This window comes from Lactuca sativa, chromosome 2 (genome assembly GCF_002870075.4).
Source record: "Lactuca sativa cultivar Salinas chromosome 2, Lsat_Salinas_v11, whole genome shotgun sequence".
Classification (NCBI taxonomy): Eukaryota; Viridiplantae; Streptophyta; class Magnoliopsida; order Asterales; family Asteraceae; genus Lactuca; species Lactuca sativa.
This window is the reverse complement of record NC_056624.2, coordinates 218,652,010-218,717,402: the sequence shown is the minus strand read 5'-3', so window position 1 is coordinate 218,717,402 and position 65,393 is coordinate 218,652,010. Positions and strand designations below refer to the sequence as shown.

The following is a 65,393-nucleotide window of genomic DNA, read 5'->3' as shown; positions in this document are numbered from 1 at the left end:
TTTCTTTCTCTTGGTAGAAACCTAGGAGGCTTACTATTGTTTCTAGAACTATCCTCTTTTCTTGTTTTCTTGTTTTGAGACAATTTTTTTCTTGTTCTTTCCATGTGTCTCATGTTTGATGTTAAATTCTACATATGAATAAATGAAATTTTATATTATTCTTATGGGAGTTCTATTGCAAAATTCACATTCAAGAAAGAAGTGATTCATGTAGAAAGGGTATTGGAACTTGGGTTAAAAATATTGTCATTTGGTAACAAGTAATGAGCTTTAGGGTTAACTTATTACTATAAAGTTTAATGTCGTTTAAAAAAAATAGTTTATGTAATTTAATCCGTTACACCTTAAAGATTAAGGGCCTTTTGTTCCGGATCGTCCCGGGTATTTAAATCCTTAGGACCGGCCCTGTCTCAGGCGGGTTTGGGTGCCTTATGCTGGTGGGGCATGATGAGTATTGATTGAGGAGCCCCACAACTCGAGATTTTCCATTCATCCAAGGGCTACTGATATGTGTATTTATATATATTTTTTATGCATTATATCTTAATATTTTAGCCTTTATTATTCTCTTTTAGAACTAAAAAATACTCATAATGCTTTGAATTATGATTTGCAGCTATTCGTTGTCGATAGAGCACAAAAGAAAAGACTGGAGCGGAATTAGGGCTTAGATGCTAAAGGAAAGGAAAATGTTGGAGGAGCCGCTTACTCCCAGCGTAATTAACTAGAACGCCAAGCGTAATAGCCAAATACGAGTTACGCCTAGCGTAATATATGGTTACGCCCAGCATAACTGCTTGCATCTAGATTTCCTCATCGCGCATTAATCCTCAGTACGCCCAGTGTAATCCGACTTACGCCCAGCGTACGCAAGTCGGTTCCAAGGGCTATAAAAAGCGATTATCAGCTAACCAGAGGGGGGATTCGACTTCTAACCTAATTTAGTCGATAATTAACTTCTGTTAAGCCGTTTTGAGGGTCTAGAAGGCGGCCAGAAGGCCGTTAAGCTAACGGGAGCGGAGATCGGAAGAATTGGAGAGCGGATACATGTCGGTAATCATATGGGTTGTTAACGTGACCATGTTTAGCATTCCATTGTGATACTATTATGTGCTTAGTTTCCGATTTAGGTGTAAAAACCTCTTACTTTGCACTTATGATTGAATGAAACCTTGATTATTGGACCAATTGCTATATTGAATTGTTTGTTTATGTTTAATTTATCTTTTCAAGCTTGTTAAAAGATCCTTACGTGTTAATGATAACTATTTGCTGTTAATTATTAAGTAAATTGAGTTGTATGAACATCTGCTTGATTGCTTGTCTCTTATGATTTTGATGACCATCATGATTATAAGTCTAGGAATAACGAATGTGAAACTAGGATTAACTTGGGAATAAGTAAGTTAATGTGTGAGCCTTGTTTGATGACCATCAACAAGAGGTTAATTGAACGACCAATTTGATTAACTATATTAACAAGTCTTGCTTGATACGAACTGAACACTAGGAAGCATGTTAGTTTAATCAACTGATCACTATTTGAATTGACTTGTTTGCTAAAGGATTAGTTATAGTGAACGCGAATCTAATCATTTTAGGAATCGGTGAACATGAATAAATGAATTTGTGTATGCAATTGTCTATGTTTTTAAGGTGTAATTTATCTAAACCAAAGTACCTGAAGAGATTTGCTTTCCTGTTAGTTTATCGAGAGTTGTTTATTAATTGTTTGCTTGAGATTCAATAACCATTTCTTTATTCCTTTCGTGTGTCCTATAACCTATAATCAAATATTTTAAATTAATTCACCACCGTTCCCTGTGATCGACACCCGACTTACCTAAGCTATACTGTAATCTGACTAGGTACACTGCCTATAAGTGCATAGTTAGTCTAAGTTTGTTAGGTTATAAATATTAAAATTAGTGGGTACTTTCGTGCACATCAGCTACCAAGATGGATCTTGACCTGAAGCATATTTAATAGTGGTCGTGTATGAAAAGGGATGCGGGCTAGTTTGTAGAGCGATGTTTGATCTACCGGAAGGTCAAGGCCGAGCACCAGTTCCCTCACGCCAAGTTGCAGCCCTTATAGGTTCCACTATGGAAGTGGGAGCAGATCACCATGGATTTTATTACAAAATTATCGAATACTACAATGGGTTTTGATGCTATCTAGGTGATTGTGGATCGTTTGACGAAGAGTGCTCACTTACTACCCATAAGCGAGGGCTCTTCTACAGAGAAGCTTGCGGAGATTTATATCCGAGTGGTGGTGGCTTTGCATGGGTTGCCGACTTCGATTGTGTTAGACTGGGATGTCCGTTTAACTTCCAGATTTTGGAAGAGATTTCACGAGGAGTTGGGTACCCAATTACATTTCAGTATTGCATATCATCCGCAGACGGATGTGTAGAGCGAGCTCAGATGCTCGAGGATATGTTGCGTGCTTGCATCATTGATTTTGGCAGGAGTTGGGACTTATATCTTCCGTTGGCTGATTTTACTTATAACAATAACCATCATGCCAGCATTGGCATGCCTCCCTTTGAGCTTGTGTATGAGAGGAGGTGTCAGACTTCAATTTTTTAGGGCGAGTTCGGACAGAGAGTCATGGAGAGCACGAAGATAATGCTCTAGACGATCGAGCTTATCCAGCAAGTTAGACAGAGATTGTTGACGGACCAGAGCCGCTAGAAGAGTTATGCAGATTGACGACGCTCTAAGTTAGAGTTTTAGGTGAGAGATTTAGTGATCTTGAAGGTATTCCCCTAGAACTGTGTTATCAACTTCATGAAGCAGGAAAGATGGGCTCCAGGTTTACTGGCCCTTTCAGAGTGTTGGCTCGTGTGGGCAAGGTTGCTTACCGATTGGAGCTCCCGGAGGAGTTGAGGCCGATTCATGATACCTTCCATGTTTCCCAATTGAGGAAGTGTACAGTTGACGAGGCAGTGTGGTTCCTTTGGAGGAAATTCAGGTCAATGATCATCTGAATTACATCGAGATGCCTATAGCAATTCTATATCCGATAGTGAAGACTTTGAGGAACAAAGTAGTGCACTTAGTTAAAGTTTAGTGGCAACATCAGAAAGGATCAGAGTGGACTTGGGAGCCCGATTATGAGAAGCACGAGCATTACCCTGATCTGTTTCCGAGGCTGACTTTAAGGGAAAATATGATTTTAGTGGGGGAGAATTGTAACATACGATTTTTCAAGTATTTTCATTTTATCCCTTGGCCTATTTATAGCTTGCATATTTGGCCCTTTGTGGAAAGAGTCTTACATTTCAGTCCATACGTTGGACGTAAGTGAGGTACACACATGTACTTAGGCGAGCCATGGATCGTGGGACGCATGCTAGTATGCGGGGAGTACATCTAGTACACAGGGTGTACGAACTCAGTTCTCAAACCCTAAATTTAAGGGTTTGCTCCCTATTTAATCCACCTTATGCCACCCTTGGACATTCTTTATCAGCCTTCACTCCTTACAAACCTTAATCTCGAGCCTAAGCCTTGTGTGTGAAGATTTTGAAGCTTGTTAGTGATTTTGGTGCTCTTTTGTTGTAGAAGAAGACTATTGAAGAAAGTGGTGTTGCTTGCAAGCTTTTGGATCCAAAAGCTACCTCGCTTTTTGCATCTTTTGAAGGTATAAAGTTTATACCTTGATGTGTTTCTTTCTAGATCTGCATAAATGAATTTTTATGAGGTTTTTGTCCCAAAGCTTGCACCTTTGTGAGTATGGAGTACTCTAAAGCATATTAGTTATCCTTTCATGTGTTTTAGGTCTTTTAGATTCATAAAAATGCTTGCTTGATAATCCTTTTCCATCCATGCAAGAGTTTCGTGGTCTTGAGTATGGATTAAGTTAGGGTTTTAGGGTTTAAGCCCTTTTCATCCATGCAAAGTTTTAAAGTTATGGACTTGATGGATTAAGACGTTCTATAGATGTCATTTCTATGTTTAGATTGCATGTCTCAATGATTAAGACATTTTGGAGCGATTTTTGGAATCAGGCGACGTTCACCCCGCGTACTTCTAGCTACACCCACCATAGCCAGGCCTGACTTCGACTCACCGGATCCCTCGAGTATGCCACGCGTAGGAGGAGTGTATGTCCAACGTACGCACTGGGCAGTTGACTTTTGCTGAGTTTTTACTTTTTGTCAGGATTTAGGGTTTTGGACCATGGAATGGGCAAAATGGTATTTTTAACCTTAAAGTGCATAGTTGTGGGATTTGGACTTATGAGAAGTGCTATGGACCTTGATTATTAATTAGGGTTAAATTTTGTGTTATTAGGCGGAGTCTATTCCCAACAGTTCGGCTGTGAGATTTATTTGTCATCAGTATCAGGTGAGTGTCCTCACTTATTCTTACCTGTGTGGTAGAATAATTGTATTTGTGATAACCAGTTAGGTCTAACAGTTATTATTGTGTTATGTTTTTTATGTGTTACTGAGACTGTGGATAGTCTCCCGGGTTGCTTATAACCCACAGAGCGTGTTGTTTACCCACTAGGACTGCTGATAGTCCCCAGGGTTGCTGATAGCCCATAGTTGTCTATTTATGTTGTGCTATATGTGGTATCTTGGGGAACTCACTAAGCTTTGTGCTTACATCTGTTGATTATATGTGTTTCAGGTACTTTTTAGGATTGTCGAAAAGTGAAGGTCTGATTGTACACACACGCTGAGAGATTTGTTACTGGGCATTTTGTGGCACTCTGATATTTTATGATGATGATATGTATTTGACACTTATGTTTTTTCAATGATTTGGTTTATGAAAAATATTTTGGGTAATTTAAAAATGAAAATTTTGGTTTGAAATTTGATCCATTACACATGCTTAGTACGCCCATCGTACTCCATGCATGTCGAATGTACTAGACCAAAACCCAAAAACCTTCCTAACTTCTAACAGTCATAACTTTCGCGTCCAAGATTCGTTTTTAACGTTCTTTATATCCTCGGAAAGGTAACGAAAGGCCCTACAACCCCATCAAGTCTACTTTGACTCAAAACCTTCCGAACTAAAATCCTTAATTCGATAAGGGTCGACAACATCAACTCTATCATTATACCCTTAGGCCCCAAAGTACGAAACGAAAGCTTGGCTTGCAAAACATATATATATATATATATATATATATATATATATATATATATATATATATATATATATATATATATATATATATATATATAGTAACTCCATATTTCAAATCGTTTCATATGTGGGGTGGTGACCCGAAGACCGGGTATCATCAAGCTTAGGGCCTTTAAGGAAAAGAGATTCCGACCCATTTGGGTCTGGTTAATGTAATTTGGGTGATTCGGGAGTTCAATCTGTGTTTTAGTGCCAATGGGTATTTTGGTAAAGTGTCAGTTCGGGATTTTATGAATTTTGGATTTTTTTTTCCGGAAAGTTTTAAGGCAAGGATGAGATGATATAAGTGTATAGCTTCTCGTTACCTTTATGTGGATATAAAGAACGTCAAAATCAGTGTTAGAACGAAGAAGTTATGCTCGTTTGAAGTTTGGCCAGTTTTGGATTATGCTGAGTATGATGGGCATACAGAAGGGAGTATGTTGGGTGTACTGAGACACCCTGAGTATGTTGGGCATACAAGAAGTATGTTGGGCATACACAATCAGTGCCCAAACCCTATTTTCGTGGTTTGAGCCCTATTTAAGCTCCTTAACTCCCCTAAACCCACTCCATTCTCAGCCTCCATCCATCCAACATCCCTTCCATGAAACACAAACCCTAGTTGAGCATTTTGTGCTAAAAGAAGGTGTTTTTGAGTGCTTTGGAGTATGCATGGTGCACCTTGGAGAAGAAGGAACTTCTTGGAGAAGTGTTGGTGGCATTGGAGCTTCTAGATCTGGACTTTGTTCACGTTGATCTATCTTCTAGAGGTATAAAGTTTGAATCTTGATGATGCATTTGTTAGATCTATCTAGTTTTAGATTCTATGAGCTTTTGGTCATTTTAGTGCATAAAGTTTAGATCTTGAAAGTTTGTGACCTTGTTATAGATAAAGTTGGAAACTTTATCCATCTAAACATCATTTTGATTTAAATCTGAAAGTTGGAGACTTGTACTTAATGGATTACGTTGAAAAAGATGAACTTTCGGATCCCTTTAATACTTCAAGACTAGATCTTGTTTGTTGGGACCATTCTAATGGATAAAGTTGGAAACTTTATCCATTATAAAGCTATTATGAACTATAAAAAATGTGATCTTGACCCTTCTATTCCTTCTATGCAAGAGTTGTGACGCCTTATTGGGTTAAGAACATAGGGTTTAGGACATTAAGCACTTTATAGCCATGCAAAATCATAGAGTTTGAAACTTTATTACTTAAGACATCATTTTGGGCTTGGATTTGAGTTTTGGATGTAAGAACTTAATGGAAGAAGATCTTAGTAGTGTTTTAGGATTGGGATGAGTAGGTTGGGCATACCTGGTGGTACGTTGTGCATAACACACACCATTCATTTCCACATTTTGTGATTTACTCTGATGATGATGATGTATTGATGAAATTCGATTGCCTTGGTTTTGTGTCAATGATATGCTTTACTATTTTATTAAATTTAAAAATGAAAATTTTTGGGTTTTATTTTTGGGACGTTTCAAGTTGGTATTAGAGCCTTGGTTTAAGGGATTCGGGAATACTCTCAGGTGTGTCTGAACTCAAACTGAGGGTTTGGTATAGTTTTTCAAAAAGAAATGTTTTTAAAGAAAAGGGTTTTCTAATACAAGAAAGGGTGTGGTGCATGAAATCGATCGAGCTCAAGTAAGTTTTTCCCAAAATATCCATACATGTTATCTGATATGATTTTATTTATAAATTTGTGACATGTTAGAACATAATGCTAGTGATAGGCTAAGGATCTTCAGGAATCGCATGAAAGAATTTCCTGATTATATGATGCCTGATAGCCTAGGTTTCTTTCTTATATGAAATTGACATCATTACTGTAATTTCTTGGTGTATGCATCGTACTTGTACATAGCTAAGATGCTATAGCCTGGGAATGTTTGGTTTGGCCTTATTTTCTATTCTTGTTTAATGTAGGGCTTAGGGTAGAATCAAGTATTCGATTGTCTATATGATCCAGTGTTATGTATGATTTGCATACACGAGTGCTACAGGGTTGGTGGAAGTTTCATGAGGTGGTGAAGTTCATGGCCAAATAGCGCATAGAATGATTATCCACTCTTGAGAGAGTGAGGGCAGGGCGAAGCTGCATCCCAGATGCTTAGAGATAGAAATCGAGAATTTCGTATGAGGATCTGCATAATTTTATAATATCTTAGTACCAGTCATCTTCGTTGCTCGAATATTGCTTGCATTGTGCCTTGTGGGGCTCACGTTGATGTGAGCTAACTATCAAACGAATACATTAAGTTACATGAAATGGAGGTTAAGTAATCTTAGAGTAAAGGATTTGGCAGCTCTCGTTTGAGTCTAACCTTTGTTGTCACACCCCCGAACCATGACGGTGGAAACGTTCGGGGGCGGATGACATCATTATATAGTATCATAATAGTTGAATATAAATGAAACATAGCAACACAAGCGGCATACATTGAGAATACAAACTTACATAGTTTACACATTGTACTTGTTCATATGTAACATAAAAGTGACAAAAGTAATATTCCTTAATGTTGCATCACTTGATCTCAAACACAGAGTTGATCACCTGTTACTGGTTCCTTGAGAATACAAGTCATTTTGAAAAGCGTCAACTATAAAGTTGGTGATTTCATAAGCATTTTTGTATAAAAATAGATTGGTAACTGTTTAAAATGGTTTTTGTAAACTTTCAGAAAATGGGATATTTTCTATAATCTGTATTGTTAGTCTTATATCCAAAACTAATTAAAATGTATGTATGACTCTTGTATCCTTCCTTGTAAAATAATAGTGTATGTATGTATGTTCCAAAAAAATCCAATATTTTCTTATAAGTAAATTGTAGTCTCAAACCCTAAGAACAAAAATGTAAGTGATTGTGTACTGAAAACGATATGTAGTTTTATATTTTAATAAAACCGGTGAAGTTTAAGCTTCTCGTAAATCAAGATAGTATTGTTAATCCCTAAATGAGTTATTATAACCATGCTAAATGTGATTGTTATGTCTTTACAACGTTCTTCAGACGTCAAAATCGATAAGATATTTGTCACCCTAGACTAGCCTATCTAGCTATAGCGAACAGTTCAGGTGTGGGGTTGTTAATCGCTATATAGATCTATACACAACTATCTCGCTCTCCCTCCAGGCGACTCTGGTTATAATGCAAGACTTGGAGTGTACGCTAAGTAGGTACGGTGAAGTGAATGTCTCACTAGAGCATTAACGAATTTACGTGAACTACGACTCTCTTTTATTGTATAACGAAATGATTTTCACTATTTGAAAATTTATGACATTTTTTTACGACACACATTTTATGAGTTTCATGACATACGTTTTATGACATGTGTCTTATGACACGCGAACTATATTGTCATCAATTTGTTTTGTATACCATTTTGTGTAAACTATTTATAACACTTTATATATATGGTCAATAGTGAATATGTCTAGTGGTGATATATGTTGGTAAAATAGCAGAATATTCTTATGTTTAACCCCCACCAATATAGCGACGGCAATATTTACGACCATTTTTACTAGAAAAGTTTTTTTTAGTAAAAATTTCCAAGAACTTGTAGTTGCACCTTTCATATTTTACCGGTTAAAAATTTGTAACACCAAAATAGTTTAATTTGGTTAACTTTGTTGGGTCACGATTTCTATAAAAATCATACTATGACCTCAACACTTTTATATGTATGAAATTTTAACTTGTAAAAGTAGGACATGTAATTACCCAAAGATCAAAACATATTTGGAACTTCCATAAATATATGTTTTTGTTATGTTCGAGTAATATCTATTTTTAGACCCGATTTTGTGTAACTAAAGTATAGACATACACCTATGTCACAATTTTTAGGTAGTTAACAAATGATATCAACCATTTTATACAAGAAATGGTTCACGATTGGCATATAATCATAATGCATGTAAATGTCCGATGGACAAACTCATTTAAACTTATAACAAGCTTGTAAATCACGATTTTCATGTGTGTATGTATGAGATTTTCGACATCATGTGCTCAAAACATTCCGTAAACTAGTTGGTGCATGCAAAAATCCATTTGGTAAACGAAACTTGACTTGTATCCCCCCACCCCCCCCCCCCCCCCCCCGAAAAGCATGAAAAACACGAAAAACTTGGGGTTATGAAGTTCACCTTGGTTATTTTGTGTGGTAGTAGGAAGGAAAGAATGAGTGGTTTTCGAGCCTAGCCTTGCACAAGCTTGTAGGATTCTCGAAAATGCTAGTGTTTCTAAGGATTTAGCACACAGAAATATGGGTATAAATGAGATGGTACAAGATAAAATGCTTACAAGCATTAGAGTAGTTTGAAAACACTTACCAAGTTGCTAAGAATCACTTGATGAAGGGCCAATTCTTGAAGATCCTAGTTCGATTTTTAGAGAGAGTATATGATATAAGAATGAAAGGGAAACTATTGGTGGTATGTGGGTAAATTCGGCCGTAAGTTTTAAATAGAGAGGGAGATTTAGCTTTCTTGTTATTTGGTGGTCAATCTAGGGTATTGCATGGAGGCATGATGTATAAAAGCTTGCTAGGCATGAGGTGGCACTAGTAAGATCAACCTTTTGTCTTATCCCAAAATTGAACTCTCTTGCTCAAGGGACGGGGTTCTCGTTTCTAGGGTGGCCGAGAACACCCTCCTCTCACCCAAGGTTTGCGGTTTTGTAGAGATGGCCCAATAAGAAGGTTTTTGGTTCAATAAGGCCCAAAGGATAAAGGGTTTTCGGCCTAGGGTTTACTTGGGCCGAGAACTCTAAGCAAGGCCCAAATTTTGTTTTTTTTAGCTATTGGATCAAACTTGAACTTATAAGAGGATATTACAACTTGATTCTTAGTGTATGCACCTATGTATTCATATACCATTGCCGTTTTTGAAATTCAATAATCTAATGCAACAAGGTTACATAGAGGAATTGTTTGTACACGATTACAATCTTGACCCTAATTTTATTAGTTGTGACAGTTGTAGGGTTGGGTCCTTTAGTAGAAATATTATTTAAGTTTTTTTTGCATGTAATTGTATTCATGAAGTGGTTGGATGACATTGATTGGAGCCCTTCAACAGTTGATGACAGGGGAGGTGGGAAATCATAGGAGAACCTCGGAAGTATTTTAGTGCGGTTGTTTCGCTGTTGAGCAGGTATCGGAAGGATACTTTTGAGTAGGTCTTAGAGGACCTGAGATGATTCTTTAGGAAAATGTTGATAGGTGTGGAAGGTAATATTAGGCCGATACTACTGGAAGCACAGGATCCATACTCGAACTGGGGTGAGTTTTGGGGATTCTAAGGGATGGTCGGTAGAGATAGCATGGTTTGATACCATGGTTCATGGCATTAGTTTCATATCTGTCGATCTTGTGGTAGGGTTGCTCGAGGCCGTGCATTCGATTTGCGAGACTCAAGAAGGAAACGGTTGTTATGATCGGCTAGAGGACTGCAACTTGAAGTGAGTCGTTCATTGATGGTTTGGAATATCACCATCTGTGGTAGGGTGATGCCCTTTTAGTTCTCTGAGTTGGGGGAAGGAGTGATCAGGCTTGCAACTTTCAGAGTTAGAATGTAAACCCAACATAGGGTCTGTTGGTCGCGATGTTTGACGACAGTATGTAAGTGCAGGAGTGCACGGGTGGATTGATATGTTATGGATGTTTTGTGATGTGATCAAGGGTCCATGTTATTGGGATATAGGCAGGTCAGGTACCAGATTGGCGGTTGGGATTGCAAGCTAGGAGGGCATGTTTTCGATCATAAGTCAGTGTTGGCTTATTCTCTTGCAAAGAATCCTAAAGGTTAAAAGGGCCATGATTGGGGAAATTTCAGAGATCTTCAGCTGAAATTCAGGATTTCTCTTGGGATTTGTTTGATCCTTATCTGGAAGATCATCCTGCGTGTGTTATTCATTCCAAGGTCAGGGATGTTTGTACCTGTTTAAGCCAATTTGAGTTATGGTTTGGTTTCAACACCAGTAGGTGGTAGTTCGAACCCTAAGTGGGGAAGAATTGGATATTCTGCTTGGAGGATCATCCATCTGTCCAGGTTCATAGTATTGAGAGAATGGTTCCTAGGGATCTGGGGTGCGAGCATGTGGGATCTCGGTTCAAGATTTTTTGAAGGTAGGGGTATATAATAGGTGGCGATCAGATGTATGTGTTCAGGAGATACGTGAGTTGTCCCTCAGCAGGAAATGGTTGGTCAAGGAGATTATTGCAGCTATTGGTTTCATGTGGGGTTCTAAAGAATAGATGAGGAGCCACTGGGACCATTCAAATTTAGTGTTGGTTGCGGAGGGAATTTGTCAGCTCGTTGCATGGATTTCTAATTATTGTATAGTTTGTTCAGGTCAATTACGGAATCATTTTCAGAATTGGGTGCGATCAGCTCCATGCGGGTTTTAGATCATTTGGTCTAATGTCAATGCGTCCTCAATTTCTAGTCACATCGTTCATCATTCATCAAAGGTTCTCCAAAATTTTCAAGTTGTGACAGTTGAAGTTCAATGGATGTGTCAACCTATCATCAAGTTCAGTGTGTTTTATGTTCCTTTCGTCTCTGGGTATGTTTACCCTCAATGATGGTGGTGTGGAAATTTGGTTCATAGTTATCTCTAGTTTTGGTATCATTCAAGATCAACTTGGAAGTCTTCATGAGCTGGTTGCGTATTGGTGGAATTTGTTTAGTCTCAACCAAGGTATGAGGTCTTGTTCCAATCATTCATGGGGATATCTTTTGTTAGTGATTGAGGTTTGTCGTTCGATAAAACTCTGGTATTTCTCTCCTTTTTGGATGATGTTATGGGTTCTCTATGTATGTGCATTGGGGTAATTAATTATATGTATTGCCGAGAGGGGTATATGTGACTGGACAAGATAGCATTGGAGCACTTCGTTCGAATTATATGCATGGTTCTTTTAGGTTATGGCCTTTGAATTGGATCAAGAATATGACCGTTTATCTAATTATTGGGTCGTGTACGGCCATGATTTCGTCATATTTTGCATTGATAGCAGCATGTTCTGTGAAAGAATTGTGTAGGGTAATACCATAGGCGATGACCATGGCGGGATAGACGTGTCGTAAGACTACAGGGTGGCCATATCATTCACTAGATTGGCATATTATATGGAAGTGTTGTAAGTCTGTAATGGGATCAAAACATTCACCAGAATGAGGTAGACCATCGTTGGGGTTTTCGTGAGCATAAAGAAGGATTAGCTTGTGCCTTGGGCAAGGCGGATAGTGGGGTCAGATAACATATCTCTGTTATGGGAATAGGACCATTGGGGTCCGAGACGGGTTGGGCCTGTGTAGCTCTTGCTGGGTGAGACTCGTGGGCAAGGCCTATATGATTATGGCAATACAGGTGAGGCCTGGTAGAGACCGGTTAGTTCAAGGAATTGGATTATGATTTTAGTAGGATGATTATGTGGCCAGGGAGTGGCATAGAGTGGTGCATAGGCTAGAATAGCCTTATTTGTTGGACTCGTACGAACCTGTGGCTGGAACAAGTGTGAGACTGGCAGTCTCCAGGTTGTTTTAGGGATTTTATATCCTAGTTTAGGGAATTGTTGCTGTGAATCAGAAGAGTTCGGGTGAAACACAAGTGTAAATCCTTGGATCTCAGATTATGGGTTATCTACCGAGTTTGCTCTTGGTTGAGATTCACATCGGGAATCATTAGTGTATTAGTGCAAAATTTGTATCTCAGTAAGTTATGTATTTAGGAATCTGTATGCCCAGTTATCAGTTGGAAGGTTTAGGGTCAAAAGGATGTTTTAGTTCTGATGGTAGGAGGAGACCCTTGTGATTGTGTTTCAGAATGGTTCTACCAGTGCGGAGGTCAGGCAAGTTATGCGGATTCAAAATTATAGAAGCAGCGTTTTGGATCAACAAATAATGGGTTCATTGATTTGTTCTACACTAGAAGGTTTTGTTCGGAACATTGGTCCTCAGGAGGGTGGTAAGAAGTGATTTCGAGGACGAAATCAAAGTTAAGAGGGGGAGAGTTGTAACACCCTGTTCTGAATCGTTTCCTATATGGGGGTGGTGACCCGAAGATCGAATATCATCAGGCTTAGGGACTTTGTGGAAAAGAGATTTGGACCTATTTGGGTGTGAGTAATGATATTTGGATGATTTGGGAGTTCATGATGTGTTATGACGCGGTATTTCGGTAAAGTTTCAGTTCGGGCTTTTATTAATTTTGGATTTTTTTTGGAATGTTTTAACACAAGGATGAGTTGATATAAGAGTAGAGCATATCGTTACCTTTCCATGGATATAGTGAACGTCAAAATCGAAGTTAGAATGAAGAAGTTATGCTCGTTTGAAGTTTTATCGGTTTTGGGTTATGTTGAGTACGCTGGGCGTACAGAAGGGAGTACGTTGAGTGTATTGAGGCACCCTGAGTATGTTGGGCGTACCAGAAGTACGTTGGGCATACACAATCAGTGCCCAAACCCTATTTTCGTGGTTTGAGCCCTATTTAAGCTCCTTAACTCCCCTAAACCCACTCCATTCTCAGCCTCCATCCATCCAACATCCCTTCCATGAAATCATAACCCTAGTTGAGCCTTGTGTGCTAAAAGAAGGTGTTTTTAAGTGCTTTGGGGATTGCATGGTGCACCTTGCAGAAGAAGGAACTTCTTGGAGAAGTGTTGGTTGCATTGGATCTTGTAGATCTGGACTTTGTTCACCTTGATCTATCTTCTAGAGGTATAAAGTTTGAATCTTGATGATGCATTTGATAGATCTATATAGTTTTGGATGTTATGATCTTTTGGTCGTTTTAGTGCATAAAGTTTAGATCTTCAAAGTTTGTGACCTTGTTATGGATAAAGTTGGAAAATTTATCCATCTAAACATCATTTTGATTTAGATCTAAAAGTTGGAGACTTATACTTAATGGATTAAGTTGAAAAAGATGAAATTTTGGGTCCCTTTGAGACTTAAAGACTAGATCTTGTCTATTGGGACCATTCTAATGGATGAAGTTGGAAACTTTATCCATTATAAAGCTATTATGAACTACAAAAATATTATCTTGGCCATTTTATCCCTTCTATGCAAGAGTTGTGATTTCTTATTGGGTTAAGAACTTAGGGTTTTCGACATTAAGCACTTTATAGCCATGCAAAGTCATAAAGTTGGAAACTTTATAACTTAGGACATCATTAGCTCCCAAATCTATAATCCAAGGATCATTGAAACTAGAAACCTTACTTGTCATGTTTGTAGTCGAGATCCCTTTTCAAGTGTTGTCGTTGACTTGGGTGGCATACAAAAGTTTGAGGAGCTTACCATAGTTTTCTTTGTTAGGTTTGGTATTGATGTGCCTTTGGTGATGGCCATGACCGCTCATGTTGGTTTTTGGCTTTGTTATTTTGATTTTTGTTTCCTTTTGGTGTCCACCATTTTGGATAGCCAATGAGCTCAAAGAAACCCTCAATCATATGCCTAGATTTTGGTAGTGAATGCACTGTGGATCATCGTTTTTCTTTTTGTTATTGATTGATTGAAAGTTCCTGTTTCCTTTGACTTTCAAATTAAATTTTCCATAAGCTTGGAAGGCTGTCGAATTGTTGTTAGAAGCACGAGACATGCCGATTTGTCTTTGTTGTTCATATTGACTAACTAAGTGATAAGTAATTCCCAATCTAGGTAATGAATTGGTGCTTAATATTTTCTTTTTGACTGCTCCATATTCCTCATTTAAACCCATCAAGAAATCATATAATCTCTCTTTTTATCTCATCTTTGAGAATTCCATAGCCATAACACAGCTGCAACCGCGGAAGGTACATATAGGTGTGAGGCTTGTGGATTATACGTCATCCCAAACTCCTCTAAGTTTGGTGTTGTATGCAAATACGTTAGGTTTTCTTGGCAAATAGTGGTGACGTTTCTTCTGAGTTGGTATGCTCTTTGGCGTTTTATTTGCCAAATCTTTCTTCCGGATCGAGCCATACGTCCCGAGCAATTATGGTATACTTGACGCTGGCTTTGATCTCTTTCTCCATCGAGCTTACCAACTAGCCTCTCACCATGGCGTTGCATATATTCCATTTCATCAATTCAACAGAGTCTCCATTCGACATTAGGAGAGTACCATCGACGAAACCTTCTCATTCTTGGCGAACAAGACATTCGTCATCTAGTATTGCCAATCGTTGAAGTTGCCTTGATGGAGAAAGTTTTCTCCAACAAAGTTCTGACATGGATGATCAGAAGCAGTAAGGAAGTAAGGAGAGGTGATGTCGATGGTGGTTTTTCTCGGTTTCCAAGCTGCCCGACTTATCTCCTCCAATCATGACTTCAATTTATTATTTCCAGGTATGTTTTGATACCATAATAAATCTAGAAGCAAAGAAAGTAAATTGTATTTCTTAATGATAAAAACGGAATACATAAGGCTATATATAGCCGACAATAGACTTGAAAAAGGAAATGTTTAAGACTCCTAAGTAGATACTTAAACTAATACTTAGGGAATAAGGGAACTTAGAAAGCAAGGGAACGTAGAAAAGAAGTAATCCAATACAACTCACGAAGGATAGTAGTTGATTTGTTATTCTTACTTGTGTCAATGAAATTACTATTGATTTCTTAATTTATCATAAATTGTGGTGATATTTTTGTTCATGTATTGTATCATGTTGCATTCAAAACATGCAAATATATCTTAAAAGTTATGATATATCAAATGTTGAAAGTTTTACATATCTCATGATACGTTTTGTTTTGTTTTGTTTTAGTTTAACAATTATTTCAAGTTCATGAGTAAAGTATTAGAAGGGTTGGGCTTTGAGACTCATCTTTTGGGAAACACCTTTTTGTTTTTGTTTTTGTTTTTTTGTTTTTTTGTTTTTTTGTTTTTTAGTTTAGCATTTATTTCTAGTTCATGAGTAAAGTAATAGAAGGGTTGGCCTTTGAGACTCATCTTTTGGGACACACCTTTTTGGGCTAACATATGGAGTACGGTTGTTTGCATTGCTTTCTTATGGCTTTTGGTTGAAGTCGTAACAGACATATGAACATATTTTATCATTATGTATGTTTATGGATCTTGCTTCCGTATTGATTTAGACATTTTAAATGAATATATTGTTGCAAACAATGTCATCATTTGATATTGTGTCCCCACATGAATTACATAAGATGGGATTTACCTTATCGATTATCAAAATTCCTACAATCCAATCCAAATGAACGTATCCAATGTTGGATACTTGGAACCCATAGAAAAAAAAAGGCAATCACAAAAGAATGTATGAATTTATTCAACAAGCAAATAAACACCGTAAATTAATGTTCTTCTTGTATGAATAATGTGATGATAGCAAACAAGTTTAAGAAAATAGACTGATATATGTTATCTGATTCGATTTTTTTTGGTTCTTTATTTTGTAATATATGTTGGAAAACTTTGATTAGGTGTATTTTTATTAATTAAATCAATTGTAGTATATGTTGGGTGCATTTAATATAATAAAGTACATTGAAAATTAATATATTTTTTTTCATATTATAAGAAAATTTAATAAGTTGATTATTAAAAGTTTTGATACCAAACAATAATTGGGCAATTCTTTATCTTTATGTGTATTTTTATTAAAACTAGATTATAACTCGCGTTAAACGCGGGAGAACGTATTAAAAAACATACAAACTTCTATAGATATTGCATAATAATGAATTTTTTATGGCTATTGGTATTATTGAAATGTATAGAAGATACACTGAAATCGAAAAATATCTATAATTGTTGAAGGACCTCCTTGTAGACAACATTTTTTGTTTTATTAGTTGAACGACCTTCCACGTCACATATGAGTACCTTCAAACCTTTTTTACTCGTGACACGGGTAACAGCTACATATAAGTGACTATGATTGAAAACGGGTCAACACAAGCATAATCCAACATTTGATAATTATTGTTCTTGACTTTTGTTAATGGTCATAGCGAAACAAACAGCTATGGGGAGCTACCTCCGCTGAAAACGGAATGAAATCTTTTTATCAGACGGGATTAACTTCATGTAAGGTATATAAGTAGTCTCATTGAAAAATCTGCCAGATATGATTTGGGCTTCAGTGACGTGTCTTCCAAGCCTTACGATGTGTAATATGGTACCATTGCATAATCCTTTGGTTTGGTCGATATTACGAAGTAACATGACCGGAACACTTTTTTTTATTATAACTTTATGGTTGGGAATTTTGAAAGTCTTAAAACCATTCAACACATTTAGAGAGTATACCGACTCCTCAACAGGATCTTATTCCTCAGTCTCACATAAAAAATCTGAACTCAAATATGTTTTCCCTTCATCTTTCATCAATTCTAACATGTAGTCATTGATAGCATTGACTTCTTCATTTGCAGGGACCAAAATAGCTTTATCTTGAAAATACAATGGATCATCAAGATGATTCTGAAATGATGAATAAATAGTGGATACAATTGAATGAATATGGTCACATGTAGAAGGAACAATAACATCTTCTGGAAATTCAATTTCAACTTCACCATCATTAGGGCCACCAATAGTACCTTCACTAATTTTAAGAATCCATTCAACAAATGATTTTGTCTCTTTGAAATTATTGTTTGGAAAGCCGACCAGAAGCCTCGTGTTTACATTCAAACATAAAATTGTACATTCACGCCATAATCTTGATGAATGCAATGATGCCTGGACAATATATGAATGATTTTCTCTTTGTATTACTGGAATAATCTGTCGAAAGTCACCTCCAAATACAATGGTCTTGCCTCCAAATGGTTTATTCTTGTCCGATGAAAGGATAACGTCTCTATGTGTCCTATCAACTGCTTTGAAACAATGATTGTGCATCATCGGGGCTTCATCCCATATGATAAGTCTAGCATTATTCAACAGTTCAACTACATCGTTACTTGACGTAATAGAACAAAACAAATCCTCATTCAAGTTCATTGGTATATGAAATCTTGAATGCACTGTCCTACCACCAGAGAGCAAGAGTGTTGCATTTCCGCTTGAAGCAACGTTGATAATAATTTCACCTTTAGATCTAATAGTAGCAGACAATGTCTTCCAAACAAATGTTTTCCCTGTTCCTCCATAACCATACAGGAAAAAGACACCACCTTTTTCGTTTTTAACAACATTGATAATTGTATCATAAACTTTTTTTTGCTCGTCATTTAATTTGGAATGCAGTTGTTGATGTTTGACTTCAAGACTGGACAGATCATAATTAAGCTCAGCTTGAATTAACATATTGCAAAAATCTTGAATATATTTGTGATCAGGTAATGGCATATTGAGTATTTGCTTCAGACTCAGTCCACAAATCAATAAAGATTTCTCAATGTATGACAACGTAAGGTGGACAATTGCTTCCGGTTTTAGCTTCAAGCCTGAAAAGACAAAAAATATGAAAATATTTATTTGTAATATCAATTAATTTTAGAACGTTTTTTTTTTGTGTAAATGGGTTAGATTATTTGAAATGTACATGTTACGTCGATTTCTTATTCACAAATTTGAATGACATCATCAGAAAGACAATTATAGGCCTCTTTATAAACATGATGAGGTCGGGATAGACTATCCGATGTAATCAACATAACAAATAGAGACCTGCAGAATGAAGCAGTGGCCCAATGGTGTGTTTTGTGTATAGAAGATATGTACTCTCTATCATTATCTAATAGACCAAGAGCGTAGCAAGCAGCTTTGTAGGCTTCATAAACAATCCCGTTAACTGTCCTGGTATCTTCATAGCATGTAGGGCCCTTTAATTTTTTGAGAAAAATGTGTAGGTAATAAACATCACCACACATGGGAGACACGTGATTAATTCTACCAAGTGACTTTTTCTTTGTTTTTCTTCTTGTCCATATTTTATCTGATTTATTCTAAACATATTGACTTAGGAATTCAACATATGATAACTTTTGTGCCTTTTCATCAAAACTGTTACATTCCATCCAAGCCAAACATTGAGAAGCAACAATAATGGGTTTACAAATAACATTAGTAACACGTTGGGATGGTTTAAACACAACAGGTTATTTGTCTTCAAAGTGAAACAACAACCTTTCAATAGGAGGTGTTCTATATGAATGTCATACCCAAAAAGTCTCCAGCATGCCTTATAAGCAGAAATATAACGACAATTGTAAAAGTAAACAATTTCATCACGGTCGTTATTTTCTTTAAGTTACTTTTTATTATTCTTGGTATCATAAAAAGAGGTTGTGATCTTGATCCTTTGTTAATATACTTAAACAGATATTTTATTGATCCAAGCTGATTACAAGATTCATATGCGCTTGTTATTGCTTCAAAAGTATCATATTATATGGAACAACATATCTGAAAAAGAAAAGTAACATGTCATAAATAACATTAAAATTATATTATTTTTAAAACAGAGGAAAAAAAATAAACATATATAGAATAATTATAATTTTATAGTATATAAAATATTTAAATGATATAATATAAATGTATATAAAAAATGACCTATGAATAGTTTATGTGACTTAAACTTGATTTATATAAACTTCAATCTTGCATTATATTTAATTTAATGTAACTTTTTTAGCGATATTATGTATTAAAACATATAACATAAATTTCATATAAAAGAATTTTTTTTATACATAATAAAATATGCATATGAATAAAAATTAAAATTTTATATCTGTAGTCCAAAGAGACATCGTTTTTCACGACATTATTTTCATTGTTGTATCTTCTGTAAACCGGATAACCATCGTCACCACTATATGTATGATCTTTATAGTCTTTTGACAATCCTTTAGACCATTTTCCTTTTATCATACATGGAATAAATGAAAATTCATCGCCGCATGGTCCATGTATCATGTTGTCACAAACAATTCGATACAATTATGGTTCAAACTCCTTGTCTAGCAATTCAACACATATAACATGATCTATGTCTTCGGGATTTGGAAGTTTTGATTGTTTTTTCTAAAAAGAGGCATATGTGACAATGTGGAAGACCCCTTTCTTGAAACTCGATGGTATATACAACTGTATGAGGCAATTAAGTTAGTTGGTTAACGCATAATATTATAAAATCATAAAAAAAGATAATGAATATTGACAATCCCACACCTAAACTGTTAGCTACAGTTGGACCGGTAGGCTATTGTACATGACGTCATCCACCCTCGGACGTTTCCACCGTTTTATCGGTTCGGGGGTGAGACAAACGAAAATCCAAGTTAAAGTGTTAAAAAATAACTTGTCAATTTTAAGAAATATGAACAATAAAATAAGTCACTTTGGTTTGGAAAAAGAGAATCTGGCTGCTATATCTTGCAAACTGACATTTACATTATATCATAACCTTTTAAATTTTTGAAATTTTGTTAGATACACAATTTTGAAAGTTCTTTGTTAGGTCTTTGTGATTTGAGGGATATAATGGTAAATTTATCAAACTGATCAAATTTAATGACTAAAAAGACATTTTTTGAAAAGATAACACAAAATTAACTTACTATTACGTTTCATTATACTTCATTTATACATTCAAAACACAGTTGCAGTGTAGAATGCATACATCCAAAAGTTTAATCTGGATTTTCTAATCATTTGGTGTTAGTTAGATTAACATTGGTCAAAACGTACATTGATATTGTTCAGAAGTTAAAATAAACCAAAAATCTTATTAGGGATATAATGGTAAAAATAACAACCTTATCAAATCAAATATCTAAAATGACAATAATTTAACAAAAAAAAACATATACTTAAATTAATATTACCATTCATTCAACTTCATTTCAACATCCAAAAGACAATTCTAGTGTTAGACTACATACATCCAAAAGATGGCCCATAACATGGACTTTAAAGCAAAAGAAGATTTACACACAAAAAAGAAGGAAAAGTAGATTGGCTAAGGGTGTTGATGAATAGGACTTATGGGTAGTCCTCAGGGAGGTTCTTCATCAGGTTCTATTTATTGGATTAGTGTCTAAGTCCATAATTATTTTGGTATGTACTTGACCCGATTATGAGCATGGTCCTTTTGGGTTGCCTTCACCATAACAATATGTAGGATGAAGTAAGGAGAGAAAGGTTTAATTATGATTTATTAATATATTATAAGAATAATATATTAAAGGATAAATCATATTGTTTAATTAATATTAGTCAAGAATTAATTGATAATTAATTTTATGGCTAAAAGAGATTAATTAAATATAGAGGACTAGATTGCAATTATTCGATAATTGAGTTATTGGGATAAGGAATGCTAAAGGAACAAGGGGTGAACGAAATTATGATGGGAGCCCATCATATTTTCGTCCATGGCCTTATCCAAAAGGTTCCATGGGCTACTTAGAGTTTAAGCTGTCCATTAGGGTTTTGACTGAAACCCTAGCAGCCCACACAAGTATATAACGGACCCCTTAGGCCCCAAAAACGTGGGTAACTGAATCCTTAGGGTTTCTAGACGGTTTTGGGTGCCTCCTCTCTTCTCCTTCTTCATCTAGTTGCTTAGTGGTGTTTGTGACTCCATTAGAGGTGCAACACTTGAGGCACTAAGCTTTTGAAGCCAATCCAAGAAAGGAATTGATTGTTATTGCAATATAACAATCAAAGGTAATTACTAAACCCTTATTTCAGTTCTTATATGATAGATCTAGGGTTTATAGCTTTGGATATTCAATTGCATGTTCATTAGACAAACTAGATCCAAAAGCTATTAGGGTTTGCATGTACACCATAGGATTCATGTTTTGCTCAAAACCCATCAGTGGTATCAGAGCCTAGGGTTGTTTGTTTGATGTATTTGATGCTTTGGTTGATTATTCATGCTTAAAATCGAAATATTTTGGTTCTGGAGGCTGGACTCGCCGAGTCCATGGCTGAACTTGCCGAGCATAGTGAACTCGACAAGTCCAAGCTTGACTCGACGAGTCAGAGTCGCAGATGGAGCAGATTTCGGGATTTTGACATGTTTTGGCTGTAGATAATTCCCTAAAACGTTTTATATTAATAAAATCTGATTTTTATCAATATTTGGAGTTTATCCTTGCCAAAATTGAAGATAATTGTCAAAGTTAGATAATCTTTTGTTTTATTAGATAAATATTGATTATTTGTAACTTAGATTTGAATTATCTAGTGAAAAAGTTTCAAATTGCACCCTTTAGGTTTTATAGTTTAAATTTGAACTTAAAAGTTTTGTTTTTGAAATTTAAATAAGTTAAACCCTAATGTTTTGAAAAGTTTCAAAACTTGCCCTCATGTTTTGGATTTTAAAATTAATTAAAAGTCTTAATTTGAAATTTTAAATTCTAAAACCCTAGTAATTTGAAAAGTTCAAATCACACCCTTATGGTTTTATTAATTAATTAAAGTGTATAATTAAAAGAGATTTAATAAACCCATAAAGTTTTGGTTTACATTTAATTAAATTAAAAGTATAATTTACTAAATTGAACCACCTAGTATTTTAAAAGTGTAAAATACACCCTATACTATATATAACATTAAAAGTCTAATATTATATATATATATATATATATATATATATATATATATATATATATATATATATATATATAAGTAAAAGTCAGTCTTACCGTTAGTAGGCCTCATTCACGAAACTGGTCTATAAGGGGTGTTTAAGGAAATTGCCTATAAAATGGCAATTGAATGGGTATCCACTCTTACCCACCGCACTCTTGACTAGTGGAGGGTCGTTAGCCGAACAGGTAGGATAGAACAGAAACCTTCCATTATAAGTATAATGAGTTACAAAGTAACTAAATGCTTTTACAAATTCCCAAATCATAGTTACTTTAGGCAAAATGTGAAATTGTATGCTAATCCATGGAATTACACTTCATACCCTTGTCAAATGTTAGTAAAGCGTGTGTGGTTAACCGACACACTAATTTGGGGATGACATTGGTGGCGAAGGGTGGCTTGATGCTTATCATAGATCAATGGAGCGTGTGTGGCTAACTGACACATTGATTAGGTGATAGTAGCGTTGAGTGCACCACGTGATTCGTATGGTTATTCACACCTTATTTGTGATCCTCGGCATCCCGGTCACAAATAGAAGGGCATAATCGAGATTAAACATGCCATTGAAAAGTTCAATGAATCTCAAAAGATTTAGGAGTTTCAATTCATTTAAAACTTAAACTTCCTTTTTGTTTTTCATGTTGGAAATTGGTAAATCGTCATTTACCTACCTTCAAATATTCTGCGACTAGATTACAGCATCCCTCTTCTAGGTTGTAGAGTATTGTGTTGGATCCTAGCCTCGATGTTTCATTTTGGTGTTACATCAACGATTCTAATCACCTTAACTTGAATTTTCTCCAGTTTTATAGATGTCTAGTTCTGACAATCACGGTCTTCCCAAGAAATCATGCTTCACTTCCTCCACCTCCTCCAATTGTTCTCCCTAACCCCCAAGTTCGAAGGCTTGAAAAGATCAAGATCAATCAAGAACTTTTGGCAAGTAAACACGAAGATGGGAAACCTGTGTGTGCACACATCTTAGAGATAAAGTCACACATTGATAGGTTAAGGATATTGGGTGTCGAGATTTCAAGTGAGTTGGCTGTTGACTGGGTTCTTCAGTCACTTCCTGAATCATATAGTGAGTTCGTTAGAGAGTACTATATGATGGACCATGACGTGACCCTCATTGATCTCACCTATTTGCTTATAGCTGCTGAATCAGCAATGATTTGGCGAGCTGGTCAAGCAAATTTGTCAGGTGAATCAAACTCCCAAACTTCAATGGACATTGAAAATGGTGACATTGGAGATCTAGAAAAGGTAAATTCTGATATAGTTCCTTGTGCCATTCCAAAGGAGTCCATTTGCTTTTATTTCCAAGAGAAGGGGCATTGGAGACGAAGTTGCCCTATTTACCTGAGAGATCTAAGAGATGAGAGAGTCAAGACGTATGGCTCTACTTCAGGTAAAATCCATTAACTAACTCTTTTAAGTTCCTATTCTAGATTCTTAATACATGATGTGATAAGATTACATTTTGATGTTTTGTAGGATCGAAGAAAAGAGAGGAAGCTTAAGGGAAGAAGTGAGTTGAATCTAATCATGAAGAAATGGATTTCGATCGCATTACTTGAAGATTGGATTCTTGAGCTACTACTTGGAGTTAGAATAGATTGCTAAGAAATATGTAATAACATAGTTTTTCAATTGAATTGAATTGTAAGGACAATTGTTTCCACAATAAAAATAAATTTTGATTTTATCTTATTTATTTATCCTTGCAATGGCATGTATGAAAAATTGATTTTTGAAGGTTTCTATTATTAGCAATAATGGATTTGATTCTTAATTATGTTATTTGTGGAGATGTCGAGAATTTGCCGAATAGGGAGAGTTTCTCATCGCCCAAGTTTCAATTGGACAGAAACTTGGAATCCTACAACTTGGTTGCGTGATGAATGAAAACTTTCATATTTGGAAATTAGACTAATTCTTTGACAAAGTGTCAAGAGAAGGACTAGGAGATCGAGTACACTAGGTTGTGCATTGATCAAGTCCACCACTAAGAGTGATAAAGATATTCGTCATGATTTACTAAAGTTTAGTAAATATGATTATACTTATAAGATTAAGTGTAATTCTGAGTTGGTTGAAAGAGTTTCAATGAATAACAGAAGGAATAAAGAAGAATCAAGTAGGCAGAAAGATAAAAGTTTCTCTATTCTAAGAAGAAGGGAGAGTACCTTTTATTGTGTTTTATGATAAGTCTTAATGATTAAGAACCATATCTCAATTGATACTCTAAGTGAGTATTAGTGCATGTGTATGTCTAAGAATAGGAATCGAGAATTGTGGAAATGGTAAATCAAGAATTCAATCATACTTCATTCCAATATCAAGTCTTAGAGTTATACTCCAAGATTGTGAATTGAGTGACACGTCTTTAGTAGGTTTATAACACTCAACAGATGTGGAATTTGGAAAAGTTTTCTTATTCTTGCACATTTGAAATTGGTAAGTTGTGCTATCTTGGATAAGACAAAGACCAACTAGGACCAATTATGTGAAGTGTTTTGTTTTGATAAGAACTACACTAACTCTTGAATATTTGTTTTGTCTAGAAAAGTTTTCTGACAAGAGAATCATATATGTCAAGAGGTCAATGGGAGTTTTAATGATCTTGGAAAAGTTTCAAGAACAAATCAAGAATAAACCTTATCGATCATCACTAGCACACGACTTGAGGTTTACAACCTATCGTGTTGACATTATTTTGTTTCTTTGCCATTCCAATTGAGTTAATTATGTATGTGAGTTCTATGAGTTCTCATTTGAATGCATAAAGAAAAAGCGCCTTGATCGATGGAAATTACATTGATATGTAAGGATAAGTTGCTAAACTACTTGAAAGACATGGTGGGCACTCGTGTTACCATAAGGCTAGAAATCAAGAAAGTTCAATCCATATGATTTTGGATTTGTCGCAAACTTTGGTTTTGGAAAATTCACATGGATAGGAACTTATACACCATAAAATCTAAGTGTCATAAGATTCCCTCCTTCATGAGAATGAGTGTGGGGAAATGCTTTCACTAAGAAGTATTTTAAGAAGATAGCAATTGTGAAAGTTGTATTCTCAAATTCGATTATGGTTACGACATCCCTTTCCATAGTTCGAATTGTGAGATTTGGCAATTAGTTTGAACATTTGGAACTTAGTAACATAAGTTCTGAATTGTTTAGACACACATATGAGTTATCTAAGGTAAAGGTGTATAAGTTTGAGAAGCTTAGATAAAGGATTATCGAAGCATCTGGTATTAGAAATATGAATTTTGTGGAATTCAATAGCATTGTTTTCTGGAAGTTCAGTTGTTTTCTGAATACATGTCAAAGCTAGTGGGAGCATAAGTGTTATGCTTATATGATAATAATCATCATGATAGTGGGAACATAAGTGTTATGCTTGTATGATTATTACGACAAGTATTGCAAGTTAGAAATATTAATTATAGAAAAACAAACATTCAATTCGCAAAGTTGCATGGTTTGAAAAGTTGTTTTACTATAATTAAGGGAGAGAATATTATACTTCGTTTCAAAATCTAAAGCTTAGATTGAGAAATTTTAATATTATTTAGTCAAAGGATACATAGTGTGTTCTTAAATTTCGATTATGATTATGAAATCCCTCTTCATACTTTGAATTGTGAGATCGTGACACATAAAATATTATGGCAGAAGATTGATAAAGTATCATATATGTATGTAAGACATTATGCATCGTGTCCCATACGCTTCGGGTATAGGATCGATTGCAAATGCTATAATATTTGACCATTCTAAAAATTTTCAAATGTCTAGCGCATTAAGAGGGAAAAATGACTAGAATCGGTTTTGACTAAAATAATTAAACAACTATCAAAGGACGATCCAAAGTTCACTGAGGATTGGTTGCTTGTGAGTAGTTGGAAGTATGGTATTGGATAGACCATATCGACATTATTATGAATAGATAAGATTCTATTAAGAATGAGTTGTCATATGGAAAATATGGAAATGTTTCCATATTGGGAGTTGGATATTAAGAGTCTATGTCTAGATTAGAAAATTTTATGCAAGAAGGATGTTCAAAGGAATGTACTTTGAATGTGAGACTTCACGTCTATGGAATTGTCTTGTAACAATTTCTGATAGAGTACTTTCATTGGCCAAGTCTTAGTGACTTTTGTGCTATGACTTTGCGAAAGGATTGTTGCATAAAATGTTAGAATTTAGCATATTCTAGTAGTGTCAAGAACCTTGTGTTCTAACACTAATGATAAGGATTGGGAATTGTGAAATGAGCATCATTGGAAAAGATTTTCAATTGATCTATTTCATAAAGAAAGGACCATAGGAAACATAGTGTGCATGCTTTGTGCATGGGACAACTATTGTTGTAATTTGAGTAATAAGTTGATTTTCTGAAACAGTAAACAATGAATAATGAGTAATCAATATGGTGTTTAAACAAAAGTGTTTTATTTACTCCCACAAGTTTGGGGCCATATAGGATTAAGCATTATTGTTGTGTTTCAGTTTGCATGTTTTGACTTCCAGAATAACTGGGTTATTCGAACCTCCACAGTCGGTCATACATTGGAAGTAAGTATGAAGGAATACTGTCATGAAAGGTCTGTAGATTGTCTGAAGAGTTTAGACATAGCACAAGTTTGCTGCAGAGTTCATGATTACTTTAATAAATTTAGGGTATTGGATGAAACCCACGCTCACTTGGATCACTTCATGGATTTATCACGAGTGATTAGTGAGATGATAATATTGTATATTCTTGAAACCGAGACGTGTGAGTTGCTACTTGCTGGTCGGTTGCGCGTTGATAATAAGTAAACGCACCAGTAACTTGGTGTTATAAAACTTATTGTTGTGTGTGATTTGATGAGTGAGTAAAAGCGAGCATTTGAGTCGAAATTTATCCATTCCTTTTATCCAAAGTGTGATAAAAGCGATATCTGTGGGCCCCTCGATGATTTAGTGATGGCATCTAAGTGCTTGGCCAAGCCGAGACTAAGTTGATGTGTTCAATTGTAGTCTGTTGTCTGTCGTCATAAATCGGAAGTCGGGAAATAGTATAGAGAGAATGATTAAAATTCATGTCTTATGTCTATATGATATCTTGAGAATGGAGGAATATATGATCCCTTATTTAAAGGACGTGCTATCTGATAAGATCAGAGTTGACAGCGGCTTTTGAAAGCTACGATTATTGATCAGGTTCTGAAGTCATACGTAAAATAGTTATTAGACTTATCCAAGTGGGAGACTGTTGGATTAGTGTCTAAGTCCATAACTATTTTGGTATGTACTTGACCAGATTATGAGCATGGTCCTTTTGGGTTGCCTTCACCATAGCAATATGTAGGATGAAGTAAGGAGAGAAAGGTTTAATTCTGATTTATTAATATATTATAAGAATAATATATTAAAGGAGAAATCATATTGTTTAATTAATATTAGTTAAGAATTAATTGATAATTAATTTTATGGCTAAAAGAGATTAATTAAATATAGGGGACTAGATTTCAATTATTGGATAATTGAGTTATTGGGCTAAGGAATGCTAAAGGAACAAGGGGTGAACGAAATTATGATGGGAGCCCATCATATTTTCGTCCATGGCCTTATCCAGAAGGTTCCATGGGCTGCTTAGAGTTTAAGTTGTCCATTAGGGTTTTGACTGAAACCCTAGCAGCCCACACAGGTATATAAAGGACCCCTTAGGCCCCAAAAACGTGGGTAACTGAATCCTTAGGGTTTCTAGACGGTTTTGGGTGCCTCCTCTCTTCTCCTTCTTCATCTAGTTGCTTAGTGGTGTTTGTGACTCCATTAGAGGTGCGACACTTGAGGCACTAAGCTTTTGAAGCCAATCCAAGCAAGGAATTGATTGTTATTGCAATATAACAATCAAAGGTAATTACTAAACCCTTATTTCAGTTCTTATATGATAGATCTAGGGTTTATAGCTTTGGATATTCAATTGCATGTTCATTAGACAAACTAGATCCAAAAGCTATTAGGGTTTGCATGTATACCATAGGATTCATGTTTTGCTCAAAACCCATCACTATTAGTGCTTGATCCTTTTTTGGTAGCCCTCTAGAATGGAAGATAGGTTTTTCCTGACAGAGAGGTCTTGATAAATCCCCTCCACGAGGGTATTCTTTGCAATGAGGAAGTTGTGGTAGTGTGGACGACGTTCCAGGCCAGAGTCAAGGTCGAACATCATTCTTGTGCCCTCGTCAATTTTTCTTTGCAGTGCTTGAATGAGTTCAATGAATTTGCGGAAGCGGATGATTAGTTTGTAGAACATGGATTCAAATTATTGACTTTTTATGGTGGGAGTGTTTCAGGAGTAGATGGTTGTGTGTGTGTGTTTATCGAATAAGTGGAAATATGTTTTATAGGGTGACGACATGGATTGGTAGTCGTGGCAATTTATTAATGCATTTAAGCCATTAACCTCTGAATTTAGATTGCAGGCGGCGATTGATATTGGTTTAAATGTTAGAGAATGATTGCTTTCATTAATCCTTTCAATATCCATTTAGACGTTTTCATTATTATTATTATTTTTTTGTCAAAAATGAATATTCAATAAGTTGGAAACAGGATCATGGACGATCTTTTAAAGTTCCCAAACTGCTCATTATATTCTTAATTTATAGAAAGTAAATAGTGAAAATATATATTAATTGATGAGTTTTCTAGGTTATAAACAAAAATTACATGTGGCGGAAAAACACTTAAACCCTTAAGTTCACATGCAACCTAGAAAGGATGTATGTTTTCTCTATTGATAGCAACTAACTATGAATATCAAGAAAACCCTAAGAGAGAGGCTATGAAATCTAAATTCACACATAAAATTTGGGTTACATACCTTTTGATTCTTATTGTAAATAATCAAAGTGAAATCCTTCTTCTAGATCTTGGAAAGCTAGCACCAAAGAAATGGATGCCTTTAATGGCTTGTACCCAAAATTCTAGTAGCAAGAAGACTTGAGGAGAGAGGAGACTAGAGCATGAATTCAAATCTAGGAAAGCAAGTAAAGGTGTGTGGAAAATATGGCATCCATGGTGTCCTATTTATACTTGCTCAACGAAACTCCCATGGAAACCAAAGAGTCCTTTGAATGATTAATGCTAATTAATCTTAGAATTAAATCCAAATCATTTCTAATTAATCAATTAATCATAACTATTTCCAATTAACATTTTAATCATATAATATATGTTAATAAATCATATATTTTAATTTCCAATTAGTTTATTATTCATACAATAAACTAACAAATTATCCCTAATCTCCAACTATCATTCTAATTAGTTACTAGTTTTGAGGGCAACCCAAAAATGACTTTGTTTCTAATTCAAGAATATACCAATTTAGTTATTGCCTTAGAAACCTTAATCTAATAGTCTCCCACTTGGATAAGTCTATAACTACAATTGCAAGTATAGACCTTGAATTAAACAGCAAAGAGTGCTTTCCAAAACCACTGTCGAACTCTGATTCAAATCAGCTTTTTGCCCTAAGATAAGTGATCAACTATTCCTTCATTCTTCAAGATATCGTATATACACAAGACATGGATCAAAATTAATCTCATTGTCCAAAATTATGTTTCCCGATTTCCCTATTTGTAAAGACTTGATTGGACTTCAAATTGAACACATCAATTAGTCCTGGTTGGGCCCAACACTATATAGTCAACATCAAATCATCAAGGGGCCTAATGATATCGCTTTTCCTGTTAGGGAAAAAGGAACGAATTACTTTGACTACATAGTCATACAATTCACACATGGAATTACCCTTTATAACATCCAGTTACGAGATGCATTTGATTAAGCCAATGCATAACTAATCTATAAACAATGAACTATATATCTCTACTTTAAGAATAGAAAATATTATCGTCTTAGAATTACTCATGACAAGATCCATGAAGTAATCTCTAAGCGTGGGTTTATCCAATACTTAAAATCCCTATTTTCAAAGTACTCATGAATATTGTAGCAATTCAAAATACTATGTCTTAACCCCAATCGACAATCTACAACCAATTCATGACAGTCTTAATTCACTACTTACTTCCAAAAGTATGAACGACTGTGGAATTTTGAATAATATTTAAATTATACAGGGAAGTAAAACATGCAAAGTGAAACACAATAATAAATTAATTAACTATGACATTATACCCATTGATTAAAAATAAACATTTGTTATTTAATCATCATAGCAATTATGAATTTATTCATTGTATAATGTTTCAAGTAATCAACTAACCACTTGAATTAGATAACATCAGTCATGCCATGTCCTGAACATGCATACAATGCCTCTCGATGGTCCTTCATTTATGAATAGATCGATTAGACATTATTCCAATGATGCTCAATTCACGATTCTAAATTCTTATCACTATCCAAGATGTGGTGGAATTCCAACTTTACATGCACTAATGTATTGTGATATCGAGATTCTAAAGTCTCAAAGACAGAGTCTCCGATATTACAAAATATTCCACTAGAACTTTGTTACAAGAAACAATTCCATGGTAATGAGGTCACAAATTCAAGGTACATTCGTTGAACACCTTTCTTACATTTAAGTTTCAAACTCACTTGTACACTTTATAGCCAACTCTTATTATAGATACATTTCCATATACAAATCTCCCATTATGGAATCATTTACGTATTCCCATATGACCATAAATTATGACCAAGAATCATCTCGATCCAAAACATGCCACTATGGTTTTTCCAAAACAATACCATGCTTCCAACTGTATACATGCAACCAATCTTCAGTAAACCTCATAATGTTCTTGAAAGTTTTTTTAATAAGTCTAGTCACTTAAAATTTTAGTCTTTTTTCTCAAAATGCTCATAACATTTGAAAAATTAGAATAAACACATATTATAGCACATGTAATCGATCCTATATCCAAAGCATATAGGACTCGATTCAATATTACAAGGGTCCAATATTTGTTCACTCTCTTGTTATAACTTTTCCATATATAGAATATCCGACGTTGAAGCATTTCAACATGCTATTCATATGTGCCTTTGACTAAGTTCTATTAAACTATACAATCTAAACCTTTAGATACGTAATGAAGTATGAGTTCCATCTCTCTTATGTCCACTATAGCGTAACAGTTCCCAAAATTTTCAACTTGCAAATTAGAGACATTGTTCCCTATTGATAGTATTGTCAACATGTAATACCAGGCACAAAAATTATGCTCCAACTAGCTTTGAAAGGTACTTAGAAATCAACTGGACTTCTAGAAATCATGACCTTTTGACTTTCTCATGGAAGTACAAATTCCTATTTCACGATGCTTCGTCAAGCCTCTAATTAGGCTTTTTAATCTTATGCATTTTATCTAGATACTGTGTGTGTTCAACCTCTTTCAAGACGTGATAAACATATCTCCTGAAAGTTTAAAAAATTCCTTGTCATTCCTCATAGTTCGAAAAATGAAGAGGGATGATGTAATCATATTGTGAATTTGAGAATGCAATTAACACAGCCAATATCCAAGTTGATCTTTATTAAATCCTTAAAATCTATCAAGAAAAGTGTTTCCTCATAATCATTTTCATGAACTAGGGTGAAACCTTTTGTCACCTAGATTCGAAGGCGCATATGTTCCCATCCATGTAGAACTTTATTTTTCAACCTACAGTCATAAGACAAGGTTTATGACAAACCAAAATCACATTTAGTTCTCCTTCATGGACTGAACTTTACTTAATCAAAATTTATTGCCTTATGGCAGCTCAAAATCCCACCAGTGCTTCCATGTTGTTAGCAACTTACCCATATTGATCAATGTACTTTCACTGACCAACGTGCTTAGCCTTTTGCAGTTAAATGAAAAACATATAACTCATAGGGGTTTCCAACTCAACTGGAAGTGCATAGAAATTAGAATAAAACACAACATTCTATCAACCTTAGGTCGTGTGCTAGTGATAACTAAAAGGATCATTGTCGGTTGACTCTTGAAACTCTCAATATCAATAATAATCCCACTGACTTCTTGACATATGAGTTTTTTTTTCTCTCAAGAAACATTCCTTGACGATCTAAAACAAATATTCAAAAGTTTTTGCGGATTTCCGACATGAAAACACTTTATAGAATAGGTATCAGTTTATCTTTTGTTTCTCGATCAACGAAAACATCACAACTCCAATTCCAAATGTGCTAGAGTAAGAAAAAATTACTACTCCACATTTTACGAGGTATTGTTATCCTTCTTAGTTTTTTGGAATGAGTTTCAAGCTATGATTCATTGTTACTAGAACATGGCTCTAAAACTTTGATTGGGAACAAAGTATTACTGATTTTATGATCGAACCATTTGTAACAATGTTCGATTCCTATTCTTAGTTACACAATTTCACTAAGATGTTCTTGGAGGATTTATTTTGATACAATTCCACAATTACTAAGACGATCATAAAATATGATACTAAAGCATTCTCCTTTCTTTTCAGTTTGGAGAATCTTTTATCTTTCTGCCTGACAGATTCTTCTATATGTTCAACTACTCTTTGAACTTTTCAAAAGTATTAGAATTCTGTTTATTCTTATAAGCAAAACCATATTTATTGAAACGTCAGTAAATCATGACAAATAGAGTTATCATCCCTCTTGGTGGATCTGAAGAGTGCATATCAACATGTATTACATCCGTTAGTCCTTCACTTTCCTCACATAAACATGTGAACAATGATTTGAGTCATAATTTTCCATTGAACAAGAATCTCATATACAATACAATTCGAATTGTACGATTTGAATTATCAGTCTAGTTTCTGATAAGATTTCCTTTCACTTGGTTAATTATGATATTAACACAAGAGATATCATAAGAATCAAATCCACAATTAATATTGCTATTATTAGAAACATAACCAACACTTTCATCAATGCCATTGCATGGAAATAAGATAAGGCAATTATGTAAACAAAAACTTCATTTTATTGATAAAAAGAAAATTGGAACTTGTCCTTATAATGCATAAAATGAAAAATGTATTTCTAGACATTTCTAAAGAGTAATAGCAATCTATTAAATTATCCTAACTCGCTAGCAGTAGATCCAAATTCTGACCATCGAACCATCTGACCAAAGTCCATGTCCCATGATTAGATTTAGCTCACTTCACTTAAGCTTCCTTCTTCCTTTTAGATCCTTCAATACCATCAAAATGTGATCATCACATTATGTATTAAGAGTCTAAGAATAGGAACTTATAAAACAATGGAGTTAGATAATGGATGTACCAGAAGTAGAGTCATACGAATTGACTTTACCATCTCTGAGATCATTCAGGTACTTTTGGCAGCTTCGCAACCAGTGTTCCTTCAATTGGCAGTAGACACAAATGGAATCTTTAGGTGTAACACATGGAACGATCCCAGAACAAGCCTTTCACTTAACCATACGTTCAAACAGTTTGACCTTAGACGACCCCATTCCATTGGGAAGAGAAATCTTTTATGGATCACCAATGTCAGCATTGCTAATATCCATGGAAGCCTTGGAATCAGAACCTATAAGCATCTATGCTTCAGATGTGTTCTTAAGCTTTTCTATCCAATAGTTTGCTCCCTTGGAAATACGACACTCATCCTATCCAATTTGTTAATGTACGACTTCATTTTTAGAATGTGCGCACACATATAATTTCCATATTCATGTTTACATGCCAAAAGGGTTGAGTTGTTTCATATCTTTTAACTCGTGAAGTTGGAAGAGTCAAAGGAGGAGGAGGAGGTGGAAGAGTTGAAGAGAGACGATGTCTAGTTCCACAATTTCCTAAGGAAGCGAATACATTTTCACATTGGCTTAAAGGTGGAAGATCATCTCCAGAAGATTGAGGAAAACCATTTCCATAAGAACGAAGAAGACCATTATTATCTTGATTTGACATCTAATATTGAGTGAAGAGAGAATTCAAGTTAGTTGATTTTAATCCTTAATTATTAATCCATAATTAAAGTTAAGGCTAAGATCCATATTTTTGATTCGACCTTTGAAGAGGGATGTTGTAATTAAATTCAAATGTATTTTAGGTAGGTAGAGTCATCTCACCAATTTCAATCACTTGAAATTCCTAGATCTTTTGAGATTCATTGAATCTTATCAATAGCATGTTTAATCTCGATTATGCTCTTACCAATTGTGACTAGGATGCCGAGGATCACAATAAAGATGTGAATAACCATGCAAACCCACTCAAACACCATCAATCGATTTATGATCTCGCATTAATGTGGCGGTTAACCACACACACTCCATCAACAATCATAAACATGAGTTGTTTCACTATTTCACATTTATAGTCCCAAATTAGCGTGTTGGTTAACCACACACGTTCCACTAACGACTCATAAGGAAACAATGTGCGTTTTCATGGAATAGCATACAATTTCATATTTTTCCTAAAAGTAACTAGAGTGAGATTTATATAAGGTTTAGTTACTTTATATTATCACACTTTTAAGAGGTTATGTACTATCAAATTCGTTCGGCTAACGACCATCCACTATACAAAGGAGCGTTGGGTTATAATACACACTCATTCAACGATCATTTTATAGGCCGCTTCCTTAACACCCCCCCCCCCTTAGTATATGACTTTGTGAATGAGGTGTACTAGCGATTTGAATGACTTATCTTATACATATAATATATTAAACTTTTAATCATATATATCGTATAAGGTGTATTTTAAAAGTTTTTAAAATACGAGGGCTTAAAATTAATTTGTTCGAATTAAACAATTAATAATAATTAATTTTAACCTAAATGATTATTTAATCTTTTATCTTAGTTAAAAAAATAATATTATATATATATATATATATATATATATATATATATATATATATATATATATATATATATATATATATATATATATATAGGGAAATGATCAAATTAGAACACCTAAAAGGTTGAGAACGCGAGAACAAGTATATTCATTCGTGATTCCATGTATTCATTTGTGGATAAATGATAATTTTTACGCACAAACAACATGAATATGTTTTTTCTCTTCAATTGAAATTAAATATGTAAAAATTTATCATTTCTCCACAAATGAATACATGGAATCGCTAATGAATATACTTTGTTCTCACATTCTCAACTTTTTTAGTGTTTTCATTTGATCCTACTCATATATATATATATATATATATATATATATATATATATATATATATATATATATATATATATATATATATATATATATAATCTAAAGGAGCTGAGGAACGGTTTTTTAGGCTTTTTGTTTTTGCCACAAATGTTTTCTGAATTTGACACTTTTCGTCCATAAAGTCAAAACTTTTACATTTTTGCGTTTTGATTAAGTTTTTGTGTCTTTAGGTTTTTGCCACAAATCATCAGTGACTTTGACACTTTGAGTCCTTGCAGTCAAAAGTTTTACATTTTGGTGTTTTTGCCACAAATCTGTAATGAATTTGACAATTTTCGTCCTTGTAGTAAAAAAATTTACATTTTGAAATAAAAACACAAAAAACCTCATTTAGAATTTTGCCACCATATTTTCCCAAGTTTGACAACTTTAACATTATTGCCACAAAATTTTTGGCTTTTTTCCACCAGTGACCCTTCTTTTGGTTGTACACTTTTGACATCTAATTTTAGAGCTGTCGAATTTCTTCCCTATTTGTGGTGATTTACAATTTCAGCACATATCTTTTAATGTTTGCTGATTTTTCCCATATTACTCCAAAAGCGGCGTAGCCTCGTGTTCTTTGCTAGTTAAATAAATTTAAATCATAATATTTCTCAATTAAATAATTTAATTTCATGGATTAAATAATTATTTACCAATTAAACAATTAATTTAAATAATTCAAATGTAATCCTAATCCCTTATACTTCTTTTGATCAATTCATTTTAGTGTACAATCAAATAGAAAACTTATGGCTCTGATACCACTGATGAGTTTTCTAGGTTATAAACAAAAATTACATGTGGCGAAAAAACACTTAAACCCTTAAGTTCACATGCAACCTAGAAAGGATGCATGTTTTGTCTATTGATAGCAACTAACTTTGAATATCAAGAAAAACCTAGGAGAGAGGCTATGAAATTTAAATTCATATATAAAAAAATATTAACAAAAAATAGTAACATGAACCATTTCTATCATTTATAGCAACATACTTTAAAAGTATGTTGTTATTTTTGCTCATTTATGTTATCAACATGTGTACTACATAGATTTTAACCTATAAACGAGTCTTAAGATTATATTATGTTCTATACGACATATTTATATTTAATTTCCTAACATACATAATGTATATCAAATTTTAAACTAAAAGTATATATTAATTTTAAATAATCAGTATAATAGTCTAAACAAAACTTATACCTTATTAATTTTAATGAGTGCATCTGTAATATTGAGGTTTGTCACTTTGTCTAATGTGATATGATAATAAATCAAAAGTAAGCAAATGTCCATTTGACTAACATATGGAAATAACAGTTTTGCCAACACCTCTAGTAAATAGAGTTGTTGAAGTAACTATAACAGTCTTCATGCAAGGGATGACAAAAATATAAAACATTAAACTATTATTTATTGATAGAAGACATACGTTTTTTTGATATCTAAAATCTAAGACAAATCATCATTGATATGCAATATCGACCCAACCAAATAGTTGTCGAATTGAGGTTGGTCTGGAAATAAAAATTAAAATAATAAATTAAAGTATTAGTTTGTTTTAGTTTAGTAAAATTCTTACCTGTTGGTCCACTAAAATCATGTCCAAGTTGCTCACCATGTTTGGGTTGATTTTCTAAGGCCCCGTTTGATAGTTGCTGACTGAGAAAGGGCTGACTAGGAAATGTCTGTCTGGGTAAGAAATCCTGACAGAGTAAGAAATGTTGTTGTTTGATACTTTGATTATACATCTGACTGAATGTGCTGAGTGATGAAAAATGACTATTTTACCCTTCTGTTATATATAGTGACAGATTAAGTTGTTGAATAATTATAAAAACATACATATTGTCATACAAAATGTGAATTACACACAAATAAAAAATGTCATACAAAATGTAAATTAAACATAAATCATTTAATATCCAAATAAAAATATAATAAAATTTAAAATAACATAATAATTTAACGTAAAGTAGGTGAAAGTAGTTGATTTGCAATCTGATCACGCAAAACACACATATATTCAACGGCTTCTGGACCCCATTCTATGCCTTTTATGTTTTCTCTATCAATTCCCCCACCTTGGACGTCAGGAGTGACCATAGTGTCCTCCTCAAAATTTCTAAACAAGTCATCTTCTATATTGTATTTCCTTATAAAATTATAGATCGCGACACAAGCAATGACAATGTCTCTTTGCACTGTAAAAGGATAAGGAACCATTTGTTTTAAGATTGGGAATCTCGCCTTCAAAACACCATAAGCATGCTCAATAACATTTCTAAGTTTTGCATGAGCATAGTTGAACCTTTCTTCTCTAGTTAAAGGTCTGCCTCTTCTAAAATCGGCTAACCAATACCTAATATTGCGGTATGGAGCCATAAACCCACGTGTGTTTATATATGCGGCATCACAAAGGTAATACTTATCTGCAAATGAACGTGACACATATTATATAAAGAGATAGATAATAAAAGTTATATAAATATTACAAACCTGGTGGAGGAAATGGAAATCTAGAAGTCGAATTGAATGCAATTTCTTTCAAAACTCTTGAATCATGTGTTATACCCTCCCATCCAACCCAAACAAAGGTGAATATCATATCAAAATCGCAAATTCCTATAACATTTTGAAAACATTCTCCTTTTCCTCGTCCCCTATAACGAGTTTGTTGATCAACGGGTACAACCGCATGTACAAGAGTTCCATCTAATGCACCTATTGCTCCGGAAAAAATATTTTTTAACCGTCTATGTCGTTCCGAGTTATGTCTTGTTGGATTAGGAGTTGTTGGTACTATAATTTCTTTTGCAAAACACATCATTTCAGTTAGGACCTCATGAAAACATTGATGAATTGTTTGCGTGAAGTGATGAAATCTTCCCTTAACCGCGCGAAAACGTTCATTATGTCCTATAACATGTAAGAATATAGCCATCTTCTCTTCAATGCTTATTGTCCTACTAGCTTGCAACCAATTTTTTTGGGTAAAATGGTTGCATAATAAAGAAAATGCCTCTTGTGTAAGACACATCATATCGTAACATTGTGTAGGGTCTCTGTACATCAAATCTTGCGTATACACATACTCGCTTGAATCGTTATCTCTAATTCTATGAATTCTGATTAGTCTGCGTCGGTTTGACCTCAACCAATAAAACACAAGTAAAAGAAAAGCTACAACTTAACCATAAGAAACCATACTTGACCTGTTACAAACAATTAGGTAACATGTTAAAGTAAAAAAAAATCATGCACCAAAAGTCATATTTAATATCCAATAACATCCAAAAGTCATAAAACAAAAAACTAGTAAATAACAAAAGTCATATTCAATATCCAATAACAACCAAAAGTCATGCAAATAACATCATCCAAAGTAACATCCAAAAAAGTATCAAACATAGGATCCAAAAGTCATGCAACAAAAAACTAATAACCAAACTTTTCTACCCGCACCCATCAAAGGTAACCATACTTCCTACCCGCACCCATCACCCACGACTCACAACTAGTATGTGAAATTCATAACCAAACTTTTCTAACATCAGCACTTTCACCAAATAGCAAAAGAGCGGTCTTGTGTCTTTCATCTTCTTCTCCCCATTCCATTTTGTTTAATTTCTCCATACACGCATCAACATCCTTATCCATTTCACTTTTTTCAATTCTTTCATTTTTTCCACTAACGACCTTGCAACCTTGAGAATCTCCTCTTCAACTTCTAATGCCCTTGCATCTCTCTTTTTTCCACCAACTCTTTTGTTTCCACCAACTTTCGTATTTTTTGAACGCCCCGAAGATTCTTCACTTGCACCTACGTGTTGTGTTGAGGTTTCCATTGGAACATCATCATCAAAATCATGGGCACTAAACTCTTCTACAGGACGAGGGAGTGTAGAAGATGTCCCCCAACTTTGAAAGTCAGTTGAGGTCGACCCTTCAAATAGTTGGGTGCAAAGATCAGGAAACAGCAGGGGTTTAGTTTTCAATGACAACATAACTTGTTCAATTGTTTACAATTTTTATAAATATTAGTATTTTTTATAAAAAAAATTATAATAGTATTTGTTATAAAAATATTACCTTTCCCTCTTCCTTTAATTGTTCATCTGTCAGATTAAATTTATTTTTTATAGGTTCATATATATTGTCGGTTTTGTTTTTTAGTTTCACCCAAGCAACATACTTTGATTTGTAGTAGTCAAAGTGGTTTCTCATTTGCTTCTGATCAACCTCTTTACAGTGTTCGTTCATAAATTTTACGCGTACTAGCTTCCATGAACTAGCCTTAAGCCCAGAACCCTCACGACCATTAGTGGTTAGTTCATGGATACATGCATCAAGAAAAGTTTTGTCCTCACTTTCGTTCCAAACCAACGTCCTAAAATATTAGTATTTAAAGTAATTTATCATAAGTTTTATTAAGATCAAGAAAATCTTAACATTAAAAAAAATTCCAACTTTCATAGCTTATAAACAAAAAAATCACAACATTACCAACATAGCTTGAACACAAAAAAAGATTTCAAATTTTGTTCCAAACCAATATTGTCATCATACCTTTCATATTCCATATCTTATAAACAAAAAAAATCTGATTTTTGATTTTATAGCTTATACACAACCAAGTTTTAGATTTCATAAATTTGAGCAAATAATGATTCTAATTTCATAACATTTAAACAAATAGTTTCAGATTTCATAACATTACATAACATTACAACAACATGTGAAAGAGTCAATGTTTGACCTTTTAGAATCAAATGAATTGCTTTTGAAGTCAAAGTTGAGGGAAATTTGTCATTATAACATTAAACCATTGTAAAAGACATGTAGAACTAAAATTATTTAGGGATTGTAAAACAATTGTTTGGGATGAATTTTGATTCTAAAATTAACTAGTTAGAACTTTGACAATTTATTGAAGAGTTTAATGTTAAACAAACACAAAGAACAAATAAATTAATGTTGAACAACAATCACAACCTTCCAGCGTATTCTATTCAGCAAAGAAGCAACATTCTCCTTTTAAAGATTGATTGTTTCAACATAATAAGGTAAAAACATCCAGACATTAAACACATTTAACACAACAAACACAAAAATCTTCTAAAAACACCATGTGGATAATCCCTTCAATCACATTCTACGCATACCAACAAGAATAATCACATTCTACGCATATCACACGAAAAAAACCGAGAATCGAACCTGTTTTGATGTGTTTCTCGTCAGAGCTGGAACGGAGGGAAGTCTTTTGGCCGATAGTCGGACTGGAAGGGACGACGATGATCTCCTGAGTTGTGCGATGGCGGCCAATTTGTGCGATGGCAGCCAATTTCTTTGTTGTCTCACTGTTAGGTCATGATGGTAATAAAGAAACAAGAGGGAAGGGAGGTAATTTTTTTGAGTCAGCAGCGCCTCAAGATCTGACCGAGAATCATTTGAGCCAGTTGTTTCTGAATGAGAAAACTACCTTATCAAACACATATTGTCTAACCGAGTCAACCCAAATCGTTGACTCGGTCCCGGTCAGACATAAACAAACGGGCCCTAAGTCTGCTTCCAAAGCATGACTACCTGAACACAAATATTACATGTTTCCTTCGACGCAACAATGCCAACAAGACTATCAAAGACAATTTCATTATCACTGTTATGTGTCATTCCACCTTCTTCAAAAACAAAATATGATTGTGTTTATGATTTAGAAGTACACTGTTATAAAGGGGTAATGGTCAAATCACTTTGAAGAACAATTGAAAGTAGGATGTTATTTTGTCAAATTCCATCAAGGTTTAAAATGGTCCCTTTAAACTACTATATAACAATTACAAAAATGGTCCATGTAAACTAAATTGTTTAAAAATGGTAATTTATTGAATCAGATGATTAGCAAAAAACATAAACAAACACACAATAACATTATTATTTAAAAAATGGGCACGTAAATTGAAATTAAAAAAAATGGTCCTTAGTTCTGTTAATAACATTCTAATAATAATAATTACATAAATGATCCCTGTAAAATAGAAAATATAAATGCACAGATTCAAAAAATTAAAGATTAAAGTCTAAGTATATTGCTATTAACTAAATCTGTTAAAACAAAATAGAAACTACAATCCGCTTTGTATTCACTTTATAAGAAGCACGACATGTAACACTTAATAGTCATATGAATAAGTCATTATAAATATGAAATTGTCTAAAACAACACGAACACCGTCGTGTTTAAACTAAATGAAAAGAAACATAAGATTCAAAACCAAAAAAATTACTTGTCAAACAAATCCATAAGCAAACAAATTCAAACTCTCAACAAAAGTATTTAAAGTAAAATGCCAAATAATGATGAATGGGTTAAACTTATTCCAACTTTTCCATTTTTGAGATTTTCAATATAGGAGCAACAACACCATCTTTAGAAGAAGACCATTCAAAAGATTCGGTGGTGGTAAAAATCTCAATAGGCCGCTTGACGGAAGTAGTTGTTAGTGTGACTGCATCAAGATCAATAACATCAATATTGTCACCATCAACTGAAACACTCTTATCCTGTAAAAAATTAATATAACAAAATGTTAACAAAATATTTTTATTACCAATGTTTAAATTCAAACTTATATGTAGTGGCGTTTTACCTTAAGACACTTGTTAATAGGAGTACCATCAGAATGAATACTATCTTGTTCATATGCAGATGAACGTTTGAAAACCGCACCAACTACACCTTCATCACCACTCATCTTATGAACAATGTAGGTGAGATTAATGTTCTGGAGATTAAACTTTGAAATCTGAACTTTAAAAACAAACTTTCTATTTAGAAAGCTATTGAACTCATTAGATATTTTGACGTCCTTGATCCTAAAGAAAAATATAATAAGACATTTTGACCGTTAATACAACCCAATGAAAATAAAATGTAGTAACAATATACAATTGACTTGTCGTGTATACAAACTAAAAGAAATAATCGCTAAGTACGTAAAAAAATCGATAGTTAATGTTTCCAATATTGAATATACAAAAAAAAAATATTAACGCTACCTTTGATATCTTTTCCATCAACCACTGATTACTGCGGTGAATAACATCTTTAACATGACCGGTCAAAAATACAAATGATGCTGACCCAATTTCATCTTAAACATGAATTACGACCCTCACCCTACAAATTATAAATAACAATTTAATGGACACCAAAATAAATATGGAAACAGTCTAATAAATATTAATGTCACAATAAGCTTACATATGTAAAATTATTTGCCGTAAACATCAGAAACTCCACCGCAACCATCACAAGTAAATTGTTCAACATTACTATCATCATCATTCTTACTTCATGACAATAAAATGAATATCAGCCTTCGGCTAAATCAAAACCAATGATAGTAACAATGATGGACAAACCTATTTCTTGGTTCAAAATTTGTAAAAAGAATATATAAAAACTAATTTCTTATATATATATTCGTCGTGTTATGCAGAATAAATTTTAAAACTAATGGAAAAATATTAATATTGTAAAGTATACCTCATTGTAATCAGGAATATCATCAATGTTTTTTATAGAAAAACGGAGGTAGTAATTTTTTGCCTTGGCCACAACGGTATCGGTATTAAGTTGTTAAATATTAATGGAAGACTCAACATTCAAATCCATATCAACAATACTACATATAAGAAGAAAAAGAATTAAACAATATAAATAATTAATGTTTAAGAATAATGAAATACAAAACATTAAGCTATTATTTATTTATAGAAGACATTCGTTTTTTTTTTTTTTAATTCTGAAATGTAAGACATATCATCATTTATATGCAATCTCGACCCAAACAAACAGTTAACGACTTGAGGTTGGCTTGGAAATAAAAATTAAACTAATAAATTAATTTATCTTATTAAAAAAATTAATGTAATGACATTGACATCTAAAATAAAAATATTCTTACCACCTCAAAGTCTTGAACTTTGTTATACGTAGGATGATGATAACGGAGGCATTATCATTTTGATGTACCGATATATAGGTGTTCAACTTCAATGCAAAATCATCACACAAAGCAACTTGAATTTTCCTACCACTATGAATAAATTGTTGGGTTATATGGAGATAAATATTAAACATAGTAAATAAATAATAAAGTAGAGATGAAAAATACCTTAGATCTTCAACCATATTAACCACAAAACCACAAAAGAATGTATGAATTTATTCAACAAGCAAATAAACACCACAAATTAATGTTCTTCTTGTATGAATAGTATGATGATAGCAAACTGGTTTAAGAAAATAGACTGATATATGTTATTTGATTCAATTTTTTTTTTTGTTTTTCTTTATTTTGTGATATATGTTGGAAAATTTTGATTAGGTGTATTTTCATTAATTAAATCAATTGTAGTATATGTTAGGTGCATTTAATATAATAAAGTACATTGAAAAATAAATTTTATTTTTTTATAATATAAGAAAATTTAATAAGTTGATTATTAAAAGTTTTGATACCAAACAATAATTGGGTAATTCTTTATCTTTATGTGTATTTTTATTAAAATGTGTGCGTTATTTATATTTGGTAATTGTAGTACTGTAGAGTATTATTAGGTTTGATACCAAGAATGAAATAACCGTAACGTTTGTGGAACCTAGATAGTAAAGATTTTTTCTATATAATATGAAAATCTGTTTTGCAATCAAATGAATGTTGTTTTGAGACCATTTTCGGTATATAAATAAAGGGAGGTGATTTTCCCACGGGTTTTATTTATTCACCCACAGAAAAGTTAACGTATGAACATTTATACCCTTTCACCTATTTATTCTTAATTTTTGATATTTAAGAGAGAAAAATCCAAACTGATATGTTTCCAAATGACGATTACCACAACGAAAGCCTTCCTCCTTTGGCGTTACCATCCGGTATGGTGGCCATGAATTAGTGGGTCGTTGTCTAGGTGGCCACGAACCACGATTGTGCACACCATCCCGGTGGTTCGTGGTGGGTTGTGGTCGTGGCCCTTCATGCTTCGGAGAACGATTTCAAACGGCCAATCAATTCATTTTTTGCCTTAAATCTCGTTTGACCTCCTTCCTTCTTAACGACTACTTTCAATTTATTTATCTTCCTTCAATATTTACCTATAAATATTACCACTCATTTTCTTAATTTTCACACATTTCTTCTCCCTTTAGTCATCATACATTTTTGTTGTTTGGTCCTTTAAAAACCATGTCTTCCAAAAATAAGAAATGGTCAGAAGAAGAAGAAGAGAAATTAGCACAAGCATGGGTGACGGTTTCGGAAGAAGGCGCTAGTCAAACTTCGGGTTCTTTTTGGAGAAATGTTGAAAGTGTTTTCCATGGTTTAGTGGGTTGTGCAATTCAAAATTTTGATGAAATATGTTTGAAGTGTAACATCCGGACTTCCATGTATGTGGTTTATTTATTTATTTTTAAGGATTATTGAGCAACTTGACGAGTTGGTGCTACAACTCGTCGAGTAGAGTCACATTGTGTCACGTAGGATTAATGATCTACTCGACGAGTCGGGGAGTCGACTCGCCGAGTAGACGCTGTGAAGAGAAACCCTAAATCCCTGGGTTTGGGGCCTATTTAAGGGCACTTATAGCCTCATTTGCGGCTCATCAGTTGCTTACCTTCACTGAGAGAAACCCCAATCGCCTTTGAGCTTATAGAGAGAGTATTGAGCTAATATTGAGTATCTTGGTGCATCTTTGGAAGAGAAGAGAAGGATTTCAAGCAAGGATCAAGAGGAGGCTGTTAGATCTGTTGTTATTCATCCAAGAGCTTCTGTAAAATGTATAAAGTTTATACCTTTCTCATTAGTTTGGGTAGATCTCATGTTATTAGAGTTTAGGGCTTCTTTTCTATCTAATATTGGGGCTTTGAGTGTATTAAGCACATATAGAGATTTGGACTTCAGATCTGGACCTTGTGAGGTCACTAGAGTCCAAAGGTCCCTGCTTTATTCAGCCATAATAGAGCCTTGAGTGAAAAACCCTTAATAGAGCATGTTCTTGGCATTTCAAGCCCTAAGTGCCATGCATGAACGTAAAGCTCGTGGCTTTACGTGATAAACGAGCCTTGAGAGCATAAATCTAGAGTGTGAGGAGGTTTTCTGCCTTGAAATCATCTAATTATGATTTGGGTCTGAATGGACTCGCCGAGTCGATGAGCCGACTCGACGAGTCAGTTAGGGTTGTCTCGATGAGCTGGCCATGTTGTAGCTCGACGAGTTAGGGGTTAACTCGACGAGCTGGACCTTCGCGAAGACTTCTGGGGAACGAGTGGACTCGACGAGTCACATGAGTGCACTCGGCGAGTCAGGTCAAACCTAGATTGTTGACTCGAGTTTGACTTCTATTGAGTTTAGGGTTTAGTCAACATGAGTAATGGAGACCATGGAGGGGTAAAATGGTCTTTTACCCATTCCAAGAGTTAGAGAGAAAAAGAGAACAACCTTTGGGATATTTGAGTATGAATAGAGTATTAATTAGAGATGACTATCCAATGTGTTAGGTGGATGCTAGTTCGAGATTTCCGAGTACGAGACTTTTATTCACTAGCTTTACGAGGTGATTCTTCTCACTATACTTACCATGAGTGGTATCTTTGTGTGACTGAGGTGTCTTATGTGCTTATCTGTGTATTGCAATATTCTGCATTATGTCATTGTGATTTATGTTGAGTATTATATTTATGAGCTTACTGAGTTAGGACCGGAGGGTCCACCCAAGTTGTGGGACCGAAGGGTCTCCACTGGAACACAATGACCGGAGGATCATATTGAGTTAGCCTCGAGTGGCTAAGGCGATATATGTGGTATTTTAGGGAACTCACTAAACTTCCTGCTTACCGCGTTATGTGTTATGTGTTTCAGGTACTCCCAAGAGATCGCGGGAATGCCTCGGCTTGATTGTACACACACTCGCATTGGAGATATGTTGTTAGAGGATTCTGGAACTGTGATAAACAATTTTTGAAAAAAATGTGTTGATGTTGACATTGAGATTTTTGAGAAATATGACATGTGTTTAATTGTGTTTGAAAATGAAAAATTTTGGTATGAAATTTACTTTGTTACATGAAGTGGTGAGATATGAAGGTCAAATGTTCTGAGTTTAATGGAATTTACAACTTTATTATAAACAACGTATACGAAGCCGATATCGATCCGGTTAATGTAGCTATTGAGCAATATGAAAACACAAATGTGAGAGGTGAAAGATGAATAGTCCCTCAATTCTATGTGAAGTTGAATCAATCTTCAGCTGATACATATCCCACCAAACCAATGTTTCCATTTCTTCACTGATGATGCATATGTAAAGTGCAATATTCAATTGCATATGGATTTAAATCTTTGATTGAAACTTGGATCATTATGGAGTCTCCAATTCTTGATTTTGTATTTTAGTACGAGAACATTGGAATCAAATCGGACTAGATGTTGTTTGAGCTATTCAAACAGGAGCTTCAACGCAGGACCTTCATATATAATGGAGGGCACGACCTGTATATGATCAAACTGTCTCTACACCAGACCCCCCCCCCCCCCCTCCTCTCTCTATCTCGCTCATACCTTGGTGTACAATTGTCGCAAATAAATGGGTTCGATTTTGATTGTCATCTTAAAACTTAGATTCTAAAAACATCTGATTCAATATGTTTTCATCCATTTTCAATTAGATATGGTGAAATGCGATGATTTCATGTTGGATATACCCAAAAAAGTGTCTCTTTCCATAGAGGGCAACACTTCGTTATAAGCACATGTTGGTTGTGATAGTTTTTTGAGAATCGAGAGATCGAGATTAATTCAAAAACTTTGATTTCTTCGATATCATAAATTAAACTTAAAATGGGTTATAGTATAATTGTCCATGTATTAATTTTGAAGTGGATGAATAAAAATAACAAGTGAAAAAACCAATTCCCATAGTAAAGTACAAAATATAAAAAAGAAATTATCACAAATTAAAAAAAAAAAAAGAAATATTACGAAATAACAATTTTCTTCTTCTTCCTCTTAATCATACATACTTATAAAGCTATCATTTTTTCTTACATCTCATGCATTTGAAACTCCCATTCTTTTTTCTTTTCACCACATTCATTTGAAACTCCCATGACTTTTCAATTTCTTTATAATAATAATTATAATTTGGTAATTAGGTTAAATAAATATCAAATCTAAAGTGTATTCCTATATAAACTAAATTTCAATATTAAAATAGTATATTTAATTCTACTTATAAAATTATGTTTTTTTAACTTTTAACATATTATACTTAATTTATTAGTTTTAATATATTGTTAGATGTAAACCATTATCATTTTAAAGGTATAATTTTTGAACAATTTGTATAAAATACTTAAATTATTAATTAAAATATAACATTATAGGCTCAACTTAAATATAAATTTTATTTAACTTAAACAACCCAAAGATTATTTTATAAATAGTTAAAAGTGATAAATTGTAGTGTCTTTCTAATAATGATTGTAAGTTGGTTAATAAGGTTAAATAAATATCAAACCTAAAGTGTAATCATAAATAGACTAAATTTCAATTTTAAAATAATATCTTTACTTCTATTTATAAAGTTATGACTTTAAATTTTAACATATTATACTTAATTTATTAGATTTAAAATGTTGTTGCATGTAAACCATTATCAGTTTAAAGCTATAACTTTTGAACAGTTTGGACAAAATACTTAAATTATTAATTTAAATATAACATTACAAGGTCAACTTAAATATAAATTTCAGTTCCACAAAAAAAACCAAATAATATTTTGTAAATAGTTAAAAGTGATAAATGCAAAAACTAAATTGTAATATTAGTTTAACTAAAATATTTCCTAAATATATTTATATAATCGTTAAAAAATTTCAAATAAGTAGCTTAAAATAACTTATAATAACAATAGTTAAAAATAACTCTATATAAATGATTATATTGTTACCTTTAAAATCAAAAAATAATGTTTGATGTTTTAAATAATTATAATAATAGAAATTAAAACATTAAACAAATAAATTTTAAAAAATTAGTTAAAAATAACAACTATAAATAATATTAAACCATATATAATATTTAATTTTATTGATGTGTAACTCGCAAGTAGAAGTCATTCAAACGATTGAGATTATGACGTTATAATAGATTTATATATTATCATATAATTCAAAATAATTAATATATTATATCAAATTAATATACGAATTATTATATCAAATTTAACAACAACGTTAGTGTTATATTTTAAAATATATATATTTGTAAAGACTTCAACTATATAGATGTTTCTGTGCATTAAAATGTCAACTCAAATATAAATTTCAGTTCCATTTAAAAAAACTAAAGAATATTTTATAAATAGTTAAAAGTGATAAATTGTAATGATAAAAGCAAAAACTAAATTGTAATTTCAATTTAACTAAAATATTTCTTAAATATATTTTTATAATCGTTAAAAGTTTTCAAATAAATAGCTTAAAATAACTTACAATAACAATAGTTAAAAATAACTCTATATAAATGATTATATTGTTAGCTTTAAAATAAAAAAAACAATGTTTGATGTTTTAAATAATTATAATGATAGAAATTAAACATTAAGCAAATAAGTTTTAAAAAATTAATTAACAATAAAAACAATTATAAATAACATCAAATCATATATTATATTTAATTTTATTCATGTGTAACTCGCGGGTAGAATTCATTCAAACGATTGAGATTATGAAGTTATAATAAATGTATATATTATCATATAATTCAAAATAATCAATATATTATATCAATTTAGTATATACAAATTATTATATTAAATTTAACAACAACGTTATTGTTATATTTAAAAAATCATATATTTGTAAAGACTTCGACTATATAGGTGTTTCTGCGCAACGCGCGGACATTCGCCTGGTTTAGTAATATTCCTTTGACATTTAATGGTATTTAAGCGATTGATTAATTGATTATTTGATTATAGTTAGAAAATAAATGTAGGGGGAGTTAATTTTATTGGAGTTACTAGGAAATGTTGAGATGGACACGTGACAGCCAGCCGGAATTATTATTATTATTATTATTATTTATTATTATTTTTTTTTTTCAGTTTTGCTGCTTCCTTCATGGTCAACTCCAACCAGAATCAACTTTGTTAAATGTTAATGGCAGCTCCACCATGTTCATGAACCATGAACCCATCCTCCCTATTTATACCCTTTCTACCGCCTTACAATTCCTCACACTCCTCATCCTCACTCACATCCATCTCTCTCTCTCTCCCACAAAAACAACTCCAACAATGCCTTGTGAGTCACCAATGGCAGTTTCTCACTCACTCATTCAAATCATCTCCAAATCAACTGTATTTCCGGCAACACAATCCACCCTTCCTGACCTCAAGCTCTCAGCTTCCGATCTTCCCATGCTTTCTTGCCACTATATCCAGAAGGGCAACCTCTTCCTTCGCCCTCCAATAGTCATCTCCGATCTTCTCTTCCTTCTTCGAGAAGGTCTCTCCAGAGTTCTAACTCATTTCCCACCTCTCGCCGGCCGTCTAATCACTGACGCCAATGGCTACGTCTATATCACCTGTAACGACGCCGGTGTTCAATTCCTTCACGCCAATGCTACTCATATCTCTGTTACTGATATCGTTTCCCCACTTCATGTTCCCGATTCCGTCAAAGGCTTTTTCGCCTTTGACAGAATGGTTAGCCACGATGGCCATTTTAATCCGCTTTTGGCTGTTCAGGTCACGGAGCTTCAGGACGGTGTTTTTATTGGGTTTTCCGTTAATCACGCGGTTGTCGATGGAACTTCCTTGTGGAATTTTATTAATACTTTTGCAGAGGTTTGTAGAGGAGTGAAATTGATCACAAAACAACCTTGTTTTACCCGTGAATCGGTGTTGATTTCTCCGGCGGTTTTAAAAGTCCCTGCCGATGGATTAAAAGTCACGTTTGATGAGTTTGCACCACTCTGTGAAAGGGTTTTTAGTTTTACCAGAGAATCGATTTTGAAACTAAAAGACAGAACAAACAATCGGAAAAAAATAAATTCTTATGGAGAAATTAACGCTGCTGAAGTAATGGGGAAACAGAGTAATGATCCAATTAAGCTTTCCGACGACAAGGTGACGGCGTTAATCGGTAATTGGATTCGAAACGCCGTCGTCACAAAAGCAGAACCGGTACCGGAGATTTCTTCGTTTCAGTCTTTATGTGCGTTGTTATGGCGGGGAGTGACGCGCGCAAGAAAATTCCCAGATTCTAAAACGACGACGTTCAGGATGGCGGTGAACTGCCGTCACCGGCTGGAACCGAAGCTTGAAACTCTTTACTTCGGAAACGCAATTCAGAGCATTCCGACGTACGCTTCCGCCGGTGATGTCCTGTCGCATGATCTCCGGTGGTGCGCCGAGCAACTGAACAAAAACGTGTTATCCCACGACGACACGATGGTTCGTCGTTCTGTATACAATTGGGAGCAAGACCCACGGTGTTTTCCGTTGGGGAACTTCGACGGAGCCATGCTGACGATGGGCAGTTCGCCAAGATTTCCGATGTTTGATAATGATTTCGGGTGGGGGAAACCGGTTGCGGTGAGGAGCGGGAGAGCGAACAAGTTTGATGGTAAGATATCTGCGTTTCCCGGGAGGGAAGGTGGTGGTAGTGTGGATTTGGAGGTGGTGCTTTCACCGGAAACAATGGCGGAACTCGAATTGGACCCAGAGTTCATGCAGTACGTTTCGGTACAGTGTTGTTGATGTTGATGTTTAATTTGTCTGTTTGTGAAATACTATGTTGTTTGGTGTACTAATTAGTTTATCTGTAAAATGATGTTATCTCAATCTGTTTGTAATCTAATTCCTAATTTAAGATAATCTCTTTGTCTTCTTCAATCATTTGTATTATTGTATTTATCTATCTATCGTTTTAAAATACTACAAAAGTACAAATTCAATTTTGGATTGTTAAATAAAATAAAATATTCATTTATTTATTAATAAATATATTATATTAATTTAACTAATATACTTGACTATGATGGAGTAATAGTTATCTAATTATAAACAGTAGGTGTGAAACTGTGTACTACACGAGTTTATTAAAAATAAAAATTTAATATCAATAATTAAACATTAAATATTTTATAAAATAATATTTTTACATAACATAATGTAATCTTTAGGAACATTTATAAAAGAAATCAAATATTATTTAAAATATTTATGAGACTTTATTATCAAATTAATAGAATGATTATCTTTCCTTGTAAAACTCATTAGAATTTTATGGAAATTTATTTTTAAAAAATGGAAATTCCCAAAAAATGACAAGTGGAAAATAATAATTCTAAAACTCTCACCAAATTACATGTGGCAAAACTCTTGAGAATTTGAAAAGTGGCAAAAAAACATTCATTTATTAAAGAGGACTAAGTGTAAGATTCGTATATTATACGGGTTGATTTAAAAAAAATATTAAAATGTAAACAGAAAATATTTTTTAATGTATAACTTTAAAATAACAAAAGAAGAAATGTATTTATTGTAATTTAATATCATATATAATGATATTTAATACTTTACATATATAAGTATATGATTTTAATTTAAAAATTGAAACAAACTAAAAATTGACAAGTGAATAATATTTATTTTAAAATTACTACAAAATGACAAGTGTCAAAACTCACGAGAGATTAACATGTGGCAAAAAAAATTCATTTGTTAAGGAGGATTTAACATATTTATTATATAAAATTTCCACATAATTTGTTAAAGTTCAAGATAGCCCAACAAATAATATATTTGGGCTTATACGGATTAAATTTTGTGTATGGGATCCGATTAGCTTAAAGATCTTCCATGTTTTGAGTCTGACCCTGACGACTGACATTGAGATTCACAATAAAGTCAATTGCGTTCGGAATGAGCTTCTTTTCTCTCTGTCTATTTTGGTTCATCTCCACTCTCCCACATTGAAATTCAACCTAAAATATAAATTCCTAAAAATCCATTTGTTAGTTTGTCAAGCTCTATCGATAGATGGAACTATGAAATCACGTTCTTGTTCAAGGTGATGAACTGTTTGACATTCTTTTGAGGTAAACCTCTTTTTATTCCAATTTCGAATTTTGTAGATAGCATTTCCGATTTATGATTCCTTGTAGGAGCACGACCACGTCTGGATGTGGGTTTTCTTTGATTCTGCCAAAGATCACAAATTTCAATTTGGGTGAGTCGCCGTCAGTGGTAGCTTAATTGCGTACAACATGTTCGACGAAATTCCTCAATGAAGTGTTCTTTCTAACCAGTAGCGATCTGGGTTTTGAAAATGAAACGAGGTCGATCTTCCAAGAGCCCAATCGCGTTTATTGTTGTAATCGTTTCAATTTCTTGCTTTTTGGTGTTGATTCTTTCGGTTCTTAGACTTCCAGACATATCATTCAGCAATGGTGCCAGAACTACAATCAAGCTCAAGAAATTGAGCAAAATTCCAGAGAACGGTGAGAGGATAGGAACGTTTGCTACCATGATGATCGAAATGTTGCCTCAAGATCTTCCATTTACGATCTTTGTTCCTTCAAAATTAGCTTTTGAGCGTGATTTGCGATTAGGGGTAAATGATAGTTTGTTGGGGGAAAAAGCAAATGATACATTTGCAATACTTACCCGTGTATTGAGCTTCACAGTTGTCCCATGGAAAATTCTTTCAGAGTCTGTGCCATACAGTAGAGAGATAACCTGCGATTCTTTATCTGGATTAAAGCTTTATGTATCAAAAGATCCTGATGAAACGCTTATAGTTAACAGGATTCGATCAAAACAGGTAGATTTGAAGAAGAACGAGATAGTTATTCATGTCATGGATGGGGTGATTATGGAGGCTGACTTTGAACAATCTGTTCGGCCTGATGATGATCATGATCAAGATTGACAGACTTTAAATTACTCTTTAGAATGCAATCTTTTTTGGTTTACATGTAATGTTTATGATGTATAGTCTGATAGTTTATGGTTTTTATGCAAAGATCAACTGTAGAAAGTACCATAAACTGGTTGGCATTGCTGTTCTATTTACACAAAGTTCACAACAAAGTCTACAACAACGGCTTCATTGTAGGATTGATGATGTGCAAGATGAGATGTTCAACTTGTTTTGTGAACCATTGTGCTTGTTAAATAACTATTAAAATAGTCTGAAAATTCAAACCTTCAATTGAAGGTGTTATACCTAATGTTGAAGAATCACCTCACTTACATAAAGCCTGAGAGCGTCAAACAAAACGTTAGCTTATTAACAAACTATCTCAAATAGCTTAATAAAACTTAAAAGATATTTTTATGGTCTCACCAAATACTAAATTGCAAAAAGCTCAAAAAATAAGGTTTGAATTTTATTTGAAATGTTACCAATAGAATGTTCATAGATTTCAACATTTTAATTTGGAAATGATATCATACATTTAATATTACAGTCCAAATATCAAAACTCCTCTTTATTGTTTGGGTAGTGATATTTCCACGGACGCTTTTGATGATTCCACGGATTTCAAAAGTAAGTTTACAATTATACCCTTCATTCATGATTTCTATTGTTTTAAAGTTTGATACCTTGGGTTTCTTTATCTTGGATCCTTCCGAAAATGATTCAATTTCGTTGTTGTTGATGAATAACGATGATATATTTTTTTTTCAAAAGCTACTGGGGAGAAAGATGCTTGGTTCAAAGTTTAGTATTGCAGAACCTGCCATTCGGATCTTCACTTTATCAAGAACGAATGACGAGTTAACACGATGATATTTTTCTTTGTATGTTTGATTCGAACGAATTTTTTCTCATTTTCGCTCATGATACAGGCATGAAAATGTGGGTATAGTGACGTAAGTAGGCAGCAAATTGGAAAAATTCAAAATCGGAGACAAAGTTAGGGTTGGATGCTTGGTGGAATCTTGTAAATCATGTGAAAATTGTGCTATTGATTTAGAACAACACTCTCCTAAACAGGTTCTCATTTATGTTGTTCCCAAATTTGATGGAACAAAGCTCTGATCACATGGTTTTCAGATGAACATTTCATCCACCGGTGGCCGAAAAATTCGCCGCTTGATGCCGGTGCACCGCTTCTATGTGCCGAACTCACAACTTACAGCCCTCTCAGATACTTCGGACCTGATAAACCAGGGATGAAAATCGGTGTTGTGGTCTTGGTGGACTTGGGCTATTGGGCATGTTGCTGAGAAGATGGCGAAAGCTTTTGTTGCAGAAGTTACTGTTTTCAGCACTACTCCTACTAAGAACCAAGAATCACTCCAAGGACTTAATGCTGACCATTTCATTGTTAGAAAAGACGAAAAACAGATGCAGGTGAGTTTTTTTTTTTTTAAATGGTTCATGAATTTGTTATAAGTTTAGAATTTTGAATTGGGTTTTTTGCCAATAGTCTGTATCGGGTACACTAGATGGCATCATCGACACAGTGTCTGCAACTCATCCAATTGCGCCATTCTTGAATGCACTGAAAGCTCAAGGAAAGCTTGTGTTTGTTGGTGCACTAGAAAAGCCACTTGAAGTAGTAGCGTTTTCTTTGATTATGGGTAAGTATTTTGTGTTTTGCTTTAAGCTTTTGAAATTGTCAAATTGGATAAAAGTGATGGAATCTGTGGATTTTGATGGGGAGGAAGATTGCTGGTGGTAGTAACATTGGAGGGTTGAAGGAGACTCGAGAGATGCTTGATTTTGCAACAGAGCATGGGATCACAGCAGATGTAGAGATGATACTGACAGATTATGTGAACACAGCCATGGAAAGGATTTTGAAATCTGATGTAAGGTATCAATTTGTGATCAATGTGGAAAATTCACTCTGGCCTTCAGCACTACACCTTTCCTCGACACCCGCCTTGAAGACCTTCAAGCGAATGTATTTAGGGAGATAAAAGGGTTCCTCCTTTATTTATTGAAAAACGATTAATTAATGTGAGGGGCATAATTGTCCATTGCCTTCAGAAATATGTGGATGAATCAAAAAGTAACGTGGAAGTATCATCTCCCTTATTGTTTCCTTTGTATTATCGTAACGATCCAAAATCAAATGTGTTTTTTTGAAACTTTTCCAAATATTAGTGTCTTTTGTGCGTCTTTGTCTCGAAACAGGCTAACATAAATTAGTGACAGTGTCCGTAACAACTCTCTCTCTCGGCGGTCTCAAGCCCAACCCATAGGGTGGGTAACCATCAAAGGCCCAATTTCATAAGGGACCCAAAGTTTGATACGTTTATTACTATTGGAAAGAAATAAAGTTGTTTGATATTATAATGGCTCTTTTTTTTTTTTTTTTTTTTTTTTTTTTTTTTTTTAAATATTAAATTTAATGATAAATTCGGTAAATGACAAAACTTATATGTCTATTTACTTCCTTTTAAATCTATCCATTTGAGAAGAAAAATTAGAAGTACAGATTATCAGGATCTTTTTTCTTATTCTTTCCATTGCATTCTATTAAGAACCAGGAGAGCACTATTACTATTTTTATTTATATTTTTTTTATCATTTGCTTCGGCTTATTTTTACTTCTATCCCTGTAAAAGACAGAACTGAGGGCAAAGAAAGAAAATTGATTTGAAAAAATCTAAAGCCGGAGAAAGGAGGGAAACGTAGTCACTACTATTATCTACTCGATTCGGAATCCTAATCTTCGTCCCTTCTCACATTCAATCAGGTATTGACTATCTAGGGCTTCACTGTTTACAACCCTGCAAACCACGAAACCATTTGTTGTTAATGTCTTTAATCTTAACGCATGATTCCTTTCCTGAATACAAAGTAAACCGACTTGTCTGTGCTACTAAATTTTGGACCCCTTGTGTAAATGTGTTTCAGCGTATGGGTTGAGAACTTGAGCCGTTGTCATCGGGAAGTTGTACATATTTTGAATATCTAATTTTGTTTGGCTCATTGGTTCTTTTTTATATATAATGTTGTATTTTTTTATGTTGGTTTCAATTTCAGAATCCAATTCATATGAGTCGAATGGGTGAGCGTGTAAAATGAATCAAAAAATTAGATTAAAATAAGAAACTAAGGTTGCGTTTAGTTACGGAAAAACAATTTTCATTTTCCGTTTTTTGTTTTTCCTTTTCGATTTTCGTTTTCCGTTTTCATTTTTCATTGAAAAATTTAGAGAACGCGTTTAGTTAAACTTATTCATTTTTCATTTTCAGTTTTAGAAAATTAGAAAACGTGTTTAAATGTCTATTTTTCTATCGGTTTTCATTTTTAAAAAACGGTAGTGGTAGTAGGGTGTGGGTGGGGGCGGTGACGGTAGCAGGTCGGCGGCAGTGGTTGTGATGACAGGCGATGGTGGTGGCGGCGTCAATTTTATCAGTGGTGGTGATGGTGGTGGTGCTAGTGACGGGTTAGTGGTGGTGGTGGTGATGGTAGGTCGATGATTGTTGTGGTGGTGTTCGGTGGGTGGGGGTGTGAGTATGTGTTTGTGTGTTTGTGGGGGTAGGTGTAGGTTTGTGTGTGTGTGGGTGTGTGTGTCTGTGAGGGTGGGGGTAGGTGTGGGTGTGTGTGTGGGTGTGTGGGTATGTACGTGTGTGTATGTATGGGTGGGTATGTATGTGTGTGTGTTTGTGGGTTGGGGTGTGTGTGTGTGTGTTTGTGGGTGGGTGTGTGTGTGTGGGTGGGTGTGTATGTATGTGTATGTGTGGGGGTGGGTGGGTATGTATGTGTAAGTGTGTGTGTTTGTAGGTGTGTGTGTGTAGGTTGGTGTGTGCATGTGTATGTTGGTGGGTGTGTGTGGGTAGGTATGTATGTATGTGTGTGTGTTTGTGGGTGTGTGTGTGTGTGTGTGTGGATGGGTATGTATGTGTGTGTGTGGGTTGGTGTGTGTGTGTGTGTGTGTGCGGGTGGGTGTGTGGATGGGTATGTATGTGTGTGTGTGTGCGGGTGGGTGTGTGTGTGGGTGGGTATGTATGTGTGTGTGGGGGTTGGTGTGTGTGTTTATGTGTGTGTGTTTGTGGGTTGATGTGTGTGTGTGTGTGTGTGTGCGGGTGTGTGTGTGTGTGGGGGGGGGGGGGTGGGTATGTATGTGTGTGGGTGTGGGTGAGGGGTGTTAAGGTGGGGGTAGGTAGAAGTGGATGAGGTGAAGTGGGTGTGTGTTTATAGAAAAATTTTGGAATTAGAAAAATATGGAAAACAATGATTATCAGTTTTCCAAAATTTTCCAACTTGTTTGTAATTTTAGAAAACGGAAAATTTTCATTTTCCGTGAAAAATTTAGAAAAATAGACGAACTAAACGCGTTTTCAAAATTCTCATTTTTCTTGGAAAAATTTTCCGAAAAACGGCTCATTTTTCCGCAACTAAACGCACCCTAAGATTCATATTTCTTATGATAATTAAATGTAGTGTTGATGTAGCCTTGAAATTTGAGATCCTAAACATACCATCAAATAATGGTAAAAGGGTAATTTTTCGCATTCAGCAACATTATCAAACAACATGTTTTCATTCAGAGTCTTTGAAAATCATTCAGAGGTTACCAATCAGCCCCAAAGATAGATAATAAGTGACCTATGGTTGACTTGTAATTGTATTGGTAAAAATGGCTACGGTTGCAATGAGTGGTGCTTCTTTGAAGGCCACCAATACGATCAAAAGAAAGACGCCTTCAGAGTTGAGAGTGAGTATTCATATCTCCATCTATTTACTTGTTTTTTTTATTTGACAGCTCTAAAATTCCTTTTTTATTTGCTGAGTGGAGTTTGTATGAGAGAAAACATTCTGAATGGAGTACCATGTGATGTTAGCAAATTAAATAGTAACATATTAAATTAACCCATTCATTAGAAAAGAATAGCTAATTCTTTCGACTTATTATGTTAACAAAAATGGCAGGATGAACAGTTGAAACGCAAGAAGAAAGTTGTTGAGCTTATGGATGAATCTCCAGCACCAGAGCCTGGTTTCATTTTGTAATTCTCTTCCCCCGCCACCCAAAACCCTCAAATCTTTTATTGATTTATTTTTAAATATTAATATATAGCTATCTATTAATGTACAAAAGTAACATTTTTTTTTTTTACAGAAATGATAATGGATTGACATCTGTGGCTATGAAAGCTTCAAAGAATCCCAGATACATTGACACCCGTGTGGATGAACTGTTTCCCAGTAGGAAAAACAGTCAAAGGCTGAAAATGCAATCTGTAAAGGAACATGTTAAGGTCTGTATCATAGATAACCCTTTTACAAAATTCCTGTTTGTTCTTACAATATATTATTTCAGGAAAATATGACTACTGATCATACTAATTTCAGCCAATCCGAGTTTTCAAGGTACATTCCATATTTGGCTAATAATTGTACTCTCGTCTTTATTTTATTTTATTTATAATCCACATTTTTGCTTTTATTTTTACAGTCGAAAAGATACAAATGCATCAACTTCAACTACAAGCACCAAAAAATTCAAATCTACACATTCCCACATCACCACTAAAAAATGTAGCAAGATAAGTATGTTTTCTAGTGTTATGGAGCTGTCATCGGTGGGTGCCAAGTCATCGGGTGTTTCACTTGATATGGTATTTTACTTTTTTGCCCTTACGCTCCCACTTTTTATTCCATGATGTACATATATATATATATATATATATATATATATATATATATATATATATATATATATATATATATATATATATATATATATATATATATATATATGTAACAGTCAGTAATACTTTTTTTAATAGGATGAAGCCTTCAAAGGGCTTGCAACTCGTAAACTTCCTATTGTCTCTCCTTCACACACTGAATCTATTGATAGAAATGTAAATTTTTGCTCAGAATTTCATATTTGTGAACACAAAGTTCCTTTGGATTTCACATTGAAAACTAGTATGTGTGTAATTGCTTCATCTTCTGTAAATTGGTAAGGTCACTTTTCTTTTATTATAAACATTTTATGGTTTGTTGTATTACTAATTGAAAGATTATTTCTTGTAATCGATTAGGTTTCATAGGTTGATGAGCTGTGGCACATTCCATGGTCTCGGGCAGTCCAATTCTCAAGTTGGATACCAGAAAACAAACTGCCCGACTGCCCAAATTTCCAATATGAAACCTTTATATTCATGGGTGTATCCACAATGCTCTCTACCTCCTTCAGTTATATCAGCTTTGACTTTACTCCCAAAAGGGGAAGGTATAAAATATTCAAAAACTTAATTTCATCCATACCCTTTTATTTTCTTTTTTATTTTTTTCTTTAAAGCATCAATGTTTTATAAATATGCAAGGTCAAATGGATGTTTTGACCAAACGTCAGTTGGCATGGGAGGCCTCATTTCGAAGCCTTTATGTCATGATGCGTAACAACATTTGTAATTTATTCTATGGTAGTTTCTCCCTTTTTTTTTAAAAAAAAAGGGTTTATCTTTTCTATATTATTTTATAAATTTATTATTCTGATTTTCTTGCAAGTTTACAGTCTGTACTGGACAGTTTGTGGCAATGTTTACTAATCTAAATGGTGCATGCAATGCTTATGTGTCCCAATCAACACAAAGCTTGAGGTCACTTCTAAAAGAACAAGTACATCTCATCATTTTCATCAAGGGTATGTTAGTCTTTTTATTTCCATCTTCTAACTCCTCTCTTTGTTACTATGTGTTGAAGGACATCTTTTTCACTATGCCTCTTTTCAATTCTAAAGTGGAGCAAGCGACTACAGAAGAGCTTTTTGAGCTTTCAGAAATTGAAAAGCATAATCTAGGAAAGGTACATGGTATCAAATACAATCTAGGAAACGTACTTTTATGTCTTATAAAATGTTAATTTATAACATTTATGCAGACTAGGCACACAAATTCTCTATTTGATGTGGATAATAGTCCCAAATCATTGCTAATGTTCAGTGACAAGAAAAATGTACATGGGCTATATGACTTTCTGCTTAACTATAGGTGAGACATTAAATATTTACAAACTTATATTTTTTGGGTTAAATAATTATTTATATTTGTTTTGTTTATTTTACTTTCAGGTTTATTTTACCATCCTTGAATAGTTTGGATGTGCCTTTACTTTATTCAGCGGTGCCATTTGAAAATGCTGCTGTTTCTGCACCCGAGGTTTGTACATTTTTGTTACATTTAATGTTGTGGAACATGTTTTTTTTTAATGTATTTAGGTCGTGATATTTTAGGTTAAATGCAAGGAAGTAAGGAGAATGGATCATATGTGTGCTCCAACTTCTGATTCCTATTACAGTATTGAATTAAAGGATGCATATCTTCCTCCATGGATAATTAGCAGTGTATGTGATGCAATTAAGTTGAATGGAGATGATACTTTTGAAGCAAGGTATGATGAATGATGAGCTTTCTTGTATCCTGATTTCTTTTTTTGTAAGATTTGGACACATAAACTTTATAAAATTGTATTTTCTTTTTTAATTTTATTTGCAGTTTTGTGATTGAACCAATCTCGATTGGGTTGAATGTTGGCCTTGAAGGTGTGCATGATGAGACTTGTGCATATGGTATTGGGAACACGGTTGTTTCTCATCAATTGAGCCGTGGGTTTTTGAAAGGCTTAAAGTATTCAGACAAATCTTATGTGTTGTCTTTGTTGCCTGTTTGAAGCTATTTTGTCCTGAAAGTGTTGCATTTGAATTTAAGTTATGTACTTAATGTGTTTTTGGTTATTGATTGTATATCAACTCTTTCTTTCTTGAATTTAGGTTGTGTGCATACTCTCTAAATGGATGTCGATCCATCATCAAACCAAAATGCATCCCTAAAACACCACACTTTTAGTTTAAAGCTGAATTGAAAATTGATGAACTTAAACTTCTAACGATAATGAAAAAAAAAATACTACAAACCCCTATAAATCATCTCTTGTAGGGTTCTTTAACTCAAAATTTTAGACCAATCAAAGTATGCGAAATCAAAAACCATAATCGGTTAATCATTCAACTAAAATGAGAACTTAAAAGCACCCGAGTGTGAGTCCTTTACCGAATCCCAAAATGAGGGTTTTGCCAGCTCAGCTTTTCTCTCCTGATCTTTCACCACAACTTCATCAATCATTCCAGGAAACCCCAATTCAATTGCTTTCTTAAACTTATCATATAAATTCACTCGATCTCTAGTTCCAGACACTAGTGTGCTTGCATTCGGCTTCTTCAAAAAATCCAACACATTCAACAAATTCCTCCTACAAACATCACAAAACACACACAAATCACATTTTTTTTCAAAGAAATTGTTTAAGGACCTGCTAACAAAAATAAACTAACCTGCTAACAAAATTCTGTGTAATAGCAATTGAATCTTCAAGATTTATAACCAAATGCCACCATCCATTAGGCACAAAGATCACTTCACCAGCTTTACAAACACATTCCACAGGCTTCTTTTTCCATGTTTTAGTAGACTCATAAAAGTTCATGAACCACTCAGTTATGGACACGGGACAAGCCACCTCAGCACCATCTGAGCTCGGGTGGACCCCGGGTGGGACCACATCAGGGGGAAACAAAACCCATTTCTTTGACCCTTTGACCACCGCATTCCAAGCTGAAGTTGAATTAGGATCGATGTGAAAAGACGAACCTGACCCTGCTGGGCCGATGATGATCCATCTGTAATCCGGTCTTTCATCACCCAAAACACTAAACAAATCCTCACTGAAATAGATTGGGGTTTCATAATCTTGACCTAATTTGGGAACTTTGTTTGCGAATTTTGGATCAAAGAGATATAATGGTCTTTCTTCTTGTGCTTGATTTGAGTATGTAAAGTAATCTTCTAGCTTCATGTGAACAGGGCCAACTGAAAACCGAGTGTCCCCACAAATTTTCACTAAATAATCTTTGTCCCATTTCTTGATTGCAGGCCAATTGTCCAAACACCCTTCTAACAAGACCGGTTTATTTGGTTCTTCAAAATTTGACACGAATTCATCAAGGGAAATCCCTTTTCTTCTAATGATATTGTCTCTGTTTAGCCATTCGTTTTTCATTTCTAGATTGGCACATAACCAGCTTTGAAATAAGTAATCAGAGTAAAAGTCTTTAACTTTAAACCCTAAAGATCCAATCTTTGAAACATCGAAAGATGAGTTATGAGCTGCGACAAAAGTTGATTTCCAAGACCCTTTAAACAGAAACCCATTATCGATTTCACAATTGTCCAATACGAGATTTCTCCAAAGGGGTTCGTGATTACAGAACACGTAAAATGATTTGCTCACAGTTGATAAAATCCCCAAATCGGTACCTCTTAAAAACCCTAGAATATCGAGAACAAGCTCATCGGTTAGGGTTTGGATGTTACCTAAGCCTGTGTTTCTTGAGTTGTGAGGAGATAAGCTGAGGTAAAAGTTTCCCAATGGTTGAACTCCGTAATTTTGTGATGGGGAAGAACCCTTTAAGCTGAAACCGTCTTCTGTAGCAAAATCTTGTTGTTGTTCTTCAGTTAAATGAGGGTTTTGTTTGAGGTTTTTGGGAATACGTTTGTGGGGTTTTCTTCTCTTCCTTTTTCTAATCTGCTTTAACAAGCTTCTGCACCCAACCATTGTAAGGATCAGCGTTTCCGATGGCCGGAATAGTAGCAAAAAAGGATGTAGGGTTTATAAGCGAAATGGTGCGCTTAGAAAGTTTGGGGTTTACAACAATAGAAACCCTAGTTGTGAAGATTATTTTCAATATTTTTGGAAGGTCTAATACTTCTAAACTTTATGTGGGATATCTGTTTTCTAATTTATTTTAACTTTATTTTTTATTTTATTAGAATCATAAGTTTCAGATTACATTTTATTTTTTATCTATTAACATGTTACAAACCGTTCAACACCTACGTGCGGGTTTTCGCTAAGCTAACATGTCTATGTGAGATTACTGTTGACGTCGCACGCCGAATGGATATTCTGGAAGGTAACTCACCTCAAAGTAGTTGCTGATATGTGCGGGAACCGACTGTCTTCTGCTGCTGCTGCTCCGGAAATCCTCTGGCTCAAGGAATCTCTGAAATAACACCAAGATGTCTGGCCTCCTTCTTCTCCTCTTGATCTACTCTCCTTTTTCTCTCAAAATCTTCAAGAAATCACACCAAAGTACTTCAATCTCACAAGGAACGAGGTTAGGACGATATATGGAGCTCTGAGGGTGAAGGGGGCGAGCTTGGGGGCACATATGATGGTTTAAATAGGGTGCAAACCCTTGAAATTAGGGTTTCATCAGACAGCGGGGACTCGCCGAGTCGCCAACTTAAACGTGTTCCATATCCCGGCTCTACTCGGCGAGTCGGGCCTATAACTCGCCAAGTCCAAGGCTAAAAATGCAAAGTACTTAGGTAAATTTTACATACCAGGAACCAGGTGCTACAAAAATCATATCTTTATGTATTCTTTGAATAAAAACGTCTTTTTTATGTACTAATAAGATACGTATTTTATGTATTCATTAGCATTTCGTAAAAATCGTTTGTTCCTATATAAGAAACTTTTTATGTAAAAATACATTTTATGTAAAAAACTTCTCATAATATAAATTAGTTGAGGGAAAGACATAAACCAAATAACTCTTTAGCTCAGTGGCTAATGGTGTCCTCTAAAAAGTGTGAAGTCTTAAGTTTGACTCCTTCTTCAACCCGTTTAGGCTAGAAGGAGTGGCTTGCTAGCCATGCTCGCCTGGGGCTCGCTAATAGTGCTAAATCCACTCCTTACAAATGTGTCAAAGTCCTCGCCAAAACAAAGTCGCCAGGCTCCTAGCGTGAGGAAAGAGAAAGAGATTGTGAGATAAAGGCCACTGATTGGTTAAATCTTTTTTTATGTTCTTTTTTTTTCAAAATATAAATAACACATGATTAGATGCTACCACTCCTTAGCTTTTTGTTACCACTCTCTTCATCCTACATGGTTTAAAAAAATCTTATATGGCCTTAAAAATCCTATATGACAACATGCTAAACATGTTACCACTCCCTTCAGCCTTATGCATGCACTTTTTTCTTTTTTAATAGATGTGTTGACGTGACGATTGAATCAATTTGCCTTGTCAGCATTTTGGTCTATCTGGGTGTGCCAAGTCAGTGAAAACACACGTTGAAGTTAACCAGTTTGTGACTTGTTAATCGGTAAAAAATAAAACATTTTTAAAAACTTACGGTTTTTATAGACCAAAAAATAAAGTTATGGTAACTTAGAAATCCCACCTTAAAGTTTGTGACTTTTATAGCATTAATCATTTTTGGAAAAGTTTTATGCAGAAAGAA

General features: G+C 34.2%; 6 protein-coding genes and 1 pseudogene across 13 annotated transcripts; 4 read left to right on the top strand and 3 right to left on the bottom strand.

The window, feature by feature from the left end:
- Positions 1 to 17,476: 17,476 nt before the first annotated feature.
- On the bottom strand, positions 17,477 to 34,747 carry LOC111901356 (uncharacterized). The gene is made up of 3 exons (XM_023897214.1): positions 34,520 to 34,747; positions 18,903 to 18,981; positions 17,477 to 18,603 (listed from the first exon to the last, which is right to left on the bottom strand). Exons 1-3 carry the CDS (start codon positions 34,745 to 34,747, stop codon positions 17,477 to 17,479), a joined length of 1,434 nt encoding a protein of 477 aa, XP_023752982.1.
- Positions 34,748 to 37,991: 3,244 nt separating this feature from the next.
- LOC128132475 (uncharacterized) lies at positions 37,992 to 38,970 on the bottom strand. The gene is made up of 2 exons (XM_052769069.1): positions 38,526 to 38,970; positions 37,992 to 38,458 (listed from the first exon to the last, which is right to left on the bottom strand). Exons 1-2 carry the CDS (start codon positions 38,968 to 38,970, stop codon positions 37,992 to 37,994), a joined length of 912 nt encoding a protein of 303 aa, XP_052625029.1.
- Positions 38,971 to 50,188: 11,218 nt separating this feature from the next.
- LOC111901312 (uncharacterized acetyltransferase At3g50280-like) lies at positions 50,189 to 51,995 on the top strand. Its single transcript, XM_023897164.3, has one exon. It carries the CDS (start codon positions 50,271 to 50,273, stop codon positions 51,858 to 51,860), a length of 1,590 nt encoding a protein of 529 aa, XP_023752932.3. The 5' UTR covers positions 50,189 to 50,270; the 3' UTR covers positions 51,861 to 51,995.
- A 977-nt stretch (positions 51,996 to 52,972) lies between these two features.
- On the top strand, positions 52,973 to 54,197 carry LOC111901314 (uncharacterized). Of its 2 annotated transcripts, none has more exons than XM_042899584.2 (2): positions 52,973 to 53,175; positions 53,270 to 54,197. In XM_042899584.2, the coding sequence occupies exon 2, from the start codon at positions 53,434 to 53,436 to the stop codon at positions 54,034 to 54,036; it is 603 nt and encodes a 200-aa protein (XP_042755518.1). In that variant the 5' UTR covers positions 52,973 to 53,175; positions 53,270 to 53,433; the 3' UTR covers positions 54,037 to 54,197. The 2 variants fall into 2 exon arrangements, with proteins under 2 accessions (XP_042755518.1, XP_023752934.1); XM_023897166.3 differs by having other exon boundaries at positions 52,973 to 53,203.
- A 757-nt stretch (positions 54,198 to 54,954) lies between these two features.
- On the top strand, positions 54,955 to 56,199 carry LOC111901315 (mannitol dehydrogenase-like; annotated as a pseudogene).
- A 369-nt stretch (positions 56,200 to 56,568) lies between these two features.
- On the top strand, positions 56,569 to 61,850 carry LOC111901316 (uncharacterized). 7 transcript variants are annotated; one of them, XM_023897168.3, is made up of 16 exons: positions 56,569 to 56,821; positions 56,983 to 57,185; positions 58,486 to 58,789; positions 59,005 to 59,081; positions 59,195 to 59,333; positions 59,396 to 59,445; positions 59,531 to 59,693; positions 59,865 to 60,043; positions 60,126 to 60,316; positions 60,411 to 60,509; positions 60,602 to 60,705; positions 60,790 to 60,891; positions 60,967 to 61,076; positions 61,157 to 61,244; positions 61,319 to 61,476; positions 61,581 to 61,850. In XM_023897168.3, exons 3-16 carry the CDS (start codon positions 58,712 to 58,714, stop codon positions 61,753 to 61,755), a joined length of 1,713 nt encoding a protein of 570 aa, XP_023752936.1. In that variant the 5' UTR covers positions 56,569 to 56,821; positions 56,983 to 57,185; positions 58,486 to 58,711; the 3' UTR covers positions 61,756 to 61,850. The 7 variants fall into 7 exon arrangements, with proteins under 7 accessions (XP_023752936.1, XP_023752939.1, XP_023752938.1 ...); XM_023897171.3 differs by lacking the exon at positions 56,983 to 57,185 and having other exon boundaries at positions 58,643 to 58,789; XM_023897170.3 differs by lacking the exon at positions 56,983 to 57,185 and having other exon boundaries at positions 58,623 to 58,789.
- A 139-nt stretch (positions 61,851 to 61,989) lies between these two features.
- LOC111901317 (arginine-specific demethylase JMJ22) lies at positions 61,990 to 63,827 on the bottom strand. The gene is made up of 2 exons (XM_023897174.3): positions 62,417 to 63,827; positions 61,990 to 62,334 (listed from the first exon to the last, which is right to left on the bottom strand). The coding sequence occupies exons 1-2, from the start codon at positions 63,694 to 63,696 to the stop codon at positions 62,094 to 62,096; spliced, it is 1,521 nt and encodes a 506-aa protein (XP_023752942.1). The 5' UTR covers positions 63,697 to 63,827; the 3' UTR covers positions 61,990 to 62,093.
- Between the last annotated feature and the right edge of the window lie 1,566 nt (positions 63,828 to 65,393).

What these genes read in the sequence shown, in the direction of transcription:
- LOC111901316 (XM_023897171.3), top strand. Translation starts at nt 58,712, where the DNA reads ATGGCTACGGTTGCAATGAGTGGTGCTTCTTTGAAGGCCACCAATACG. An exon ending in AGACGCCTTCAGAGTTGAGA is followed by an intron (nt 58,790 to 59,004) that starts GTGAGTATTCAT and finishes CAAAAATGGCAG; the next exon opens with GATGAACAGTTGAAACGCAA. An exon ending in AAAAGCATAATCTAGGAAAG is followed by an intron (nt 60,892 to 60,966) that starts GTACATGGTATC and finishes ACATTTATGCAG; the next exon opens with ACTAGGCACACAAATTCTCT.
- LOC111901317 (XM_023897174.3), bottom strand. Translation starts at nt 63,696, where the DNA reads ATGGTTGGGTGCAGAAGCTTGTTAAAGCAGATTAGAAAAAGGAAGAGA. An exon ending in ACACAGAATTTTGTTAGCAG is followed by an intron (nt 62,335 to 62,416) that starts GTTAGTTTATTT and finishes TGATGTTTGTAG; the next exon opens with GAGGAATTTGTTGAATGTGT.
- LOC111901356 (XM_023897214.1), bottom strand. Translation starts at nt 34,747, where the DNA reads ATGTCAAATCAAGATAATAATGGTCTTCTTCGTTCTTATGGAAATGGT. An exon ending in CAACTCAACCCTTTTGGCAT is followed by an intron (nt 18,982 to 34,519) that starts GTAAACATGAAT and finishes AAAAAATTAAAG; the next exon opens with GGCCCTACATGCTATGAAGA. An exon ending in AGCTGCTTGCTACGCTCTTG is followed by an intron (nt 18,604 to 18,902) that starts GTCTATTAGATA and finishes TTGTCTTTTCAG; the next exon opens with GCTTGAAGCTAAAACCGGAA.
- LOC111901314 (XM_042899584.2), top strand. Translation starts at nt 53,434, where the DNA reads ATGAAACGAGGTCGATCTTCCAAGAGCCCAATCGCGTTTATTGTTGTA.
- LOC111901312 (XM_023897164.3), top strand. Translation starts at nt 50,271, where the DNA reads ATGTTCATGAACCATGAACCCATCCTCCCTATTTATACCCTTTCTACC.
- LOC128132475 (XM_052769069.1), bottom strand. Translation starts at nt 38,970, where the DNA reads ATGGCTATATTCTTACATGTTATAGGACATAATGAACGTTTTCGCGCG. An exon ending in ATTTCCATTTCCTCCACCAG is followed by an intron (nt 38,459 to 38,525) that starts GTTTGTAATATT and finishes GTTCATTTGCAG; the next exon opens with ATAAGTATTACCTTTGTGAT.